The sequence below is a fragment of the Staurois parvus genome, unplaced genomic scaffold, assembly GCF_062004578.1.
Source record: "Staurois parvus isolate SC_StPar_1 unplaced genomic scaffold, SC_StPar_1.0 ptg001462l, whole genome shotgun sequence".
Classification (NCBI taxonomy): domain Eukaryota; kingdom Metazoa; phylum Chordata; class Amphibia; order Anura; family Ranidae; genus Staurois; species Staurois parvus.
In genome coordinates this window covers 252,901-324,989 of record NW_028319258.1, presented here as the reverse complement: position 1 = coordinate 324,989, position 72,089 = coordinate 252,901, and the positions used below count along the sequence as shown (strand labels likewise).

General features: G+C 44.3%; 1 protein-coding gene and 1 pseudogene across 1 annotated transcript; one reads left to right on the top strand and one right to left on the bottom strand.

Annotated features, from left to right (window-relative positions):
• The first annotated feature begins 18,510 nt into the window (after window positions 1-18,510).
• On the top strand, window positions 18,511-25,295 carry LOC149435835 (up-regulator of cell proliferation-like; annotated as a pseudogene).
• A 7,852-nt stretch (window positions 25,296-33,147) lies between these two features.
• On the bottom strand, window positions 33,148-52,128 carry LOC149435834 (perforin-1-like). Its single transcript, XM_089662375.1, has 3 exons — window positions 51,590-52,128; window positions 36,260-36,626; window positions 33,148-33,867 (listed from the first exon to the last, which is right to left on the bottom strand). Exons 1-3 carry the CDS (start codon window positions 52,126-52,128, stop codon window positions 33,148-33,150), a joined length of 1,626 nt encoding a protein of 541 aa, XP_089518501.1.
• Window positions 52,129-72,089: the final 19,961 nt, after the last annotated feature.

Genomic DNA, 72,089 nt, shown 5'->3' with positions numbered 1-72,089 from the left:
GTGTGTGTGTGTGTGTGTGTGTGTGTGTGTGTGTGTGTGTGTGTGTGTGTGTGTGTGTGTGTGTGTGTGTGTGTGTGTGTGTGTGTGTGTGTGTGTGTGTGTGTGTGTGTGTGTGTGTGTGTGTGTGTGTGTGTGTGTGTGTGTGTGTGTGTGTGTGTGTGTGTTTAGAGAGGGAGATCTTTGCAATATCTAAGATCAGATTGTATTTCCCAACCTCAAAGACTTACCTAATATTTTGGTAAGCTTTTATGATATAACCAATCGGGAGGATTGACTCACATGACCACTGTGATACCTGTGATTGGCTACCACAGTGATTAGCCACTGTACAGCCCATTCCTGTATTCTTTCTCCTCTTGAATGGAGAAAAAAACATGCAATGTATGCTAGAGAAGAAGAATGTCTACAAAACAAAACATTTGTAGCAATCAATATGCAATAAAAAGCAAAAATAAAACAGCTAGAACAGTTTGATTTAGATCAAGGTCAAGGTTTGGGTCAAAGGTCAATGTCTGTGTGTTTCAGAAAGGTTGTTTTTTAATTTAGTATCAGTGTCAGTTAGTGTTGTATTTTTGGTAGGAAAAAAAATAAAGTGTGAACTATGGTTTCTGGGCCTTACCACAGGTACAAACAACTAATACCTCACTGCAATCATCAGGAGTAGGGTGATTTGTGTTAGGTTGTTCTTTGGTGGTAGGTCATGATAATGGCAAGAAACAGGGGTGGACTGACCATTGGGAAACTCGGGCACTGCCCGAGGGCCCAGGGTCAGTAGGGGGCCCCATGAGATGCCCCTGATACCTTTTTCATAGGCTTTTTTGAGTTTGGGCAAGGACACGGGGCCCCATGATCCCCTATTGCCCAGGGGCCCCATGAGTTGTCAGTCTGCCCCTGGCAAGAAATATACAGCTAACATTTAAAAATTTTTTTTTTTTTTTTTACAATTTTGTTCATTCCCCCCCCCCCCCCCCAAAAAAAAAAAACAGGAGCTATCTATTATCATTTACCACCCAATGAAGGCCTGAAAAACAACAATTAAAAATAATAAAAACAAAAAATGTAGCAATAAAAAAAGAGGGATAAGCATCACAAACACAATTTGTTTCACGGCACGCCATCTAGTGGCTGAACTGATAACATACAGCCTGCAATAATATTATTAACTCTTTCATGATAGAAGTTAAAAACAAATCTTAACTCAATTTTGTAAGTTTGACACGTGCCAGGAACACTGTACAAATCATCGCAACTATTGTGTGTGTCCAGGTGAACTATATCGTGTTTTTACAGAATTCATTAATCCTTCGTTTGTTGGTAGATAGTAATTAATATCTACTGTTTTTTCTTTATTATCAAAGGAAAATAGATTTTTTTTATTTCAGCTGTATATTTCTTGTCATTATCATGACCCCACCACCAAAAAGTCCCCCAACATAACTGTTCCTATTCATGGTGTTTGCAGCAACGCCATATATGTGCATTATATTGGTTGTTTGTTCCTATAGTAGGGTCCAGAAACTAACAGTGCTGAGTACCTGGGTCTGTACACTCGCTGTGCCCATTATGAGGGGTTCCCACCATCCCTGTGCTGAGTTCCCGGGTCTGTACTCCCGCTGTGCCCATTATGAGGGGTTCCCACCATCCCTGTGCTGAGTTCCCGGGTCTGTACACCTGCTGTGCCCATTGTGAGGGGTTCCCACCATCTCTGTGCTGAGTTCCCGGGTCTGTACACCTGCTGTGCCCTTTATGAGAGGTTCCCACCATCCCTGAGCTGAGTTCCCGGGTCTGTACACCCGCTGTGCCCATTATGAGGGGTTCCCGCCATCCCTGTGCTGAGTTCCTGGGTCTGTACACCCGCTGTGCCCATTATGAGGGGTTCCCACCTTCCCTGTGCTGAGTTCCCGGGTCTGTACTCCCGCTGTGCCCATTATGAGGGGTTCCCACCTTCCCTGTGCTGGGTTCCCAGGTCTGTACACTTACTGTGCCCATTATGAGGGGTTCCCGCCATCCCTGTGCTGAGTTCCCAGGTCTGTACACCTGCTGTGCCCATTATGAGGGGTTCCACCATCCCTGTGCTGAGTTCCCGGGTCTGTACACCCGCTGTGCCCATTATGAGGGGTTCCACCATCCCTGTGTTGAGTTCCTGGGTCTGTATTTGTTTTAAATCATGAGAAATACATTGACCTTTGACCCTGATACTAACCTAGACTAACCCTTGATCTATTTTATATTTGTTTATTAATATTATCATTAGTGTTTCTATATTTATTTATCTCTGTGTTTATTTATTTTACATTTCCTCCTCTGGCTGGGATACAACGTGTCCTTTTTCCCCATTCAGAAGGAGAAACACTGGATTGTTTTTTTGTCATGTTATCACAATCAGGGGCGGACTGACCATTTGGAAACTCGGGCACTGCCTGAGGGCCCGGGGTCAGTAGGGGGCCCCATGAAATGCCCCTGGTACCTTTTGTATAGGCTTTTTTAGGTGTGCTTTGAGTGTGGGCAAGGACACAGGGGCCCCATGATCCCCTATTGCCCGGGGGCCCCATGAATTTTCAGTCCGCCCCTGATCACAATGATCACATGATTGGCAGCTGGTTCTCTTGGCTGCATATCATCAGTACAAGAGCCAAAGCTGTCAGTGAAAGCTCGTTCTCTGTGCTGGGAGTATATACAAATATATATATACACTCACCGGCCACTTTATGAGGCCCACCTGTTCAATGGCTTTGTAACACAAATTGCTAATCAGCCAATCACATGGCAGCAACTCAATGCATTTAGGCATCTAGACGTGGTGAAGACAACTTGCTGAAGTTCAAACCGAGCATCAGAATGGGGAAGAAAGGGGATTTAAGTGACTTTGAAGGTGGCATGGTTGTTGGTGCCAGACGGGCTGGTCTGAGTATTTCAAAATCAGCTGATCTACTGGGAATTTCACACATAACCATCTCTAGGGGTTACAGAGAATGGTCCGAAAAAGAGAAAAAAAAAACAAGTGGCAGTTGTGTGGAGTGACTCCACCCCCTTGTGACATTATCACAGTATTTAAGAACTGTCATCCTGGCTCGGCTGCCAGACGGCGGGATCCATTGTAGGGAGCGGAGCGGGGGTGTTTTTTCTTTTTTCAGGTAGCGGCGGGCATCGTGATTGACGTTGGATCTACTTCAGGGGAGAGGTTTTTAAAAAAACTTTTTTTAATAAAAGGACTTGTCAAAGACTGTCTCCTGTCATCTTTTACACTACACTTTTTTTTTTGGTTAATGGGTAGCGGTACCATGTACCCCATACTCATTCACATGGGGGGGCAGGATCTGGGGGCCCCTTGTTAAAGGGGGCTTCCAGACTCCGATAAGCCTCCGCGCACAGACCCCCACAACCACTAGCCATGATTGTGGGGGAGAGGACCTTGTTCCCAACAAGGTGCTTTTGGGGGGAGCCCTCCCTGTGCCAAAGCACCCCCCCATGTTAAGGGCATGTGGCCTGGTATGGTTCAGGATTGGGGGGGCTGCTCGCTCGTCCCCCCCCGTTCCTTACCTGCCGGGGTGCATGCTCAGATAAGAGTCTGGTATGGATTTTGGAGGGAACCCCCACACCTTTCTTTTAAAATGTTGGTGTTGGGGTTCCCCTCAAAATCCATGTCAGACCTGAACGGCTTGGTATAGATGGGGGGGGGGGGGCCCACATGTTTTTTTTTAATTTTTTAATTGTCGGGCAATGCCGACAATTCTTTTCACATTCAGCTGTCAGCCGGGAACCCCACTGACAGCAGCAACATGAATGAATGTCTCACATCTAAGATACCGCGTGACTTCATCATGGAACTCGTGCCGGATTCAGTAACTGAGCGGGATCTGACCTCATACCCAGATGCAGGAAGATACCGCTTAGCAGGGGCGGACTGACAACTCATTGGGCCCCCGGGCAATAGGGGATCATGGGGCCCCTGTGTCCTTGCCCAAACTCAAAAAAAGCCTATGAAAAAGGTACCAGGGGCATCTCATGGGGCCCCCTACTGACGCTGGGCCCTCGGGCAGTGCCCGAGTTTCAAAATGGTCAGTCCGCCCCTGCCGCTTAGTGAACTGTCCGCTCTGTTTGAAGCTCACGGTCGAGCTTTCATTAGGTTCAAATATTCGACCACGAACAGAACAGAGGGGTGTTTGATCAGGGGTGTATTTAGGTTTTTGTGCTGCCCTAGGCAACACAAAAATCGTCTGCCCCCACGGACAACACAACTCCCCCTTCCCCCTCCCGCAGAGAGAGCCTGACATTGACCAACAACACCCTTGCCCCCCACCCGGGAGAGCCTTCCACTACCCCCCCTCCCCCGGAGATAGAAAGACGCTCATCTTCACAGCTCCGGACATCCCCGGGAACGAGAGTCAGGCTCTATATACACCATGGAGCAGCCCGCACTCTCTCTTGGATCCCACCTGGTTGCCATGGTGCTGCCCCCCCCCCTAAAAACGCCACCCTAGGCAAGTGCCTTGTTTGCCTTGTGGTAAATATGCCTCTGTGTTCATCACTAGTGCTGAAGAGCAAAAAAAAAGTCCTGGTCCTCAAGGGCATAAAATCTTCCGGAGATGAAGTGGTTAAGGATTTGTGAGCTGCAATCTGTTACTTTCCTGGCTCTCTCATCACTTTAAAGCAGTGTTTCTCAACTCCAGTCCTCATGGACCCCCAACAGGTCATGTTTTCAGGATTTCCCTCAGATGAAACAGCTGTGGTAATTACTAAGGCAGTGAAACTGATCAAATCACCTGTGCAAAATAATGGAAATCCTGAAAATATGACCTGTTGGGGGTCCATGAGGACTGGAGTTGAGAAACACTGCTTTAAGGCATGGTAGGATGGAAGTGGTGGGCAGATTTTGTGGTCAGACGTGGGACCCGGTCAGGGGCGGACTGACCATTTGGAAACTCGGGCACAGTAGGGGGCCCCATGAGATGCCTCTGGTACCTTTTTCATAGGCTTTTTTGAGTTAGGGCAAGGACACAGGGGCCCCATGATCCTCTATTGCCCAGGGGCCCCATGAGTTGTCAGTCCGCCCCTGGACCCGGTTGAACCAGAAAACTGTTGTCAGTGATCTGGACTTAGCCAAGTTTTGTTTGTATTGTCTCGCAGCCAGAGCAGCCCGAGGTTATGGGCGAGAAATGAAACTCACATTCTAGTTTCACTTTCAAAGCAAAACAGACTTCCAGAATACGAGCAGCCTGACTTCCAGCTCTGTGACCACCTCTCCGGATCTACACCTTCCTAATGGAAGAGGGGTCAGGGGAGCCCTGAGGTCCTTCATGGTGACCATGGATGAAGAGACCTGGAGGACCAGACAATATCTACAACACCAGATAGACCAGGAGCACAGTCTGGGAGATAGTGAGGACACAATTCATGCTTCAGCAAGCCTTCCACATTGATCTTCAACCTTCCAGACTTCCAGGTAATGGCACAGCTGGGTTCATGGATTGCCCTTTAACCCCTTCACTGCAGGTGGAGGCTGGCCCTTTAACCCCTTCACTACAGGTGGAGGCTGGCCCTTTAACCCCTTCACTACTGGTGGAGGCTGGCCCTTTAACCCCATCACTGCTGGTGGATTCTGTCCCTTTAACCCCTTCACTGCTGGTGGATGCTGGCCATTCAACCCCTTCACTGCTGGTGGAGGCTGGCCCTTTAACCCTTCACTGCTGGTGGAGGCTGGCCCTTTAACCCTTCACTGCTGGTGGAGGCTGGCCCCTTAACCCCTTCACTGCTGGTGGAGGCTGGCCCCTTAACCCCTTCACTGCTGGTGGAGGCTGGCCCTTTAACCCCTTCACTGCTGGTGGAGGCTGGCCCTTTAACCCCTTCACTGCTGGTGGAGGCTGGCCCTTTAACCCCTTCACTGCTGGTGGAGGCTGGCCCTTTAACCCCTTCACTACTGGTGGAGGCTGGCCCTTTAACCCCTTCACTGCTGGTGGAGGCTGGCCCTTTAACCCCTTCACTGCTGGTGGAGGCTGGCCCTTTAACCCCTTCACTGCTGGTGGAGGCTGGCCCTTTAACCCCATCACTACTGGTGGAGGCTGGCCCTTTAACCCCATCACTACTGGTGGATGCTGGCCCTTTAACCCCATCACTACTGGTGGATGCTGGCCCTTTAACCCCATCACTACTGGTGGATGCTGGCCCTTTAACCCTTTCCCTGTCAGAGACATTTTTTGCATTTTTTTTTTTGCACACAGTTAAAAAAATCATGTGAGGTCTGAAGATTACTGGAACCCATCTAATATTATATATTTTCTGAAAGCAGAGACCCTGGAGAATACAATGGTTCCCATTTGTTTTATATCACATAATATTTGTGCTACATTTTATCAAGCGCAAAATGTCAGTAAAAAAAAACATTTAGGGTGAGGTCTACATAATATACTGCACAGCATACCGAGTGTAGCTGTCAGGACTATGCAGGGGCGGACACCCGCTGTGCCCATTATGAGGGGTTCCCACCATCCCTGTGCTGAGTTCCCGGGTCTGTACACCCACTATCCTCAATATGAGGAGTTCCCACCATTCCTGTGCTGAGTTCCTGGGTCTCTACACCTGCTGTGCCCATTATGAGGGGTTCGCACCATCCCTGTGCTGAGTTCCTGGGTCTGTACACCCGATGTGCCCATTATGAGGGGTTTCCACTGTCCCTGTGCTGAGTTCCTGGGTCTGTACACACCTGCTGTGCCCATTATGAGGGGTTTCCACCGTCCCTGTGCTGAGTTCCCAGGTCTGTACACCCGCTGTGCCCATTATGAGGGATTCCCACCATCCTGACAATTGCAGCATTGCAGTTACAGGACAGAATGCATTTCTCTTGGCTGATCACATTTGCACAAACTCTCATTATATGAAATCTGAGAGTTACAATTAGATTTCCCTTCACAGTCCCCAGTAATAGGAGGTCACATGAAGCCAGTAATTATGTGGCAGGTAAGTGGTGGTGTGTGGTGGCGGCTCATGTGATGGCGGCTGGTGTTTGTGTTCCGTCATCTCCCAGGAGTAGATTCCCTGAACAGATCTTCATATTATCCCCCTCTGGGGGTGTGTATTCTCTCTGTGTATTCCGTTTGTGTCCTTCTATCCAATGCCTGGACTGTGAAGCTTGCACTCCCCTCCCTGGACTGTGCAGGTGAGCCGACAGGTAATCTGATATCCCGTCATACACTCCACACACCCACTTAGAATTCTTTTCTTAAAGGTCAACTCCACCCCATAGTACCTTTATAGTTACAGGTGGAGTCAGCGCCTGGCTTCTTATGTTTCTTGGATTTTCCACAGTAAGAAAACCCCTCATAATGGGCACAGCGGGTGTACAGACCTGGGAATTCGGCACAGAGATGGTGGGAACCCCTCATAATGGGCACAGCGGGTGTACAGACCCGGGAACTCAGCACAGGGATGGTGGGAACCCCTCATAATGGGCACAGCGGGTGTACAGACCCGGGAACTCAGCACAGGGATGGTGGGAACCCCTCATAATGGGCACAGCGGGTGTACAGACTCGGGAACTCAGCACAGGGATGGCGGGAACCCCTCATAATGGGTGCAGTGGGTGTACAGACCCGGGAACTCGGGACAGGGATGGTGGGAACCCCTCATAATGGGCACAGCGGGTGTACAGACCTGGGAATTCGGCACAGGGATGATGGGAACCCCTCATAATGGGCACAGCGGGTGTACAGACCCGGGAACTCAGCACAGGGATGGCGGGAACCCCTCATAATGGGTGCAGCGGGTGTACAGACCCGGGAACTCAGCACAGGGATGGTGGGAACCCCTCATAATGGGCACAGCGGGTGTACAGACCCAGGAACTCAGCACAGGGATGGTGGGAACCCCTCATAATGGACACAGTGGGTGTACAGACCCAGGAACTCAGTGCAGAAATGGTAAGAGCCCCACCCTTTGACTGTGTCGTTTCCTGCTTGCTAGAAGAGAACAATGTCAACAATAAAGTCTATGCAAGAGAAAAAATGAGGATAAAAGATCTAGATCAGGGATTGACGTGGGTCAGTATCAGGTTTGGGGTCCAGGTCAGTATCAGGGTTGGGGACCAGGTCAGGGTCGGGGATTGACATAGGTCAGTATCAGGGTTGGGGTCTGGGTCAGGGATTGACGTGGGTCAGTATCAGGGTTGGGGTCCAGGTCAGGGTCAGGGATTGACGTGGGTCAGTATCATGGTTGGGGTGCAGTTCAGGGTCAGGGATTGACGTGGGTCAGTATCAGGGTTGGGGTCCAGGTCAGCACAGGGTTGGGGTCCAGGTCAGGGATTGATGTGGGTCAGTATCAGGGTTGGGGTCCAGGTCAGGGTCGGGGATTGACATAGGTCAGTATCAGGGTTGGGGTCTGGATCAGGGATTGACGTGGGTCAGTATCAGGGTTGGGGTCCAGGTCAGGGTCAGGGATTGACGTGGGTCAGTATCATGGTTGGGGTGCAGTTCAGGGTCAGGGATTGACGTGGGTCAGTATCAGGGTTGGGGTCCAGGTCAGCACAGGGTTGGGGTCCAGGTCAGGGATTGATGTGGGTCAGTATCAGGGTTGGGGTCCAGGTCAGGGTCAGGGATTGACGTGGGTCAGTATCAGGGTTGAGGTCCAGATCAGTATCAGGGCTGGGGTCCAGGTCAGGTCAGGGATTGATGTGGGTCAGTATCAGGGTTGGGGTCCAGGTGAGGGTCAGGGATTGACGTGGGTCAGTATCAGGGTTGGGGTCCAGGTCAGGGTTGGGGTCCACGTCAGTATCAGGGTTGGGGTCCATGTCAGTATCAGGGTTGGGGTCCAGGTCAGGGTCAGTTTGTTTCAGGTAGGATTTCACAAGAAGTTTTGTTACATGTCAGTGTCGGTATGCTCTATGTAGGATATAAAGGCTCTCTTGTGTCCGGACCGCACTACAGATACAAGCAAGTAACAGTACAGTATGTGGTGTCACTGACATCATCAGAAGGAGAATATACTTTGGGTTGATATTTTGGTGGGGAGTTATGGCAATGACAAGAAATATGCAGGTTAAATGTAAAAAAAAAAAAAAAAAAAAAAAGATTTTTTTGTACTATTTTGGGTGACTTTTCTGCTAATAATAGAGAGGAATCAGGAGAAATCCATGACTATTTACCCCAAATGAAGGATTGATTTGTCCTAAAAAAACAAAACCTGGCGTATTCCTCCTGGATATGAGATAATTGTGATGACAGAATACTAACACAGGTCAGAGCTGAAAAACTGGTTTCAGCCCTTATGGCTACATGTAGATATGCGTCTACATCCCCCGGGGTGTTTGTGGCGCTCCCCCATTTGCTACATGTTGGGACGCTTCCCCATTTGCTACATGTTGGGGCGCTTCCCCATTTGGTACATGTTGGAGCGCTTCCCCATTTGGTACATGTTGGGGCGCTTCCCCATTTGGTACATGTTGGGGCGCTTCCCCATTTGGTACATGTTGGAGCGCTTCCCCATTTGGTACATGTTGGAGCGCTTCCCCATTTGCTACATGTTGGGGCGCTTCCCCATTTGGTACATGTTGGAGCGCTTCCCCATTTGCTACATGTTGGGGCACTTCCCCATTTGGTACATGTTGGAGCACTTCCCCATTTGGTACATGTTGGGGCGCTTCCCCGTTTAGTACATGTTGGGGCGCTTCCCCATTTGGTACATGTTAGGTGCTTTCCCAGTTGCTACATGTTGGAGTGCTTCCCCATTTGCTACATGTTGGGGCGCTTCCCCATTTGCTACATGTTGGGGCGCTTCCCCATTTGGTACATGTTGGGGCGCTTCCCCATTTGGTACATGTTGGAGCGCTTCCCCGTTTGGTACATGTTGGGGCGCTTCCCCGTTTAGTACATGTTGGGGCGCTTCCCCATTTGGTACATGTTGGGATGCTTCCCCATTTGCTACATGTTGGGGCGCTTCCCCATTTGGTACATGTTAGGTGCTTTCCCAGTTGCTACATGTTGGAGTGCTTCCCCATTTCGTACATGTTGGGGCGCTTCCCCATTTGCTACATGTTGGGTGCTTTCCCATTTGCTACATGTTGGGGCGCTTCCCCATTTGCTACATGTTGGGGCGCTTCCCCATTTGCTACATGTTGGGGCGCTTCCCCATTTGCTACATGTTGGGGCGCTTCCCCATTTGCTACATGTTGGGGCGCTTCCCCATTTGGTACATGTTGGAGCGCTTCCCCGTTTGCTACATGTTGGGGCGCTTCCCCGTTTGGTACATGTTGGGGTGCTTCCCCGTTTGGTACATGTTGGAGCGCTTCCCCGTTTGCTACATGTTGGGGCGCTTCCCCATTTGGTACATGTTGGGGCGCTTCCCCATTTGGTACATGTTGGGGCGCTTCCCTGTTTAGTACATGTTGGGGCGCTTCCCCATTTGGTACATGTTGGGATGCTTCCCCATTTGCTACATGTTGGGGCGCTTCCCCATTTGCTACATGTTAGGTGCTTTCCCAGTTGCTACATGTTGGAGTGCTTCCCCATTTCGTACATGTTGGGGCGCTTCCCCATTTCGTACATGTTGGGGCGCTTCCCCATTTGCTACATGTTGGGTGCTTTCCCATTTGCTACATGTTGGGGCGCTTCCCCATTTGGTACATGTTGGGACGCTTCCCCATTTGCTACATGTTGGGGCGCTTCCCCGTTTGCTACATGTTAGGTGCTTTCCCAGTTGCTACATGTTGGAGCGCTTCCCCATTTCGTTCATGTTGGGGCGCTTCCCCATTTGCTACATGTTAGGTGCTTTCCCAGTTGCTACATGTTGGAGCGCTTCCCCTTTTGGTACATGTTGGGGCGCTTCCCCATTTCGTTCATGTTGGGTGCTTTCCCGTTTGCTACATGTTGGGTGCTTTCCCATTTGCTACATGTTGGGGCGCTTCCCCATTTGGTACATGTTGGGACGCTTCCCCATTTGCTACATGTTGGGGCGCTTCCCCGTTTGCTACATGTTAGGTGCTTTCCCAGTTGCTACATGTTGGAGCGCTTCCCCATTTGGTACATGTTGGGGCGCTTCCCCATTTCGTTCATGTTGGGGCGCTTCCCCATTTGCTACATGTTGGGGCGCTTCCCCATTTGCTACATGTTAGGTGCTTTCCCAGTTGCTACATGTTGGAGCGCTTCCCCGTTTGGTACATGTTGGGGCGCTTCCCCATTTCGTTCATGTTGGGTGCTTTCCCGTTTGCTACATGTTGGGGCGCTTCCCCTTTTGGTACATGTTGGGGCGCTTCCCCATTTCGTTCATGTTGGGTGCTTTCCCGTTTGCTACATGTTGGGGCGCTTCCCTATTTGCTACTTTTAAAAATGATCCCTTGCACTGCTGGCTTGGGTCTAGAGAACATATAAATACAATTTTCTTAACTGACCCTCCCCTCCTCAGCGGTGCTAGACCGGTCCCTACAACATCGTCCTCTCCATGTTGCAGCACTCTAAGGTCCTGATGTCATTAAAACCAACATGGGGTCCATAGCCCTGCATTGGATGTGGTGATGCTGAGGGACAGTCCACCACCAGAGCATGGGGGTGCGCCATCTGCTGGGGGAGTGGAGGATCAGGTAAGTTAACCACTTCCTGTCTGGCACATGTATATAAATGGCAGTCCAGGGACAGGTTTATAAACGGTGCCCACCATTTAAGCCTGTATGCGCTCCCTGGGAGTGTGCGGCAACGCGATCTGGTGCCAATCGCTGTACGGGACCTCTATGTGAGGTCCCAATCATGTGATCACTGATTGGCCAATCAGTGATCATAGGCAGAGTAGTAAGCAAGATGTCACTTCTGACATCATTGCTTACTACATGTGAAATCTGTGAATGATCACAGAGGTCACATGGTACAGGGCTATTCACAACAGCCTTGTACCATGTGAGAAGCTGTGACCAATCACAGCTCACACAGTATTTCTCAATGGCTGCAAGAATGCAGCCAGAGAGAAGGAGTAATTATTGCTTTTACAGCCTTTATGGGTGTAAAAGCAATCAGTGTAAAAAAAAAAATCTTCATCACCCCCACAAGTAGTACAGTGTCACTGTACTGCTAGGGTGACAGTATGTTAAAAAAAATATAAATAATAATATTAAAAAAAATAAAAATGTAAAAAATGTTTTTTAAAAATTATAATTTTTTGTTATAAACTAAATTGGGTTATTTTTTTTTTTACTAAAAAGCTAGATGAATACATTTTGGCCAAGATTTATGAAGAAAGATTATTTATTTGCAAAATGTTATAAGAAAAACACTTTTTTTCAAAATTTTTGGACTTTTTAATTTATATAGCAAAAAAAAAGAATCCCAGTGGTGAATAAATACCACCAAAATAAAGTTTTATGTGTCTCATAAAAATGCTAAAAAATCCATACGGGTACAGTGTTGCATGACCGCGCAATTGTCATTGAATGTGTGATAGCGCTGAAAGCTGAAAATTTGCCTGGACAGGAAGGGGGTGAAAGTGTCCGGACTGGAAGGGGGTGAAAGTGTCCGGACAGGAAGGGGGTGAAAGTGTCCGGACTGGAAGGGGGGGGAAAGTGTCCGGACTGGAAGGGGGTGAAAGTGTCCGGACTGGAAGGGGGGGAAAGTGTCCGGACTGGAAGGGGGGTGAAAGTGTCCGGACTGGAAGGGGGGTGAAAGTGTCCGGACTGGAAGGGGGGTGAAAGTGTCCGGACTGGAAGGGGGGGAAAGTGTCCGGGCTGGAAGGGGGGGGAAAGTGTCCGGACTGGAAGGGGGGGGAAAGTGTCCGGACTGGAAGGGGGGGGGGGAAAGTGTCCGGACTGGAAGGGGGGGGAAAGTGTCCGGACTGGAAGGGGGGGAAAGTGTCCGGACTGGAAGGGGGGGGAAAGTGTCCGGACTGGAAGGGGGGTGAAAGTGTCTGGACTGGAAGGGGGGTGAAAGTGTCTGGACTGGAAGGGGGGTGAAAGTGTCCGGACTGGAAGGGGGGGGAAAGTGTCCGGACTGGAAGGGGGGGGGAAAGTGTCCGGACTGGAAGGGGGGGGAAAGTGTCCGGACTGGAAGGGGGGGGGAAAGTGTCCGGACTGGGAGGGGGGTGAAAGTGTCTGGACTGGAAGGGGGGGGGGGGGGGAAGTGTCCGGACAGGAAGGGGGGGAAAGTGTCCGGACAGGAAGGGGGGAAAGTGTCCGGACTGGAAGGGGGGGAAAGTGTCCGGACTGGAAGGGGGGGGAAAGTGTCCGGACTGGAAGGGGGGGGAAAGTGTCCGGACTGGAAGGGGGGGGAAAGTGTCCGGACTGGAAGGGGGGGGAAAGTGTCCGGACTGGAAGGGGGGGGAAAGTGTCCGGACTGGAAGGGGGGGGAAAGTGTCCGGACTGGAAGGGGGGGGAAAGTGTCCGGACTGGAAGGGGGGGGAAAGTGTCCGGACTGGGAGGGGGGTGAAAGTGTCCGGACTGGAAGGGGGGGGGAAAGTGTCCGGACTGGAAGGGGGGGGAAAGTGTCCGGACTGGAAGGGGGGGGAAAGTGTCCGGACTGGAAGGGGGGGGAAAGTGTCCGGACTGGAAGGGGGGGGAAAGTGTCCGGACTGGAAGGGGGGGGAAAGTGTCCGGACTGGAAGGGGGGGAAAGTGTCCGGACTGGAAGGGGGGGGAAAGTGTCCGGACTGGAAGGGGGGGGAAAGTGTCCGGACTGGGAGGGGGGGGGAAAGTGTCCGGACTGGGAGGGGGGGGAAAGTGTCCGGACTGGGAGGGGGGTGAAAGTGTCCGGACTGGAAGGGGGGGGGAAAGTGTCCGGACTGGAAGGGGGGGAAAGTGTCCGGACTGGAAGGTGGGAAAGTGTCCGGACTGGAAGGGGGTGAAAGTGTCCGTACTGGAAGGGGGGTGAAAGTGTCCGTACTGGAAGGGGGGTGAAAGTGTCCGGACTGGAAGGGGGGTGAAAGTGTCCGGACTGGAAGGGGGAGAAAGTGTCCGGACTGGAAGGGGGTGAAAGTGTCCGGACTGGAAGGGGGGGAAAGTGTCCGGACTGGAAGGGGGGGAAAGTGTCCGGACTGGAAGGGGGGGAAAGTGTCCGGACTGGAAGGGGGTGAAAGTGTCCGGACTGGAAGGGGGTGAAAGTGTCCGCACTGGAAGGCGGGTAAAAATGTCCGGACTGGAAGGGGGTAAAAGTGTCCGGAATTGAAGTGGTTAAAGTGCAAAAAAAGTAGATTAAATGCCTGCACTGCAAGGGATCTTCATCTTCAGGGGCCTTCACCCTTGAAGGTTTCATTGCTTGAACGTAAAACATGAGATTCTTCAGTCATCCAGTAAAGAGGAACTATCTAATCCCTACAATTGAATATTTCTTTGGTGTATACTGGCCCTTTATAATTAGTTCTTTTTTGCCGTATGTTTACTCCCATAGGATCTACAGCTGGGACCTCCGAGAGCAGAGATCATGGACGGAGCACGTCAGATAGCCTAACTTCTACTGGACAACCTTCTTTTCCAGCCCAGTGACGGGAACGGTCAGAAGGAGCTCCATATAATTTTCCCAAACACAGACGAGAACAGCGCTCTACGATGTGGTGATCCAAGCAGAAAAACGGGCCAATAGCTGAATATCCTGAAAAAGAGGCCATCACAGAACATGGAGAGAGATCCGGAGTTACCGCCCGGTTATCTACATCCTCTAAGTAAAGAGGACAATGGTGAGCCCACAGGGCAAATAATGCCACAATGAGAAAAGGTCCATGTTTTCCAGGTTATATCATGCATACGCAACAATTGGGGGAATTTAGTAAATCCCTTTAAAATGACGTGTAGTGCTACACCTGTATGGACGAATGGTAATTATTGGTTCTTCCCCAAAAGACTAGAGATTGCCCATCACCGCAGGCACCAGTCCGGTCACACCGGCTCCAATAACATGGTCTAGGTGATATATTAGATGTATTGCGTAGAGAAACTTTAACAGGAAAGGGAATAGGGAACGAGATACTCCAAACCGCTTAGTATCATTAATGAGAGGACAATCTTTTTACATAACCTAAATGTTGGACAGTCTAGAGCAGCCTTTCTCAACCTTTTCAACACACAGGAACTATTGAAATAACTTTCCAGTCTCAGGGAACCCCTGCTAAAAATGACTATATCTATAACCCATCATACATTAGTGTGATGGTCAGCGGGAAGAATGCTCCTTACACTTGTGGTCATTGGGAAGAATTCCCCCCTTACAATAGCTGAAAAGATAAATTGTATCTGAGAGACAGATATTACTTAATGCTCCAGGAACCCCTATCAACATCTGGAGGAACCCCATGGATCCATGGAACCCTGGTTGAGAAAGCCTGGTCTAAACTCTCACAGCTGAGGACCATGAGGTAACTTTCTGAACAGTCTAAGGCCTCACAGCTGGGGACCTTGAGGCAGGTCTCTTTGGTATCTGGTTACCTTATACTAATGCACAGTCCCCAGGACAGCTTCCACCTTTCAGTTTCCTCTGACACAGTCCAATGAGTGAGACAGCCCTTTTCCAGACTAGATCCCTTGTGGTAAGGTCCTGCAACCAGCTGCTAAGCAGATCCATCAAGGCCCTCAGCCCTGACCTTGCTGAGGCCTTTAGGAACAACTACACAGTCCATGGGCTGCCTAAGGGCAGCAGTCCCTCAGATTTTGGAACCCTCCTGAGGATAAAGGACCCAGCTTTTCATTGCTTCAGACCATTTATCACCTTCCCAGCCACCTTCTGGACATTTCTCTACAGGGATTGGCTGGAGCATGATAAATATGAGGCTGGTCATTTAAATATCCCCCCTAAATGCTTGAAGCTTCTTCCAGAAGCAGGGGAAGCATTAAAACCCCCAGCCTGTGAGACCCTGAACAGATCAGAACAAACATTGACTTCCCCCCTGATTATAGAAGAAGGAAAAAAAACTAAATATACCTAGTATCCTACAATAGAAGGGTGCTACATCCACCAAACTAAAAAATCCATACTGCCTATTGGGTAGCTTGACTGATGTGTGTGGCAGATTCAGGTAGTTCCTAATAGAGTCACTTTTACAAAATGGCGGTATCGATGTACTAAATTAAAATATGATTAACTCCGCTTCATAGATAATAAAACTGGAGGTGATTAAAAACAACTGTAAACTAGAGTACAGAGACAGGCAGAATGCGTAGCGGAGAGGCACATTTTCCGCCTGCCTGTCACTAGTTGTTATGGACGCTGTCAGCTTCACAGTTAACAGCTTCCTGACAATCAGTGATGCTACAGTGGGTGGAGCCTAGGGCACTAGTTTCCCATCAGATCCGTTCTCTCCTTGTGATTGACAGCAGACAGTGGGTGTATTCTATAGCCAGACGTCCTAACTACTTCCGAAGTCCAGTAAGGCATTTTGATACTTGCATAACTCCTCCCATTAGCCAGCCCACTGCTTGCATCGGGCTAGGGGCTCTTGGCAGGAGTACTGAGACAGGGTGCTTGTGGCCCCTCCCACAAGCCATCATTAGCATCTGATGATGTCACTGAATTTAAAATGTTTTGTAATGAAAATGGAAAGGTTTAAAGACACCATTAGTATACTGATGGGGGGAGGGACCACTAACCTACTGAACACCAAGCCTGTGGTATTGTTTACTCCCATTGACTTGGAGCATTTTCTAGTCTTAATGGCCAATGAACAGCCCCCCCCCCCCAAAGTCTGAATGAAAGTATATTGGACCTATGCTTATAAAGTGTTGGCACCCATGCTGATCAATAGAGATGATCAGAAGCTGGGAAGCGGCATTCCCAAATTCAAATTAGTATTTAATGTTTATATAACTATTAAAAATGATTAAATCTATTACATTGTGGATCAGTTTAAGATCGATGCTGCAAGGAGAGGACTTGGGGTGCCGTAGGTGTGAGGAGCACTCTTTGTTTCTTCTTACTACTACTCTAGGAAGCCCTAGTTTGCCCTTTTTCGAACCTCTAAGTATTTGACTGAATTCCCGACTTTGCTCACACTATCTTCAGGTGGTCCATTGGAACAGCTTTGCACTTTTTTTTCCCTAACATACCTTGTGGGGTAACTTTAAAAAGAAATATCCCAGAGTTGGACCTTTAATAATTAAAGTGAACCTGTTCTACCCACCAACATTATTAGTAAAGTGAAGTACCTTGTAGGATTCCTGGACTGGTCATCAGATTGATTCCTGAGTGTCTTGGTGAACGCTGGACCAGGGGCGGACTGACAACTCATGGAGCCCCCGGGCAAAAGGGGATCATGGGGCCTCTGTGTCCTTGCCCAAAGTCAAAAAAACCTATGAAAAAGGTACCAGGGGCATCTCATGGGGCCCCCTACTGACAACAGTGCCCGAGTTTCCAAATTGTCAGTCCACCCCGCCGCTGGACACTATGCTTAGGCTGTATACAAGGCCTTACAGACAGAAATTGCTTAGTCTTCATACAGTGCATCAGGAATCCACTGTTGTCTTTACACCACTTCAGATTTAAACACCTCAGCCTCCAGAATCTCAAGGTGCCTTACTTTGAAAACTTTGACCAGAGTCCCCGGTTATGAGCCGTCCATTGGTGGTCAAAGGGTCAAGTGCTCATCCTTCTTCATTTAGCTTGGCATCTGCAAAACCAACAGCCAGTAGAGACTCTACAAATTATTACCTGAATGGGATTAGATTGGTTTAGTCCTGAGTTGGGTGGGGTTTAATCTCAGGGGGTGGGGCTTAAACAACAGCCCTGTATAAACAATAACAGATAATAGGCGCATAGAACATGGTATAAAGACATAGTCATGTGTTCTTGGTGGGATATAAGTCCAATGAATGGAGTATAAAGTCCTGTCCAGTGAGGGCAAGCTGTGAGAAGAGTAGAAGCTGACTGTAGAAATGCACATAAAAAAAGAGAAAGCACAACACCTCTAAGTGTAAAATGTATTGAAATGAGGTAGGCAACTCACATATTAAAAACTTGTATAAAGCTCACCATTAGCCATGAGAAGCCGATACGTCAGGTGCCTCGATGGACTGCTGTGCTTGAAAAAGGAGCACGCCTGTCTCTTTGGAACCTTGTACATGCTCTGAAACACATTGCCACCCACTGGTGATGTCACAACGCCGGTGCTTGTGGTCAACAGTGCGCTTCACCTTCCAGCACCCATCGGCAGAGACGCCAACCAGATCCCCCAGCACATGCTGGACATTGCCATCGTTTGCACCCCAGCAGTCCTTCGAGCCACCTAACGTATTGGTTCCCCTTGGCTAATGACAAGCTGTATAAAAGGTTTTAATATGTGAGTTGCCTACCTCATTTTAATACAATTTCTCCAGAAGTCTACACGTCTGTACTTTCTCTTTTTTTTATGCAGCCTTGTATAAAGCCTAAACCTAGGATCCCCCAGACAAACTGAAATTGGTCTGAAGATGAGAACAGGTGCTTTCAGGGATATAAGGTACTTCAATATACCCATTAACCACACATCAGTGTTCTTAGCCTTCAAGCATAACTTTTGGAACTTGTCGATGACTTACAAGATATTAATATAGAGTTTTATTGCTTTTATTATTCTATTTACAGAAAAAAAAAACATGTTCAATCAATTCATTGAAGAACTGGGACTTAATGAGTATGCACAACACAAACTGACACTTTCGGATGTTCTGAGCATCAATCAGGAAGTTCTATCCAACGTTCCCTGCCGGTCTAAGAAGGACATTCCTTGGCGCTTCTTAAAACAGATTATATCACTGAATACCAATGCCAATAATTTGACGTTCTGCAGCTCTGATATGGATCGACGCTCAATCCCCAGTATCTCAGGACAAGACACATCAGTTACAAAGGCGAGATCTGAAAGCCCCATTGATATTAGCATGTATCTATCAAAACCAAATGAGAACTATAATCTGTCTGATTTACTTTATTTAAGAGATGGTGAAAATGGATTGCCAACTCTCCACCCCCTGGATGTTCTATGTGCCCTCCTGCACTGTTCGGACAATTTTCTACAACAAGAGATTGTAACCAGGCTGTCCATGTGTCAGTTTGCCGTGCCTCTACTGCTTCCTGCTGGTGATGGTACAGATTGCACATTTATGTTGTGGGCAATGAGAAATATTAGAAAGTATTTACCAACAGAAACTGGGGAGTTTGTAGAAGAAAATTTGGTGAATATTCCTATGCCCATATTCTCTTTTGTAAGACTTGGGGAATGTAAGAACATGTCCAAATCTAAGATCCTCAATCAAATTCTCACCCTCGCCTCAAACAGCTGCCGTAAAGATTTTGTACATCGGGAAATGTGCTGCAGAAAGGGCTCCAGAATAATGTCCAATGGGCTGGTAGAGCTTGCTTGGTATTTCCCTACTAAACATACAGATCCCTGTTGTGCCCAACAACCTTTTGCCATTGCCAATCTACATGGGGACATACAGGCAAACCAGAGACAGTTTAGGTTCCTGGCAAATGTTTCATCTACCGTGTTCATACTTCTTGATGGACTGTCTGATTGGGGTGAGTTGTTATGTAATGAGGAATGTCATAAATTCTATTTCATAGTTGGACATCCACCCCATAACTCCAGGAAGGATGAGTTGGAACAACTATTTAAAGCTTTATCTTCATCGCTTTCAAATCTTAATTTTCTGTTGGGAAAGAACCTAGAAGAGAAAATCCAGGAAGTCATTAGAAATACTATTAGGGAAAACCCTGCACCAATAACACTGACGGATATGGCAGCATTGGGATCAGCATTTGGCTTCTGCATTGATGAAAACCAAAGAGATTGCCAGTATGCCAAACTGCACACCTTGGAGCTGACCCATGATTTTTCATCTACAGCAAAATATAATGATAAATATCTTAAGTCCCTGAAAGAGTTAAGAATACAGCTCACCAAAGTTCAAAAAGAGAGGCTTCAACCAATACTACAAGGCAAGTCCAACACAGAACACTTCAAGTCAGAGTTTGCTAACCAAATGCTGAAGAGCCTCCTTAGGTGCCTATGGAGTGATGACATTACGAATTTGGTGTATGCTTTTACTTTTATGAGTCGGACGCAGAAACAATATTTCTTAAAATGGATGTGGGTTCATCGTCAGAAAGCCTATACAAACACTTTGCTTGAGGAAGCAATGCAGAGGAACATTTTTTATGATTTAGTACACATTTATCAAGCAGAAGCCCTTGTTGCAAAAGCAACAGAGCATGTTCCTAGATGTTCTGAGCTGCCTAAAACTACTGCGGGTCTTCTGTTAGATGGGTTTCCACTGGTTTTGATCAATGAAGACACCTTTAGTGTACCCCTTTCATGGATAACTGATGTCCTGACTGAACTGGTCAAGAAGATAAGAGGACCATGCAGAGTGAGAGTGATATCTGCGTTGGGTGTTTACTGCACCGGGAAATCTAGCCTACTCTACACTATGTTTGGGTTGCAGTTCCAGGTCACCAGACCTCAACCCACAAAAGGAGCCCTCATGAGTCTTATAAAAGTGGAAGATGGTTTTAAACAGAAGCTGGATTGTGACTTCCTCTTGGTGATTGACACCGAAGGTTTAAGAGCCCCCAAGTTGGCATCTGAAAAGGAGAGATATGAACATGACAATGCATTGGCAGCGTTCATAATTGGGATAAGTGAGGTGGCCATCTTTAGTCTGTCCCATGAGAATCCATCAGACACCGTCAACACTTTACAAATGGCAATATGTGCGCTTCTCAGGATGAAAGACTTGGGAAGAAGACCAACTTTGTATTTTGTTCAAACAGATGTAACAAATGCTTCTTCTGATGGAGAAAACAGTAACAAAGCCAAAATTTACAAATGCCTTAAGGAAACAATCGATCTAGCTGCTAAAGTAGTAAAAAGAGCTAGGCATCTATCATTGAATGATGTTTTTGAATGTGACCTTTTAAGTCGCCATTGGTACAACTTTATCCCCAGTCTATGGCAAGGAGATCCTTTCAATGAATGCATCAATTCTGAATATGCTCAGAAAGTGTTGGAGCTAAAACAGCATTTAATTCACACTGTAACCCAAGAGCCCAACCATGGCAGTTTGCGGACTATCCTAGACTTTATCGATGATATCAAAAGTCTGTGGAAGGCTGTGAACCTTGAACCAATTCTTAAATTTGAGCACATTAAAGAGGTTATAGACTACACTGAGCTGTCCGATCGGTACAGGGAGTTAGAGCGGGATATCCACAAAGAATTGTACGAGTGGAGTTCCACAAAGGAAGAAGGGATTCCAGTATCCCATGGCACAGACACCTTAAAAAGAGACATGTTGGAACACCTGCAAAAAAGGAAGCAGGAAAAGATTGAACATTTCAGATTATATTTGGATTCTGACAAAAAACAGTTTGAAGAAGGGTTTATTGAGAAATTCCAGCTCCTTAATAAAGAACTTGAAACCTTCTATAAAGACAAGTGCACTGAAATTCAGATTTTAAGGCATGGACTAGAAATGGCAGTTGTTGAAGACTTTTGTGATCAGGAGTGGGACCCTGATGAGCTGAAGCCTAATTTTGATTTTGACTCACTCTGGAAAGACAAGGTGAGCCAATTGGAACTAACAATTTTGAAAAAACTTGATATTCAGACTGAATTTCTGCAGATACTCAAAAAGGAGATGAGGGATAGAGGGGGTTTGGTTACTGAAGTTCTCAACAATGTCAACAATTTGTCAGATTATATGGGTGAAAGCTTTACTATTGATGAAAAACACATTGATGCAACCTGGTTCACAAGGAAAGGAGCAAAGGACAATAGCATCACCAAACCTTGGAGTCGGCTGGATAGCCTTGTTCAGTCTCTGACTAAGAGGTGCAGCAGATACGCCCTTACCATGGCTGAACTAAACAAAGATTATGAGCCGATACATTGTCTAGAGATGTTACGAATGATTAACAAAGCGATCAGAAAGGAAATATTTCCCTTCACGGACTTACTTGAGGTTGACCTAAAGCTCCACATCTTGAGGAGAGCAGCTGAGGTCTTCCAGAAAACACATGATGCCCTCATCCAAGCAAAAGAAGAGAAATTGTTTTTGGAGAAACGGAAGCCTCCACCATTAAATTCTTTGAAAAATATAATACAAGACAAATGCAGCGCGAAACGGTTTTGCCACATCTGTTTGAAACCTGCAATTCAACTACACGTGACGTCAACTCTACAACCTTATGTCATTCGGGACATTGTAGGGGCAGTACGAAAGACCAGGAAGACATCATCGCTTTTTAATACGATTAAAGGCTTCAATCTCATTAACAATTCCAACCAATTTTCTCCTAATTGTGATTTACTGGCCAATGCTATCTCTTCAACCTTGGCGATTTTCAAACGGGTCTTACAACATCACACGACGATGGAGCACTACAACGTTAATGCATTGGTGAGAGATTTCTGCGTTCAGCTGGCTTCTGAACTGTCTCTAAATCAAAGAGATATAGCAGAATACCCTTTGAAAGTCACATCCTTAACCCCACATCAGTTTTCCAGCCATGTTGACTTCTTTATAAGACAGTTGAAAAATGAACTTCAGCCAAACAGAGACACATTCAGGAATATTATACTTAGAATATGTGAGAAGCTCTGTGAATGTAGGGAGAAGACCTCACATTGCACAGCCCCTTATGATGCTGGGTTTAGAAGCCCCCAAAGGAACGTAAGGACATTTTGCAAAAGACGCAAACCCAGCAAAATCAAAACTGTTGGACCTGACTCCTGGCCCAAAAAGTCTTCCATTCAGGGGGGTCATAACAACATTTTTGTCAAAGAATCACGTTCCAAGAGATTTGCTAACTGGAGCGAGAACTGTGTTTGGTGGAAGAAGAATGAGGAGAAAGCTTTCTTTGAAAAGACAGAACCAGTTGTGATCCATTTATCACCTTCTGTAATACCACTGGTCGCTGCTGGAGGGCGACTCACATTTAGCTGGCTAGATGCACACAGGCAGATCCCAAATTTTGCAAACAATCTAGTGCATGGGGCAGACTGACAACTCATGGGGCCCCCGGGCAATAGGGGATCATGGGGCCCCTGTGTCCTTGCCCAAACTGAAAAAAGCCTATGAAAACGGTACCAGGGGGATCTCATGGGGCCCCCTACTGACCCCGGGCCCTTGGGCAGTGCCCGAGTTTCCAAATGGTCAGTCCGCCCCTGCTAGTGCAACCTAAGGTCTGCCACGGAGCCAAGGTACCCACACACTTCTGAGATTTCCCCAAGCTAGGCATTGTTACTTTTTCCACGCACACCAGACACACAACGTAGGGCAGCTTACCCTCACCTGCACTTTGTCAGCTATTTGTTCTACTAGGCAACCATACACACGCAGATCTCTGCCTGGAAGATCTGCTAACTTACACACATTGAAGGGGATTTACTGAAAACAAAGAGTGCAAAATCTGGTGCAGCTCTGCACAGAAACCAATCGGCTTCCAGGTTTTATTGCCAAAGCTTAGTTGAACAAGCTGAAGTTAGAAGCTTATTGGCCGCCACGCCCAGCCGCACCGGATTCTGAGTGCTCCCGTAAATCAACCCCACTGACACTAATCTGCATGCAACCAGCAGCCATGCAATCAGGGGCGGAATGACAACTCATGGGGCCCCCAGGCAATAGGGGATCATGGGACCCCTGTGTCCTTGCCCAAACTCAAAAAAGCCTATGAAAAAGGTACCAGGGTCATCTCATGGGGCCCCCAACTGACCCCGGGCCCTAGGGCAGTGCCCAAGTTTCCAAATGGTCAGTCCGCCCCTGCTTGCAATGCAATCTGTTACAAATGATCAACAAACTGATACAGACGCGGGTAACACAATGCGCCGATCTCTAGGAGTATGAACTTTAAGCTCCGTACACATCGATTATTTTACATCCTCAGGTGGAGAGTGCAGGAAAATATCTACAAAGGTAAAATGATAGAAATACAAGAAAGAAAAAGGACATCCGGAAATGCATGACAGCAGCGGACAGGCCTACTACTTGAACACCCTACATTCTATAAACACTCCAAAGTAGTTCCTGCACCTTTTGTTGGCAGTGACCTTTGCGTGTTTTGGTGCATTTTTTGCACTTTTTTTCTATAAAATAAACATTTTATACTTATCTTCTCTGTGCAAAAGTTATGCACCGAACACCCCCAATCATCCTTCTCTCTTGGGGTCCCCCGCAGGAGTTCCTGGCTTCTCCCCCTGCCGAGTGCCCCTATAGCAAGTCGATTGCTATGGGGACACTTGTGTGGGCTTGATCTTGAGCTGCTCTCTGCATGTCCATTGACACACACAGCATGGCTCAGCCCCACTCCTGGCTCTCTGCTCACTGGCTGTGATTGACAGCAGCAGGAGCCAATGGCTCTTGCTGTTGCCTCAATGTCCGGTGAGGAGAAAAAGAAGAGAGCTGCTGCACTAGATCACGATCGGGCTCAGGTAGGTATAGGGGGGGGGGGTGCTGCACATAGAAGGTTCTTTACCCTAATACAGAGAATACATTAAGGTAAAAAACCTTCAAAATTTGCAACCACTATAACTGCTGCCTGCATTTGAGGTGCCAATAAGAAATAACGACACTGCAACCGCGATGCACATTTTGCCGCATTTTTTGATTGTTTCCGGGAACAGATGTAGAAATGCGTATGTGCTTTCCCAGAGTTTGAAGGTGTCAATGGAGCCTTATGGGTTTTTTTCCTGCTGGTTGGAGCACAAGGAAGGTTCCGGAGGTCCGCTTCATTGGAAGGTTCCGGTAGCCTGCTTTGTTGGAAGGTTCTGGTAGCCCGCTTCATTGGAAGGTTCCGATAGCCCACTTCATTGGAAGGTTCCAGTAGCCCCCTGCTGGTGGAAGCACAAGGAAGGTTCCGGTAGTGCGCTTCGTTGGAAGGTTCCGGTATCCCGCTTCATTGGAAGTTTCCAGTAGCCCCCTTTGTTGGAAGGTTCCGGTATCCCACTTCGTTGGAAGGTTCCAGTAGCACGCTTCGTTGGAAGGTGCCGGTAGTCCGCTTCATTGGAAGGTAGTCCGCTTCCTTTAGAACAGGCTCTGTACAAATCACACTGTTCAGTTTTCATACTGCTCTGATTATTGAGGTATAGATGTGGGATAGACTCTAACTGTGACAGACCCAACCAGGACAGGGGCTTTTGGCGGGGACTGCAGGCTAGTCTCTTGCCAACTGATTATGGACCCTGGCATCTGAGTGGGCTCTAATCGTTCCTGGGGGACCTGGAGTAGTTTTACTTCGGATTCAAGTCCATGTCTCCCCGAAACACACAGACTCTGAGAACTGGAGAACCAGCCCACATGGAAGAAAAATATATTTTAAATATATTTTTAAAATATTCTTCCGAAATATATTGACATATAGTTGAAATACTACAATCCTGGCCGTATTCAAAATAGTTAAAAAAAAATAAAATATATATATATATATATATATATATACTGTACTGTATGTTGAAGTATTTATACATTTTCAAATATACTGTATGACTTTATGTCTTTAAAAATACATTTAATCTACATCTTTTGAATGCATTTACAAATATATGTAAAAATATATGTCAGAATGACTTATTCGTATGTTAACAAAAATCTGAAGAATATATTTAAAAAATATATATTTTAAAAAATATATTTTGTAATATATAAAAAATGCATTTCAACATACAGTGTGTATGTGTGTATATATATATATATATATATATATATATATATATATATAAATAAATATTTTAAATAATATATTCACAAATATATTGAAATATATTTTTGAAATATATTGAATACGACCAAAATTGTAATATTTCAAATATTTGTCCATATATTTGAGAACATTTTTAAAATATATTTTTTCTTCCATGTGGGAGGATTATTATTATACTATACAGGATTTATATGGCACCAACAGTTTACACAGCGCTTTACAAAATGAAGGCAGACATTACAGTTACAATACAGTTTGGTACAAGAGGAAAGAGAGGGCCCTGATCGTTAGAGCTTACAATCTAGGATACAGATTTGGGGTCTCTGTGCCCAAACCAGCATTGACTGCTTCATCCCCCCAGCCTCCTAGACTCCGAGACGCAGAGCAGATGTTACTATAAGCAGCTCAAAACAACCTGATGCTGAGGTCTCTTGCTGTAATTTGTTTATTTGGTGTGATGTGTTTACTTGTTTTTCTCCCATTGTCACATGAGTTAATTGAGCCGTCTATTGTTTTTGTCTGTTGGTTAGTCCTCCTGGAGGTTCCTACATGATGGAACTAGTCTGGTGTGAGCTTTACCTCGTTATTTAATCATTGTGGGGTGTTTATCCCAAAGTGTCATATTTGTTTCTATTGTTCATGTGGGGACTGCCCCTATTTCCGAGGCGTATAAGAACCTGTATTTCTGTTCAATAAAGAGTTCCAGTTGCATATAAGCTAGTCTTGTCTAGGGTGCAATGCCCAGCTATAATACCTTGGTCCTGTGTCCCAGCAGCACAGAAGAAGTTCTCTGATGGAAGGACCCAGGCGGGGTGCCATGTGGTCCATCACACTAATCCTTGGTCAATCACCTCTTGAGGTGGCTACTGCAGTGGCTATAGGTTGTATGGACCAACTGATTCTGACAGCTAGGTCAGGGTAAGCATTTCACGACAAGTCCAAAGACTCTGTGGGCAGGATCCACATAGGTCCAGGAGGTTGTGTACAATCAGAACCTACCATATCATATCTATGTGTAGTCCATACAACGTAATCACTAAGCATCTTATACACTTTAACATGTTAATGCCATTTCAATCGTTGTTTCTGATCTTTTTTACTTCTGTAGATTTCACTAAAGGGCTGCCATGTTTAAAATATCCCACATGAAAGAAAAATATATTTTAAAAATAAATTTTTAATTTATTCTTCCCAAATATATTGATATGTATTTCAAATACTACAATTTTGACCGTATTCAATATATTTCAAAAATATATTTTAATATATTTGTGAATCTATTATTTAAAATATATTCAGAACACACGCTGCAATATATATCTCAGTGTCATTTGGAATGTGTTTACAAGTATATTTAAAAATCTATGTTTAAATGCATTTTTTTTAGATATTCAAAAATATCTGGAAAATATATTTTGAAAAATATATTTTTAAATATATGCCTTTGGAAAATATATTTTAATTAAAAAATTTTAATACGTGTTAAAATATATTTGTGTCGGCCAATATATTGTAAATATATGGCGTATGTATCATTTTTTTTTCTAAATAGATTGAATATATTTCTCTTCCATATGGCATCTTACTCTAATTGTTTTGACTCTTAAATTGCTGTCTCTGGCCCCAATCATATTGCTGATTTTGTCTGTGAAACATGGCAATGTGATTTTATGTCTTGTGCATAACACAACCTCACTTCTGCAATGTGGGTCTGCGATTCGGAGATGTTGTGATGCGTTCAGGGGCGGACTAACAACTCATGGGGCCCCTGAGCAATAGGGGATCATGGGGCCTCTGTGTCCCCGCCCACACTAAAACCACACCCAAAAAAGCCTATGAAAGGTACCAAAGGGCATCACATGGGGCCCCCTACTGACCCCGGGCCCTCGGGCACTGCCCGAGTGCTCGAATGGTCAGTCCGCCCCTGGATGCGTTCTACCTTGACATTTCAACTTGTGGTACTGAAAAGAAGATCACAACAAGCTATATTCTGTGACATGTTTTGTCCCCGTTTGGCAATGTATTTGATGTTACTGGCTTTTTTTTTTTTGCCAAGTGTATACCTTACTATAGTTTTTTTGCTGTATTGTTTTTGCTGCTTCCAAAGTCTTATTATGGCTAGACGAAAAAAAAATCAGTTGTTTTTGCAAAAATGACCTACTTAAAATTTCTTTTAGGTGAAAATTGATCATGTTGGGTTGCTGCTGCTTTAGTAAGTCGACCAATTATTTAAAAGGAAGGTAAATGATTCGAATTGTAATTTATGGGATCCTCGAAAATGATGTTGCTGACGCTGTCCACGAGAGTGATAATGTTGCCGTTTGGCTGGGGACGATATAACAAGGCCACGGATATATGAGAGGTATACTCAGTTCCTTATGAACCCTCTATAGTTGGAAGTGTGATAACCAGTGGAGGGAGGAGGGGGTGAGGGGGGGAGGGGGAAGGGAGGCACCAGTCGGATGAATTGGCAATCGTATAATATTATGTTATTATATATGTCACTTGACGGAGCAGTTAGGGTTTTGAAGCCACCGAGACCATTGAGATCGGAATTTGTGGTATGAGAAATTGTGAGTTGCTGTTCTCTTCTCCATCTCACAATGGAGATTGAGCTCAGCAATAAGGGTGCGAGCGAGGGGGTAGTGGTGGATTTCCATAATTTGGTGATGTTGCCTTTTGCCACTGCTAGTACGTGGATTATAACAGTACGTAAAACTGAGGGAAAGTTGTCAATTCCTATGTGTAGGAGGGCTAAAGCAGGACTTGGAATCGTCGGGATTCCAGATATGGAGGAGATCAATTGGAATACTTTATTCCAATACGATTTGAGAGATTTACATGACCAGAGTATATGGAGGGTTGTTCCCATTTCTCCGTATTGTCTCCAGCACTTGGGCGAATGTTGAGTGTAGTATAGATTAAGTTTAATGGGCGTTAAATACCACTGATGTAAGGTTTTCATGTATGATTCCCGGGGGGAGCTACATTGGGAGGCTTTGTATGTGGTATTGAAGGTTTTTGCCCAAGTGGAGACAGCGGTTGAAGAAGAATTGTTTCCCAGTTAGTTAGGGAAGTGGTATGGATATTAAACTGAGTTTTATTTATAAGCGTGTAAAAGGTTGAGATTCCCTTCTTAGGATATTGCGTTCCGTGAAAGAAAAGGTACGCAGTGGAGGGGATTGCGAGTGCCAGAGGCAAGTCTATTTTATGTATGGCGTGGGCTGTTCTTATCTACGTGAAGTTTTCATTGTCAGGAAGGTGAAATTTCTCTTGAAGATCAGTAAAGGACTTTAGTTTATGATTTGAGTATAAGTCTCAATAGATTTGTATTTTTAAAGACATACAGTATATTTGAAATGTATTTTTAAAAATATGTTTCATAACTGATAAAAAATATGTTTCATATATTTTGTAATAATTTCAACATGCAGTATGTATGTATATTTTATATATATATTTATATATATTTTTTTTAAATATGTTTTGAAATATATTGATTATGGACAAAATTGTAGTATTTCAAATATTTCAAATATATTTTTCTTCCATATGGGTGACCCCTCATCACTACATCCAAATCTAGCAAAACGCAATTCCTGTATACTGTATGCTATGAGCAGCAAATGTGCAAATAGGTCAACATTACTATCATTGCAAGAAGGGCAAAGCAAAAGAGTACTGCAATAGTTGAGGTCTCTAATGCACGGGATGGAAATTTCCCTCATTACAAATATATAAATGTTTATTGAATATTGTTCAATCTGAATGTAAATAAATAAAGCAACTGCTATTTTTTTATATTGTGTTTCTATTTTTTTCTTATTAAAGGGGAACTGCACAGCATCTGAGCACTGCAGACCAGACATGCTATTTACTTCATTTTTAAAGTGTTACTAAACCCCCAACTGTACAATCAGTCTGTAGATGCAGTAAAGCATGCTTGTTATACTCACTGTGGGACCTAAGGGGTTAATCATCCGCACTGTGTAAAAAGGCAATTTTGGTCAGGGTTCTTCATCCTCCTAGAGCAGAAAGAAAACTCCTCCTACAAGCTTTAACCAGTGCTCAGCTGTACACTGATAGAAGTCATAAGACTGCTATTTACTTCAGTACTGTCGGAGACCATATATAGTGAATGCAGAGTCCGGGGAGAGCGGATATAGTGAATGCAGAGTCCGGGGAGAGCGGATATAGTGAATGCGGGGTCAGGGAGAGCGGATATAGTGAATGCAGGGTCCGGGGAGAGCGGATATAGTGAATGCAGGGTCCGGGGAGAGCGGATATAGTGAATGCGGGGTCAGGGAGAGCGGATATAGTGAATGCGGGGTCTGGGGAGACCAGATATAGTGAATACGGGGCCCGGGGAGAACGGATATAGTAAATGCGGGGTCCGGGGAGAGCGGATATAGTGAATGCAGGGTCCGGGGAGAGCGGATATAGTGAATGTGGGGTCTGGGGAGACCGGATATAGTGAATGTGGAGTCTGGAGAGAGTGGATATAGTGAATGCAGGGTCCGGGGAGAGCAGATATAGTGAATGCGGGGTCCGGGGAGAGCGGATATAGTGAATGCAGGGTCCGGGGAGAGCAGATATAGTGAATGCGGGGTCCTGGGAGAGCGGATATAGTGAATGCGGGGTCCGGGGAGAGCGGATATAGTGAATGCGGGGTCCGGGGAGAGCGGATATAGTGAATGCGGGGTCCGGGGAGAGCGGATATAGTGAATGCGGGGTCCGGGGAGAGTGGATATAGTGAATGCGGGGTCCGGGGAGAGTGGATATAGTGAATGCGGGGTCCGGGGAGAGCGGATATAGTGAATGCGGGGTCCGGGGAGAGCGGATATAGTGAATGCGGGGTCCGGGGAGAGCGGATATAGTGAATGCGGGGTCCGGGGAGAGTGGATATAGTGAATGCGGGGTCCGGGAAGACCGGATATAGTGAATGCGGGGTCCGGGGAGAGTGGATATAGTGAATGCGGGGTCGAGGGAGAGCGGATAAAGTGAATGCAGGGTCCGGGGAGAGCGGATATTGTGAATGCGGGGTCCGGGGAGAGCGGATATAGTGAATGCGGGGTCCGGGGAGAGCGGATATAGTGAATGCGGGGTCCGGGGACAGCGGATATATAGTGAATGCGGAGACCAGGAGAGCGTATATAGTCAATGCAGGGTAGGAGCTGGTACTGCAGCCCACAGAGCAGGTGAGCCACAGCACCACCAGTGCTGAGTCTTTTCCTGACGGGTGTGGTTGCAAGGTTACATATATATATTTATTCATATTTATCTTTTGTATTTTTATAGAAAATTAATGCTGGTTGGTTTGTAAGCACAAATTACAAATAAAATACTACCAGATATAGTGAATGCGGGGTCTGGGGAGACCGGATATAGTGAATGTGGAGTCTGGAGAGAGTGGATATAGTGAATACAGGGTCCGGGGAGAGCAGATATAGTGAATGCAGGGTCCGGGGAGAGCGGATATAGTGAATGCAGGGTCCGGGGAGACCAGATATAGTGAATGTGGGGTCCAGGGAGAGCGGATATAGTGAATGCAAGGTCCGGGGAGAGCAGATACAGTGAATGCAGGGTCGAGGAGACCAGATATAGTGAATGCAGGGTCCGGGGAGAGCGGATATAGTGAATGCGGGGTCCGAGGAGACCGGATATAGTGAATGCAGGGTCCGGGGAGAGCAGATACAGTGAATGCGGGGTCCGGGGAGAGCGGATACAGTGAATGCAGGGTCCGGGGAGAGCAGAAAGAAAACTCCTCCTACAAGCTTTAACCAGTGCTCAGCTGTACACTGATAGAAGTCATAAGACTGCTATTTACTTCAGTACTGTCGGAGACCATATATAGTGAATGCAGAGTCCGGGGAGAGCGGATATAGTGAATGCGGGGTCTGGGGAGACCAGATATAGTGAATGCGGGGCCTGGGGAGAGCAGATATAGTGAATGCAGGGTCCGGGGAGAGCGGATATAGTGAATGCGGGATCAGGGAGAGCGGATATAGTGAATGCGGGGTCTGGGGAGACCAGATATAGTGAATACGGGGCCCGGGGAGAACGGATATAGTGAATGCGGGGTCCGGGGAGACCAGATATAGTGAATGCGGGGCCCGGGGAGAGCAGATATAGTGAATGCAGGGTCCGGGGAGAGCGGATATAGTGAATGCGGGGTCAGGGAGAGCGGATATAGTGAATGCGGGGTCTGGGGAGACCAGATATAGTGAATACGGGGCCCGGGGAGAACGGATATAGTAAATGCGGGGTCCGGGGAGAGCGGATATAGTGAATGCAGGGTCCGGGGAGAGCGGATATAGTGAATGTGGGGTCTGGGGAGACCGGATATAGTGAATGTGGAGTCTGGAGAGAGTGGATATAGTGAATACAGGGTCCGGGGAGAGCAGATATAGTGAATGCAGGGTCCAGGGAGAGCGGATATAGTGAATGCAGGGTCCGGGGAGAGCGGATATAGTGAATGCAGGGTCCGGGGAGACCAGATATAGTGAATGTGGGGTCCAGGGAGAGCGGATATAGTGAATGCAAGGTCCGGGGAGAGCAGATACAGTGAATGCAGGGTCGAGGAGACCAGATATAGTGAATGCAGGGTCCGGGGAGAGCGGATATAGTGAATGCGGGGTCCGAGGAGACCGGATATAGTGAATGCAGGGTCCGGGGAGAGCAGATACAGTGAATGCGGGGTCCGGGGAGAGCGGATACAGTGAATGCAGGGTCCGGGGAGAGCAGAAAGAAAACTCCTCCTACAAGCTTTAACCAGTGCTCAGCTGTACACTGATAGAAGTCATAAGACTGCTATTTACTTCAGTACTGTCGGAGACCATATATAGTGAATGCAGAGTCCGGGGAGAGCGGATATAGTGAATGCGGGGTCTGGGGAGACCAGATATAGTGAATGCGGGGCCTGGGGAGAGCAGATATAGTGAATGCAGGGTCCGGGGAGAGCGGATATAGTGAATGCGGGGTCAGGGAGAGCGGATATAGTGAATGCGGGGTCTGGGGAGACCAGATATAGTGAATACGGGGCCCGGGGAGAACGGATATAGTGAATGCGGGGTCCGGGGAGAGCGGATATAGTGAATGCGGGGTCCGGGGAGAGCGGATACAGTGAATGCGGGGTCCGGGGAGAGCGGATACAGTGAATGCAGGGTCCGGGGAGAGCGGATACAGTGAATGCAGGGTCCAGGGAGACCAGATATACTGAATGCAGTTCCTGGGTTTCATAACACTTTAATACAAACACAAATTTATTTAGCAGTTTGCCTGGAATTACGCTTTAAAATTAAGCAAATTATATGCCAAGCTCAAATATATATAATGCACAAATAAATCTATAGGCAAATAAATAAAGTACACCCGGACCCAAGCTGTAGGTGTAAAAAATCACATTGCAATGAACTAACAGTTTAGGTGCTCCGTAAATCCCTTTGATGCTGTAAATGACAACTTGATCCTTGATTGGTTCTTATCATTTTCAATCACAAAATGCCCTTGGCTGACAGAAGGCATGTTTACGTGGCGGAAGCAGCATAGTCCCTACAGAAGGGTCCAGTCAGGTGCGGGATGCATTGTGCACTCACTGTAAAAGTCACACTCCCATGGACAAAGTAACAAATATGGTTCTTCAATCCACTGGTGACTGGTTTTTGACATGCCCCAAGCAGGTCGTCATCATACTTATTATCCTCATCCCAAACCTCCACCTTCAAGCTAGACAGCAAACTGAGTTCCACAATTTCGAGGTCAAACCGTGTATTCCAGGTCGGATTATTATTGTTCCATATGGTGTATGTCTGAAGAGAAATTGTTCCAACACTTATTTTGACATAGGCATCAGTGCTTGAAGCGTAGTCACCCCAGAGGTCAAAAGCACGCTGTACAGTGACCACCACTTTGGCAAGTCCCCTTTTGGAGGGGCAACAGTTTATATTTCTGCTTGGATTAGCTGGGCAAATGCAGTTGCACTCTCTACCGGGGCTCTGGTGTGAATCCGAAGGGCACGAGCAGTTCTTACTTAGCGCCGTCTCCCGGATATAATCACTGATGGCTTTCCGTAGGTTTTCTCTCTGAGGTCCTATGATTCCAACCAGGTTGTGGATGGGCGCCAGAGAGTAGGTTACGACATCAGGGTTAGTCTTTAGGCTCTCCATCCAGGTATCGAAGGAGGCTGTGCCTTTCCCATTCTTTAGGTCAAAGGTGAGCTGCTCAAATGTCATGTGTCCTCCTCTTACCTAGAATTAATGACGGAAAAAAAATCAGTAAAATGAAGCAATATGCAGGACTAGGCTTATTAAAGTGGTACGAAATCCAAAAGCAAATATTAAATTGCAGCTTACCCATCCTTAGATGTGATGGCTGCATTAGATTTCTTTTTAGGCTTCCCCCCTCTATTTCCACCTGGTGATCTGGCCAGTAAGTCTGTTATTTTTCAAAGAAGCAAGCTCTCCTGCAGATGTATCAGTTGCAGGGATTATACAAACCATTTAACCCCCCTGGAGGTATTCCCGAGTGTAGCTCGGGGTAAAGTTTCAGCACCACAAGCGGTAACCCCCCCGAGCTACACTTGGGAATACTCTGCAGCGTTGCTCCGGGATCCCTCGATCACTTACCTTGTCCTGCGCTCCCGTGATGTCCCCCCTGCAGTGTCACCGGCAATGTCCTCCGGCCGATGCTGGCATCCGTCTTCCGGGTTCCGTTCCCTGTGACGTCGGGACGTACGGGGGACGGAACCGGCGAGAAATTTTAAAATATCAAAACGTGACATTCACTAAATACACTAAAATCACATAGTATAACATTCCTGTATCAAACCATTTCACATACATTGTGTCCCGAGTGCTTTGTCCGGCGCCCTGCCTGCATTTTTACTGTTCTTTCTGTCTGGAAACTGAGAAACGTCCAAAAAGCGTCCCTTTAGGTCAGACGCGGTTTTAGACCGGCTAGAGAACAGCGATAGTAAATCAGAACCACTTGCAGAATTGAGTGATAATGATTCGTGGGGGAAATTCCTCATCAGACACTGAAAACGATTCTGCGACTGAGCTCAGCGATGTGTGAACTTGGCGCTATATTTCACATTTCAGTGTTTTTGGTTTGATTATATTATTGAATTAAATTTATTATTATTATATTATTATTTTTTATGATTATTTATTATATTATAATTTATGATTTCGTGTTTCAAGTTTTATCATCCCCGGGATGTTTACTAGACTCTTGTTCGGACAGATTTCAGAGAGTTATTCCTAAAAATTACAGGCCTACAATAAAAACCCGACATATTTCCATGCAAAAAAATGTACCGCTTTGAGCACAGAAATACTGACATAACAGACCTCTAGGGAGGTTAACACTGACAGGGCTGTATACAGTGATCGCCTTTTATTGATACACTGTATGTAAAGCCTGTATCTCAAAGCAAAGCAACTGTTTGCTGTAACTGCTTACAAGGCCTCATACACCCTGGATGCCAGTAGTGCTGCCGTATTAAAAACGAGTTTTGCAGCGTTTTGCCGCTTTTTTTCATTATCATGTTTTACCACTTTGCCGCTTTAGTGGTTTTTAGCAAGAAAACGCCTCTCTGCTATTTTTAACTCCCACTTTCCCACAATGTATCTTTGAATAGTCATTGGGGTTGATTTACTAAAACTGGAGAGTGCAGCTCTTCATAGTAACCAATCAGCTTCTAACTTCAGCTTGTTCAATTAAAAACCTGGAAGGTGATTGGTTTCTATGAAGAGCTGCACCAGATTTTCCACTCTCCAGTTTTAGTAAATCAACCCCCACTGTGCAGTTATTTAGTTGCCATTTTCAGAACAGAGAGAGCACTATGTTGTTCGGGAGCTGTCTTTCTTTTTCGTGCTGCGTCCATTATGGATCCTGTAATGCAGAAAATTGATGAGGCTATGCTACTGATTATGTGAAGGATGGTGAGGAGACAGAGACAGCTGTAGGAGAGAAGCAGCTGGAGGAGAGAAGCAGCTGTCAACGTTGATTCTGGACCCATCCTTAGATATCCTGTTCTGTATCCTCCATACGGTATGTCCATAAAAAGGAATTTCCTGTTTGCACACAGTTCTGTTAGCTGAGACAATGAGGCAGCAAAGAAAACTGGGAAATGTTCCTGCTTGCACACAGCAGAGGCATCCCTAAGGTAGGTGTCACGCGGTGCGGTAACACTTGGTGGCACCCCCTCCGACGAGCCCTGCCGAATGGATCAGATCTGCGGATTGAGCATAATGGAATGGAATGTATTGTTGCCCCTCTACAGGCTGTGTGTTTCCATTGGTGGACTATTCTACTGTACACTTACATTTCCCCCACTCTGGCTCTGTATGCCTAGACCTAAACTGCTAGGAATATAAGTAGACAGGAATCCCACTCTAGTCGATCTAAATGTACTAAAGTAGACTTGGCACACTCTGATTCATTCCCTACGGGTTTGGAGTATCTTGTGTATCTATGATGCCCTATCTTGTTGGTGTGATACTAAGCCTAGGCAGTTGATTAAGGCGCAAATGGATGTCAAAAGAAATTTGCTTAGAAGGCAGGAAAATATAAAAACAGTCCTAATAATATGCATCATAAACATACAAAGAAAATCTATACATATATACAACTCACCTCCCAACTCTTCTCACCAAACGTTTGGTAGAAGCTCTCCCCCATGTTGGATTTTTGGCTTAGTTCCTTGCAGGCACTAGCTTTGGCACTTGCTTCAGCTTTTCCAGCAACAGCAGCCGAAGCCTCGATGTTAAGACAATCCTTCAGCTCATCCATGGTCATGCCATCCATGGAGACTTCACACGTCTTGATGGCGTTGACCACTAGCACTTGGCCCCCTACATCTGCTTGGCTGATATAATGAGTTCCATAGATGCTAATTAGATTTCTGTAATGGGCTTGAGTGCTGGCGTCATAAACTGGTGGCAGAGACTGCAAGGCTTGATTCAGATCTTCGCTCAGAAGAAGAAGGCGTGAAAGACGGAAGCTGGCAAAGGGACAAATTTAGAAGGATTCAAAAACATTAACTCTTTTTTTTTTTACCATTTTAATGTAGCATCTTGGTACTTTGTATGGAGAAAACCATTTTGATGCCACATCATTTATTCAAAATGGTCATGGTTGCTCCAATAGGTACTAGGAGATCCTAGAGAGTATCTAGGTAATGCATTGCTGATCTGTCTTATTATCATCTTCCTGTAGTTCCTTCTCTAACATGCTGAAACCTTTAAAATCCAAAACTTGGCTTTGTAACACATTTCCTGTCTTAGGGTGGATCCACTATGGAGGAGTAACAGAGCCACCCTTGGACTACAGCATTGTCAAGCTGTGGGGAAGCTAGTAATAGATGAACTAGCAGTAGATGGACTTGACGAACAAATGACATATCTGACCATTGCAAGTACTCCTGTCAGTGGTAAATGGTTTGTCCCAACCCTCTAACTGCCACTTCTGCTTGACAGCTTGTCCTGTTACTCCTGTATGACCACATACTGCATATACAGGTGAAAAAATTAGAATATTGTGCAAAAGTTCATTTATTTCAGTGCAGCAACTTAAAAGGTGAGACTAATATATGAGATAGACTCATACATGCAAATCAAGATAGTTCAAGCCGTGATTTGTCATCATTGTGATGATTATGGCTTACAGCTCATGAAAACCCCAAATCCACAATCTCAGAAAATGAGAATATTCCATGCTATCAATAAAACAAGGATTGTACATAGAACAATATCGGACCTCTGAAAAGTAGAAGCATGCATATGTACTCAGTACTTGGTTTGGGCCCCTTTTGCAGCAATTACTGCCTCAATGCGGCGTGGCATGGAAGCTATCAGCCTGTGGCACTGCTGAGGTGTTATGGAAGACCAGGATGCTTCGATAGCGGCCTTCAGCTCTTCTGTATTGTTCGGTCTCATGTCTCTCACCTTTCTCTTGGCAATGCCCCATAGATTCTCTATGGGGTTCAGGTCAGGCGAGTTTGCTGGCCAATCAAGCACAGTAATCCCGCGGTCATTGAACCAAGGTTTGGTGCTTTTGGCAGTGTGGGCGGTGCCAAGTCCTGCTGAAAAATGAAGTCAGCATCCCCATAAAGCTCATCTGTGGAAGGAAGCATGAAGTGCTCCAAAATCTCCTGGCAGACGGCTGCGTTGACCCTGGACTTAATGAAGCACAGTGGACCAACACCAGCAGATGACATGGCTCCCCAAATCAACACTGACTATGGAAACTTCACACTGGACTTCAAGCATCTTGCAGTGTGTTCCTCTCCATTCTTCCTCCATACTCGGGGTCCTTGGGCCTCTCCATTCTTCCTCCATACTCGGTCCTTGGGCCTCTCTATTCTTCCTCCATACTCGGGGTCCTTGGGCCTCTCCATTCTTCCTCCATACTCGGGGTCCTTGGGCCTCTCCATTCTTCCTCCATACTCGGGGTCCTTGGTTTCCAAATGAGATGCAAAAGTTGCTCTCATCAGAAAAGAGGACTTTGGACCACTGAGCAACGAACCAGGTCTGTTTTTCTTTAGCCCATGTAAGACACTTTTGACGTTGTTTGTTGTTCAGGAGTGGCTTGACAAGAGGAATATGACATTTGAAGCCCATGTCCAGGATCTGTCTGTGTGTGGTGGCTCTTGATGCACTGACTCCAGCCTCAGTCCACTCCTTGTGAAAGTCCCCAACACTTTTAAATGGCCTTTTCCTGACAATCCTCTCCAGGTTGCGGTCATCCCTGCTGCTTGTGCACCTTTTTTTCCACACTTTTCCCTTCCACATAACTTTCTATTAATGTGCTTTGATACAGCACTTTGGGAACATCCACCTTCTTTAGCAATTACCTTTTGAGGCTTTCCCTCCTTATGGAGGGTGTCCATGATGGTGTCAGGTCAGCAGTCTTTCCCATGATTGTGATTCCTACTGAACCAGACTGAGAGACCATTTAAAGGCTCAGGAACCCTTTGCAGGTGTTATGGCTGAATGAGCTGATTAGAGTGGGACACTTTGAGCCGAGAATATTCCACCTTTTCACAATATTCTAATTTTTTTGATTGTGGATTTGGGGTTTTCATGAGCTGTAAGCCATAATCATCACAATGATGACAAATCACGGTTTGAACTATCTTGCTTTGCATGTAATCCCTGCATGTATCTCATATATTAGTTTCACCTTTTAAGTTGCATTACTGAAATAAATGAACTTTTGCACAATATTCTAATTTTTCGAGTTTCACCTGTATGTACCAGCACAGTCAATGGTACAGTTGCCGCATATATATGTCGCTGTGGTGTTCTGGGGCATGGACCACTGGCTCCCTAGGAACTATGACTGAGCTGTCTCCAACAGCTAATGATCAGCTACCAATGATTGGGAGCGAGCAGGACATGCTTCTGATTACAATGTAGCGCCCACCCACATAGAACATGCCCAGGTCTCCCTTACTAGTACAGAGGTTGCCTGCCACAGATACAGTTCCAAGCACACCAACAACACAGGCTCACTCTAGACAATTGTGGATTTAATTTGCAGAAACATGAACAGGAGGGGATATCGGCATTTAGGATGCTGCAAAATTATAGCAGAAATCAACAGGAGGACAAATCCTTTTGAAACAACCTTGACTGGAGGTAAGAGGAAGTAGTCAGTAATTCCAAATCTCTATAAGAGCAAATCTAGTTCATCCAGTAGCCTCTGGCACTCAATGCCTTCTAGAACACTCTAGAGTACTAAAACCAGGCCACAATGTCCTAGGACAGTGGTGGGCAACCTTTTTTTTCAACTGAGCCAAATCTCGCCAAAACCACGATTGAAATTTATTTTGAGAGCCACATTTTTAAAACTGAAAATACATCCCCCATATAGTAATTCATCCCCCATAGTAATTCATCCCCCATATAGTAATTCATCCCCCATAGTAATTCATCCCCCATATAGTAATTCATCCCCCATAGTAATTCATCCCCCATATAGTAATTCATCCCCCATAGTAATTCATCCCCCATATAGTAATTCATCCCCCATATAGTAATTCATCCCCCATAGTAATTCATCCCCCATATAGTAATTCATCCCCCATAGTAATTCATCCCCCATATAGTAATTCATCCCTCATAGTAATTCATCCCCCATATAGTAATTCATCCCTCATAGTAATTCATCCCCCATATAGTAATTCATCCCTCATAGTAATTCATCCCCCATATAGTAATTCATCCCCCATATAGTAATTCATCCCCCATAGTAATTCATCCCCCATATAGTAATTCATCCCCCATATAGTAATTCATCCCCCATAGTAATTCATCCCCCATATAGTAATTCATCCCCCATAGTAATTCATCCCCCATATAGTAATTCATCCCCCATATAGTAATATATATGTGACTTTTCTATGAGCAAATACATCAAATCAAATGAAATAAAACCCAAAAACATTTTTTTATAAAAATTATAAAATTATGTCCAAAGTCCCACCGTGTCCAAAATAAAATCAAATCAAAAATCCCAACCAAAAAATCCTCGCAAGTGTAACACAAAAACTTTAAACCTTTTCTTCTTCTTTCATCACAAAAACCTTCTTAATACCCGCAAATCCTGATATTCGTGTACCTCAAAAAGGAAAAAAACTCGACATAGAGTCATACCTTAAATAATAAAACACACGTGCCACTCACTGTGCAGCATGCAAAATCAATGTGTATACTCAAACCAAGTGTCAAAACACATACAAATAAGTGAAATGACAATATGAGTGAAAGCACATTCACATAGGATATGCAATGCAATGTGTGAAACCACTCCACAAATAATACTGCCAGTGTATAACACAACACCCTTATATATAAAAAGGTGATAACCAAAACCCAGATCATCACTCTCCAACTCTAATATGGATGGGTAATTACCCTATAGCAGAAACAGCAGGGCAGATTAACCACTCTGGGTTACACTCTCCTCTCACCGATTTTCTCCAAAGATTAGGGTCACTTCCTCCACTTTCCTCCAGAAAACCAGTCACAAATATAAAAGATATTCTTCTTTATTGATAACTCACAAAACAATTTCCGTGGTAACAGCTCCTCCTCACAAGCAGTGTCCACATGGACAGGTTCAGGGAAACATAAACCGCATGTTCCCACTTCCAAGATGGCCGCGATCGCACTTCCGGTCAACGTCGATGCGTATGACGTCACGTGTCCCTGACGCGTTTCGTCACTTCCTTTGACTTTTTCAGAAGGGTAAGGACGTCTGCGCATCGACTCTTTATGTACCGCCCTTCCTACATTAACGGCACCACTCAACGCCATCTTGGAAGCTGGAAAACACTGCCCACACCTGACTGCATTGTATCTAATACAAAAATTCAACTGCCACCTATACATAACTAAAACCTTATACCTCTATAAGGTAAGACACCACATATAAGGTACAAACACAGTGTACATTAAATATAATACCAGGACCAATTACATTACCATTCTTGTCTCGATACATAAATACAAGTGTAAACTCCATAGGACCACACACATGTATATATCCAGAAAAACATCAAGATCACACAAATAAGATATATAAATATATCAAGATATGATGTCAAGATAAACATATTTATAATTATTAAAGAACATATCTATTTCATTTTAAACGTATGCAACTAAAACACATACTAAAAGCTCCCTCTACTGGTCAAAATTAAAAGGCATTTCTATAATTTCTAGACTTCCGCCCTATATTATTACTCATCCCCAATACGCTTATTCTAATACCTGGAAATCCATATATCGATATTAATATTTACCCCTATCCTGCACCCGTAATTCAAGACACATAATCTAACACCTGAAAATTATTTAATATTTCTTTTTGTGCTAATACATAAGATAATATATAATCAAAACATTAAAATGAATAATTAAAATTTTTTAAAAATTTCAAATATCCTACAATTATTATTAGCAATTATTTCATTTAAAATTATATTACCTCAATGGTTCCACCCGTTAATTTCATGAATCCATCTAAACTTCTCTCATACATATGGGATATTTTACAAACAATATCCTATAATATGAATATAAATAACATATTAATTCTAAAATATAAGTAAAATATCTACTAAAATATATACTATTAAAAATCCGCAATAAAACAGTTCAAATCTAGTTCAATATTTAAACCATTCGGTTTTAAAGTATTTAATTTAAAAATCCAATATGTTTCATTTTGCGATATACTCTTTACCTTGTTATTACCTCTCCAATGGGAATCAACCATGTCAATACAACAAAACTTAATTGCACTAGGATCTGAGTTATGGTATTCTTTAAAGTGACAGGAGACACTATGGTCCTTCTTACCTTTTAGGATATTGGTCACATGTTCTTTTAATCTAGTACCCAACTTCCTTTTTGTTCTCCCTACATATTGTAATGGGCAGGGACATTCTAAAACATAGGTCACATATTTAGTATCGCATGTAATAAATTTTTTTATATTAAATTCTTCTCCTGTATAAACTGATTTATGAGTCTCGAATATTTGAAAAGTCTTGCGAGCCAGAAGGCAGACAAAAATTCCTTATTTTATACTCTCTAATGTTGGATCGCAAACCTCTAGCACATAACTACCAATGTGATAAAATGCAAAATAAAAATATATTGAGTGTTGCGCTCTCAAACCTTCAATCAATACATGATTATTTAAATCATTTAATTGTAAAAATTACAATAATTAAGAATGATGTGTGTGAATAAACATAAATTGTAATAATCTTATACTCTGAATCTTCTGAATCAACTCAGATAAACCATGTGCATGGAACAGTGATGAACAAACAAATATAAAATAAAATAAAAATAAATATAAAAAAATGTCCCAAAAAGTGACTTAGTGCTGAAAAATCTTCAATAATTATAAATCGGTGACTGCTTGTGAATCCTCCCTCAAGTGAAGATATGCGCTCACCTCATAGGAAGCCTGCAATTAGGCTATATAAGCTTGCGGTTCACCTCCTTTGGAACCTGCTTGTTTGGAACTCCTGTTATAAGATATCCATGGTATACGGCATATGCTATGGAATGAATCTCCTCTCCAGAGGGTGCTATTCCTCTATGTTTTCATCTCCATGCGGTTCTCCACATACAAAAAAGATCTCGACATGGTGCTTTATCGTTTTAAAAGATTGACTTTTATTTACTTTAGGGTATGGCGCTCACATGTGTGCGGATAGTGGTAGTACAAATACGATCCCAGACTGCCGCTTACTGCCGGAGCTGTGTACTCGTGGTCCGGCGAACGGACTGACTCCCTCCGAGTGACGTTAACAGTCCCACCCCTACGCGTTACGCCACTGGTCACGTGGCTTCATCAGGGGGATTTCAAATTTTTCAGCACTAAGTCACTTTTTGGGACATTTTTTTATATTTATTTTTATTTTATTTTATATTTGTTTGTTCATCACTGTTCCATGCACATGGTTTATCTGAGTTGATTCAGAAGATTCAGAGTATAAGATTATTACAATTTATGTTTATTCACACACATCATTCTTAATTATTGTAATTTTTACAATTAAATGATTTAAATAATCATGTATTGATTGAAGGTTTGAGAGCGCAACACTCAATATATTTTTATTTTGCATTTTATCACATTGGTAGTTATGTGCTAGAGGTTTGCGATCCAACATTAGAGAGTATAAAATAAGGAATTTTTGTCTGCCTTCTGGCTCGCAAGACTTTTCAAATATTCGAGACTCATAAATCAGTTTATACAGGAGAAGAATTTAATATAAAAAAATTTATTACATGCGATACTAAATATGTGACCTATGTTTTAGAATGTCCCTGCCCATTACAATATGTAGGGAGAACAAAAAGGAAGTTGGGTACTAGATTAAAAGAACATGTGACCAATATCCTAAAAGGTAAGAAGGACCATAGTGTCTCCTGTCACTTTAAAGAATACCATAACTCAGATCCTAGTGCAATTAAGTTTTGTTGTATTGACATGGTTGATTCCCATTGGAGAGGTAATAACAAGGTAAAGAGTATATCGCAAAATGAAACATATTGGATTTTTAAATTAAATACTTTAAAACCGAATGGTTTAAATATTGAACTAGATTTGAACTGTTTTATTGCGGATTTTTAATAGTATATATTTTAGTAGATATTTTACTTATATTTTAGAATTAATATGTTATTTATATTCATATTATAGGATATTGTTTGTAAAATATCCCATATGTATGAGAGAAGTTTAGATGGATTCATGAAATTAACGGGTGGAACCATTGAGGTAATATAATTTTAAATGAAATAATTGCTAATAATAATTGTAGGATATTTGAAATTTTTAAAAAATTTTAATTATTCATTTTAATGTTTTGATTATATATTATCTTATGTATTAGCACAAAAAGAAATATTAAATAATTTTCAGGTGTTAGATTATGTGTCTTGAATTACGGGTGCAGGATAGGGGTAAATATTAATATCGATATATGGATTTCCAGGTATTAGAATAAGCGTATTGGGGATGAGTAATAATATAGGGCGGAAGTCTAGAAATTATAGAAATGCCTTTTAATTTTGACCAGTAGAGGGAGCTTTTAGTATGTGTTTTAGTTGCATACGTTTAAAATGAAATAGATATGTTCTTTAATAATTATAAATATGTTTATCTTGACATCATATCTTGATATATTTATATATCTTATTTGTGTGATCTTGATGTTTTTCTGGATATATACATGTGTGTGGTCCTATGGAGTTTACACTTGTATTTATGTATCGAGACAAGAATGGTAATGTAATTGGTCCTGGTATTATATTTAATGTACACTGTATTTGTACCTTATATGTGGTGTCTTACCTTATAGAGGTATAAGGTTTTAGTTATGTATAGGTGGCAGTTGAATTTTTGTATTAGATACAATGCAGTCAGGTGTGGGCAGTGTTTTCCAGCTTCCAAGATGGCGTTGAGTGGTGCCGTTAATGTAGGAAGGGCGGTACATAAGGAGTCGATGCGCAGACGTCCTTACCCTTCTGAAAAAGTCAAAGGAAGTGACGAAACGCGTCAGGGACACGTGACGTCATACGCATCGACGTTGACCGGAAGTGCGATCGCGGCCATCTTGGAAGTGGGAACATGCGGTTTATGTTTCCCTGAACCTGTCCATGTGGACACTGCTTGTGAGGAGGAGCTGTTACCACGGAAATTGTTATGTGAGTTATCAATAAAGAAGAATATCTTTTATATTTGTGACTGGTTTTCTGGAGGAAAGTGGAGGAAGTGACCCTAATCTTTGGAGAAAATCGGTGAGAGGAGAGTGTAACCCAGAGTGGTTAATCTGCCCTGCTGTTTCTGCTATAGGGTAATTACCCATCCATATTAGAGTTGGAGAGTGGTGATCTGGGTTTTGGTTATCACCTTTTTATATATAGGGTGTTGTGTTATACACTGGCAGTATTATTTGTGGAGTGGTTTCACACATTGCATTGCATATCCTATGTGAATGTGCTTTCACTCATATTGTCATTTCACTTATTTGTATGTGTTTTGACACTTGGTTTGAGTATACACATTGATTTTGCATGCTGCACAGTGAGTGGCACGTGTGTTTTATTATTTAAGGTATGACTCTATGTCGAGTTTTTTTCCTTTTTGAGGTACACGAATATCAGGATTTGCGGGTATTAAGAAGGTTTTTGTGATGAAAGAAGAAGAAAAGGTTTAAAGTTTTTGTGTTACACTTGCGAGGATTTTTTGGTTGGGATTTTTGATTTGATTTTATTTTGGACACGGTGGGACTTTGGACATAATTTTATAATTTTTATAAAAAAAATTTTTTGGGTTTTATTTCATTTGATTTGATGTATTTGCTCATAGAAAAGTCACATATATATTGTTAAGCTGGCCTTCAAGGGTGAAGGTAGATCACTTTTCTGGGATATTATAGGTTTAAGTGTTGGGATATAGAAATATACATCCCCCATAGTAATTCATCCCCCATATAGTAATTCATCCCCCATATAGTAATTCATCCCCCATAGTAATTCATCCCCCATATAGTAGTTCATCCCCCATAGTAATTCATCCCCCATAGTAATTCATCCCCCATATAGTAATTCATCCCCCATAGTAATTCATCCCCCCTATAGTAATTCATCCCCCATATAGTAATTCATCCCCCCTATAGTAATTCATTCCCCATATTAATTCATCCCCCATATTAAGTCCCCAAGTCCCCCCTGAGTCAATTCACTTACCTTTGCTCCGCGCGTTCTTCTCGCCGTGTTCCCCTGCCGTTCTGGTCTTCAGGGCGGACTGTGAGAGGAGAGGAGCTCGTCACGCTGCCCCGCCTACATCCTGGCTGCCCCGCCTACATCCTGACAGCTGCAGAGTCCTGACTTTTGGGGCGGCCGCCCGAGAGGAGGGAGGGGGGTGGCCACCCGAGAGGAGGGAGGGGAGCGGGCGCCCGGCACACAGAAGAGCCGCATTTAAGTTTGTAAAGAGCCGCATGTGGCTCACGAGCCGCGGCTTGCCGACCACTGTCCTAGGACAACTGCTGCCCCCCCCCAGTCTCAAAGCAACAGTCTTCATTAAAAGAGAAAAAAGATTCTCCTCCAGACCAATGTTCCCAGGTGATGCCCTCCAGCCAATGTCTTTAGTTAAATCTCTTCTGGACCCTCAGTCCAGCACATGCTGAAGCCTCAACAGCAACTCCAGTATACTGGCTGCATCCCAGAGGCAGCAGCCCCTGGAAAAGAAGAACATTTTGAGCAGGCATCACAAGCATTTATCACCTCCTTCAGTCACCTTTTGGGATTGGTTGAAGTATGATAAATATTTATTTTTTTATTCCATAAATGTTTATTAATGAAATACAGAATGGTACAGATAATACGCATATGAAGCGGGTACCAGACAGTTGACAATGCATTAAACATGAAACATGAAACATGAAAGAATGGAATGAAATGCAAGAATTTGGATAGTATTAATATACTAGGCCGTGACAGGGATAGGCTTGTAATACTCAGGCATTGTTATAAAGCCATATGGAGGATTGTGGCGCCATACCTCCTCCAAATAAATCTCGATGTGTAGATCTGTAAAGGAAGGGAGGGTAGATTCGGAGAATATGTAAAAGGTATTGCTACAATCGTAAGACGATAGAGGTATCTGAGTGCAGGTGTGGATTGTCGTGAGGGCCGCTAATAAAAATAAGGGAGGTATGCTATCAACATGCCAAATGTTCCTGTAATGAATAAGTGAAATATATAGAAGCATGTAAGAAAAGGAAGAAAAGAGAAGAAAAGATGGGAGCGAGAAAGAGAGAAAAAAAAAGGGGGGGGGGGGCACTGGGAAAGGATAAAGTAAGGTGGTAACCTGCGGAATTTGTGTCATCGTCAATACAATAGGTCATAAGTAGATGATAACAAATAGTAGTGCAGCGCTATCAATAAATATACATAAAACTTAAATGGAAAATACAAAGAGAATAGGACAATCAATACACTGCCCCTTGCAAACCCTCACGTATAACAAGGGGTTAGTCCTTATAGCATATACAGTCCCACATAAGTAGATATCCAATATATAAGTGTCCTATAGGTGAAACACAGCACACTCTAAAACTCTTCATGCAGGTGCTTCAAACTGTGTGTATCCACATTACCAGGGGTGCCCCCTCACCTTCCTGCCCAGGCCCCTCAGGACCAATGAGCTAGATATGCCTCCTAGTGATCCTCCAGAAGGATTAAATCCTTCTTAGCTGGGGTGGTAGAGCTCTTCCCTCCTCTGGTGAGTGAATATCCAGATCTGTCTCCTAATACTCGGACGAGTATTACTCCATGGACATTCCCAGTAAAGCAAAGAGATCCAACATAGTGTAAAATCATTTAATAAAATCCTTCAATATAAGAAATGCTTACTCACATGTAACAAGTACAATCTGGCATTTTCCCCACACTATGGGTGTACTGCATACTGTTTCAGGTGCACCAAGATGGCGCCCGCCGGATATGACGTCACTACGATACGTCGTACAGCCCCTCCTACTGGCGTATCTACCCGTTACGTCACCTGACGAGTCGAGCAATTGGGTGTAGAGCATTGAAGGGAGAACGTTGCCATCCATATCAGTAAGGGTAAAAGGAGTATCACCAGCGGCAGGGCTAAGTTAAATCAGATAGTTTGGTGCATGAGGGATCGGTATGTAGGAGTGGTTTGAAAGTGGGTCCAGCAGGCCCATGTATGGGAGAATTTAGTTGATAAATATTTATAACTCAGTGGTTGATCCTTCTGCCCTATGTTCTAGAACAGGAGTGGGCAAACTTTTTGACTTGAGGGCCGCAATGGGTTCATATATTGGACCCGGGGGCCGGACCAAGAGTAGATAGTAATTCATCCCCCATATAGTAATTCATCCCCCATATAGTAATTCATCCCCCATAGTAATTCATCCCCCATAGTAATTCATCCCCCCTATAGTAATTAATCCCCCATAGTAATTCATCCCCCATAGTAATTACTCCCCCATATAGTAATTCATCCCCCATAGTATTTCATCCCCCACAGTAATTCATCCCCCATAGTAATTCATCCCCCATATAGTAATTCATCCCCCATATAGTAATTCATCCCCCATAGTAATTCATCCCCCATAGTAATTAATCCCCCATATAGTAATTCATCCCCCATAGTAATTCATCCCCCATATAGTAATTCATCCCCCATAGTAATTCATCCCCCATATAGTAATTCATCCCCCATAGTAATTCATCCCCCATATAGTAATTAATTCCCCATATTAATTCATCCCTCATATAGTAATTCATCCCCCATAGTAATTCATCCCCCATAGTAATTAATCCCCCATATAGTAATTCATCCCCCATAGTAATTCATCCCCCATAGTAATTAATCCCCCATATAGTAATTCATCCCCCATACTAATTCATCCCCCATAGTAATTAATCCTCCATATAGTAATTCATCCCCCATATAGTAATTCATCCCCCATAGTAATTCATCCCCCCTATAGTAATTCATCCCCCATATAGTAATTCATCCCCCATAGTAATTCATCCCCCCTATAGTAATTCATCCCCCATATAGTAATTCATCCCCCATATTAATTCATCCCTCATATAGTATTTCATCCCCCACAGTACTATTCCCCCCCAAGTAGTAAGCCAAGTCCCCCCTGTGTCAATTCACTTACCTTTGCTCCGCGTATTCCTCTCGCCGTGTTCCCGCGCCGTTCCGGTCTTCAGGGCAGACTGTGAGAGGAGCCTAGCTCCCCTCACGGTCGTCACGCTGCCCCGCCTACACACATCCTGACAGCCAATGTTTGCCTGCCCTGGCTGTGTTTTTTTTATCACGCTCCGCGGGCCGGATTAAAAGGTCCGCTGGGCCGTATACGGCCCGCGGGCCGTAGTTTGCCCATTGCTGTTCTAGAAGCTTCTTCCAGAAGCAGGCAGGAGTAATCAACCACCGAGTTTAGGCAAATCTGAACAGACAAAAAAAAAAACAGATCACTGCTCCACCAAGTGTAGTAGAGTAAGAAACTAAATTTAGCCTAACTAGGGCAGGGTGCTACAAAATGTGCAGAGGATCGCAGTTACCCGAATCACCAGATGAAATAGAGCCACCATATTTATGAATTGGCAAACGGACATATATCAAAATTTTGCTTTAGGCTTGATTATGCTTTAAAGTTTATTAAACAAAAGAAAGGTCCAGACCCATCTGTGCTGTATTGTCTGGCTTAGAAAAATGACCTAAATTACAAATGGCGTAGTAGATAGAACCCCTCACTCATGTGATTTTCAATTGTGAATTAGGTTGTCTACCTAAAGTGTGAAGATTACATCCAACAAAAAGAGTACCTAACAATTGACTTCACAGCAATGCAAAGTAACAAAATAACAATTAGACGTGTGATTTAAAAGCAGGGTTTGTTTTCCTAGATGTCTGCCGAAAAAGGACATGGGTAGCTGGGCACTGCCATGGGAGATAACCAATGCAAAACAAGTTTAAAAAATACGCAAAGTAATTAAATAGCATTCTTGGGGGATGCCTTAATCCTGCACATGGAGTTGTGCCACTGGAGGATGTACTGCTTTAAAAGCGACATAAAGAAAAAACCTTATGACTAAATGACAGTTCCTCGCCGGCTTTGTCCTGTTTGTAAATAAAGCTGATGGGGTTCCAAGGTGACGCCATTGACCATATTTGACCATATTTGGTCATATCTGTGCATGACGTACATTATTATTATTATTATACAGGATTTATATAGCACCAAAAGGTTTGCTCAGCGCTGTACATTAGTGGGGGGGACAGTACATGAGACAATACAGTAACAAAACAAAACACGAGGGGTTCGAGGGCCCTGCTCTTTGGAGCTTACAATCTAGGAGGGAGGGGATAGTGGTACAGGAGGAAGTGGCTGTGGGGGATGGAGTGGTAGGAGGAGTGGAGGAGATCGGTTGTTAGGTGAGGGTGGGGTAGGCTTCCCTGAAGAGATGTGTTTTCAGGGTGCGCCTAAAGGTGAACATGATGTTATCAAGGTTCCCTGTTGCCATTCAGCAGACAGAGAGGGTTCTGTCATTTGCAATGGGAATTGTGCTGAGAAAACATTCTTGTGTCAGCAGATTGTTGTGGCGATGGAACGTTGGGTGATCCTCATCCTGATTGACGCTGGATCCACATTGCTAGATGACGGGAGTGATATTGCATTTACATTGTGGTTTCTTATTTTTCTTCTTCTTCTTTTTTTTTTTTTTTTTTGAGGGGGGGGGGTTAATAAAGGACTTTTTCTTGGCGTCTGTGTTTTTATTTACAATTACATGTGAATGTGAATGTGTAACAAGGAGGGTTCTGGGGACCCAATTAGTCTAAATGGAGGTTCCAGGTTATGAAAAGTCCCTCCCTGAAGATTTCTAGATACTGTTTTGGGGACAGGATGTAGGGATGAGGCCTTTACCTCATCAAAATGGGCCATTTTTTTCTCTTAAAGGGCCAGCACACCATTTAAGGAAAAAAAAACAATAAAACCAAAAGGCTAGGTGTCCCCATCAGAATCAATACCACACCTTTATCTAGGCATGCACCCTGGCTGGCCAATCAAGAGGGGGAGAGTGAATGTGGGTTTCTCCCTCTTCTGAATTATACCAGGCCTTATGCTCTCAACATTTGGATGGTACCTGACAAGGCAGGGGGGGGCGACCATGCCTCTCCTCTATCAAGACACCTTGTACCCATAACTCCTTGTTGTTCATTTAAATAAAGAAGTACAGAAAAACACAGACACCATGCAAAAAGTCGTTTACTAAGAAAATCCGCCCACCCCCAAAAAAGTTCCATGATGTAAATCTGGTGCTACCCTGCCACTACTCCCGTTTGCAAGTGACAGTTCACTGGCACTGCTGGAATGTAAACAACAGTGCTGGGGGAACTTGGGTGACATAATGTCAGGACCATATTGGGTCAATGATATCACTTGGGATCCCCATTGGCTTGTTTACAATTTGAAACCAGCCCACAGGAATCTTTCATTTAGAGGTAGTGGTACCACCAATAAATGGCAAACTTCTGGCTGCATTAGCCAGAGGATTGGGCACATGGATGAACTCTCCAGATCTGGCCAACTTGTTCAACCATTTACAGAACTGCAAACTGCCTGGGTTTGGGGCGAACTGATGGTCAACCTGAACCTGAAACTTTTCCCTACTTCTCATGATGAAATATGCGTGTTGAAACCTCTTTACAAGTACTTTGGGGTGCTAAAATAAATATAAGTATTAGATATTTGTAAGCACAGTGAGCACTATTTTCTTTATATTGTAAGGCATCTATGCTCTCACTTTTAGGAACTCTTGGAACTTTTGAGCTTTACAGATTTTAAAATGATGCAATATGGTTTTTTAGATGATGTACCTATAATAGACACAATTCAGCTGGTGCTTGATGAAGGTATAACGGTCTGTGCTGGTCTTACTCCTTCCAAACTGTGCCATGTCGGACTGGGTTCCAGCCATTATTAGCTTGGCGTCCACCCCTTGGTGACGGAGCTCCAGACCAGCTTCCCAGTCATTCTTCACCTCAGATGCAGCTCCCTCAGCCAGGGATGTAAAAGATCTGGAGATCTCACTGCTGATCTTCCTAGAACAGTATGACTGGGGCCTCCAGTCCACCATCACAAGGGGCAGTTTCTGCCAATGCTTGGTTACATAGGGGTTGTAACAGACAATGCAAGTGTCATCCTTTCTAGACAACTTCTGGAGATCTAGCAGTTGAGCCCTTGTTTGCTTCATGGTCACAATGTCAAAGCCTTGACCAAGAACATGGTAACCAGGGACAAAATGGACTTTATTGCATTCTGGTGTCTTGGCAATCCGGCAAGCGAAGGAGAGCTGGGGCTTATATTGGCAGGAGGCAGAAGTGGCAAAGCTAAGAAGAATCAAGATGAGCCACATATTCAGACAGTTGCATGGAACATAAACCCTGCAGAAACCCTGCAGAAAGAAGGAAAAAACAAGACGGGTGTTAGATACTATAGTACTATAGAGTATTATATATAAACATTTTACATTTTTTTCTTTTATATTTCCATATATTCTTTTTGAAAATCCACTGGAGGCTCGTAAAAGCCTAATGGTTTCTCTAACATAATATAAGAAAAATTTACTTTGAAGAGAGAAAACAGGAAGTTCAGCTCACTGTGGTGCCCTGGGTGTCACTAGGTCAGAAAGAGAAAGTAAAATGTCTTGGTTCTTAGGCTTTTTCTTGAATTGTGGTCTGCATACCATTTCTTATTAGAGCGATAATCAGCCCCTAGAACAATTCACGCTATTGGATGCCCTTCTCTCTATATGATGCAATGTCTTCCATAGCCTCCTCTACATGGTGGGCTGATCATTTATCATGGCCAGGAATACTAATGAATGGAGATCATTGCCCATAATGCTGATTCTTTGCAATGTCTTAAGCCAGCCATACATGGATCGAATTTTGGCCGATTCAGCAGGGACAGGTAGAATTTTGATCCATGTATGGGCAAGCCGATTGTACCCAAGTTGATCCATCAGTTGACTTGGGTACAACCAGCCTGTACATGCAATTACTGCTAGAATCTATACCTGCTATTAATAACCATTGTATTCTGCTGGCCACTCCCTGCAACCCCATCCCCCCGCCAGCAGAATACAATAGCACTGCAGGAGGCATTCCCCCATCAACACTGACTATGTTCCAGAGATTTTCTTTCCTTCCGCCTGAAGTTATCTATGGATGGCCTTATGCATATTTTGCTTTGTTTACACAACAATATACTTAGCAAACTATTTTTTGTGAAATGTCTACAAAGTTTCTTATATAGAGATCCCATCAATAACAGCGCTTCCTGTTCAAAGCTGACAACACTAAGCTGCTGCTTCACAATTAGCTGCAGTGTTGTCAGCCTGCTGTGAAAGCCCCTTTAGTTGACTACCTATGTGACTGACCTAATATGCAGCCCAACAGTCAACCAAATGAGTTTTATACAGCCCAACAGTCAACCAAATGAGTTTTCACAGCAGGCTGACAACGCTACTGCTAAATACGAAGCAAGGGCTTAGAGTTGTCAGCTTGCAACAAGTGATGTTATTGGCAGGATCCCCAGGGCAAGAAACTTTACAACAGATTTACAAAAAAAAAACTGCTTACTGCATACAGTGATAAACCATTCCAAACACTTGCTAAAAATGGACTTAGGGTTTACTTACTTCTAAATTAGCTGTGTACCTTGGGCATGCCACACATGTACAAAAAAACTTCTTTGACGTGCACAGGGCATATGTAGTACTCATGGTCCTTCTGCTTCACTGTCACTCCATTCCCCAACATTAGCTGGCAATTCTCAGCTGTCAAAATGACAGCCGGGATTTGCTGTGTAAAAACAGCCACCATTACAGCCACCTTCTTACAAAAAGCTTATATTCCGATGTGAGATAGATACTGTAAGGCAGTGGTACTCAACCTTTCTAATGCCGCGACCCTTTAATACAGTTCCTCATGTTGTGGTGACCCCCAACCATAAAATTATTTACCCAGTAATTATAATTCATGAGTGTCGTTTTACCTCCAATACTGCTGCTTTCAACACAGTAGCTGCTTTCAACACAGTAGCTGCTTTCAACACAGCAGCTGCTTTAAACAGAGTAGCTGCTTTCAACACAGCAGCTGCTTTCAACACAGTAGCTGCTTTTAACAGAGTAGCTGCTTTCAACACAGCAGCTGCTTTTAACAGAGTAGCTGCTTTCAACACAGTAGCTGCTTTCAGCACAGTAGCTGCTTTTAACAGAGTAGCTGCTTTCAACACAGCAGCTGCTTTCTACACAGTAGCTGCTCTTTACACATCGGAAATATGTGTTTTCCGATGGTCTTAGGCGACCCCTGTGAAAGGGTTGTTCGACCCCCAAAGGGGTCGCGACCCATAGGTTGAGAACCACTGCTGTAAGGGAACTGCAGCAAGGCAACTGACGCATTGATATCTGCACGTGCATAGCATCGTTCATAGAAATTTGAGCGACCCATTCTTTCACCAATGTTTGTAGAAGCAGTCTGCATGCCTAGGGGCTTGATTGAATACACCTGTGTCCATGGAGGGGATTGGAACACCTGAATCACATGATTTGGAGGGCTGGCCCAATACTTTTGGCAATACAGTGTATGTTCCTAGGCTGGTGTATGAGGATGGGACAATGATACATGAGAAGTCTTGCACACAAACCACACAAGGACAGCTAAGACTGAAACTTGTGTTTGGATGAATAATGTCCTCATTTCTGTATCTGATATAGAAACTTAGGTTCCTCTTTTTCACACGGAATGTTTTCATCTCATCTATACTGTATGAGAGTTATTCTACCACAATAGGAAGACAATAACCACAGCCCTATAGAATATTGGTCACTTTAACAAGTCATCATTTCCTTTTTTGTTATTGAGTGCCATCATTAAGTCTGCTATTTAGGTGTCCAACGTTTCCATCTTACATATATATATGTAACATACAAAAAATGAATGTATTTTCTGTGATTATGAGAGTTAATTCTGAAATTTGGATGGCATTAGATTCATACTGAATTAAAAGCTGAACTCCAGCCTTCCTTTCAATCTATTCCCCTGTACTGGAATTACATTGCTTATTCTTATTTTGCTGCACACTGTGAGCTTTTCAGTGTTCATTGGAAGCTGCAGAAAATCAGATAGCGCTCATTTCCTGGCTGAAGGACATCCAGAATCATCTAGCCAGCTTTGGTTCATTAATCGTGGAGGTTCAGCATCACTCATGGGCATAATCTAGGGTGGTCTGCATGCAAGTCCAACCTGCTTCTGTAACCTGCTATAATATGCATCAATCTGCATTGCCAGCCATCAGTCAGACATCCGCAGCAGCACACAAGTGGACTTAAAGTATAACAACAAACACACTCTGGATTTTCAGTGTTTATGGAGGTGGAGTGTACAATAATGGGATAGTCCATGATTTTTTTTTGGGGGGGGGAGGGGGTATTTTGACAAAAAGTAGCACCCTCCTAGATGGGTGGTAGGTCATGTAAATGTAATTCTTGGTTCACTGTAATCAATGAGCTGTTTGTGACTATTTTGGTCTGTCTGTCTGGAAATATCCTGGAAGACAGAAGGTAAGGAGAGTCAAAGTGGTTCTAAAGGCTCAAGGTTTTTTACCTTCATATATTCCATACATGAAGGTAAAAAACCTTCTGTGCGCAGCAGCCCCCCCAATCCCTACTTGAGCCCCTTCCAACCAGCAATGTTCTCAAAGGCCTCTGCTGTCTGAGGACCCTTCCTCCTCATTGGCGGGAGCCCATTGGCTGACGCTGCTTTCAATCACTACCAGTGAGCAAATGAGGATAGAGCAGGGGGCAGATATATATGTCTTATGGAGGCATAGAACAGTGTCTCGGGGACCAGTATGCAGCAGTGCTCCCAAGGTGACCGACTTTCCCTGGAGGCAGTGCTTGAAGGGGAAGAGCTCGGAGTGCCGGTGGGGACCCAAAAAGAAGAGGATCTGGGCTGCTCTGTGCAAAACCACTGCAAAAAGCAGGTAAATATAAACATGTTTGTTATGTCAAAAAAAAAAAATCATTAGTATCACTTTAAATCAGCAGCTGCATGTTTATGCAGCCCTGGCCAATCCCTGTGGAGAGTGTGCCCAGATGTGCCCAGATGTTGGCTGGGAGTGTGTATAAATCCTCTGAAACCTGGAAAAAGGTGTCTTTTCCCTGAGGAGGAGATAACAGCCAGGACTTCCTGGGCAGGTCTGCCATGTGTCTGCTGTCCCAGCTAGGCTAGCTGGGGGCCTATTCTGCTGAAAGCTGCCAAAGCTGACTTGTCATCTGAAGATCCAGCCTGGTATCACTGGGATATGGTCTGAAAGATATTGGAAGGATGCAACCAACTATCCAAAGACATTAGTAAGTACAGCCTGGTGTTAGAGTTCCTTGAGATTCTGTGTTACTGCCATCTCTCTTGTGCTAGAGTCCGTTTTATCCAAAGGGGACATTTGGGGGTTGACTTACAAAAGGCAAATAGGGCTTCACAAGTGCAGTTGCTTCAGAGCTTTGTAAATGAGGTAAAGCTTAACTTTACAAAGAATACCCAATCAGGCGCAAGGGAAATAAAAAAACAGCAATTTTTGCTTGCACATGATTGGTTGATGGAAGTCAGCAGAGCTTCTGCTCATTTACTAAGTTCTGGAGCAACTGCTCTTGTAGAGTGCAAATGCACTTGCAAGGTTCATAGTCCATTTACATTTAGTAAATCAACCCCTGTGTGTGGTATACTCAAAAGCTCAGTCATTACTGCTTGTACAGAGACTCTGCTCAGATCCTTAAAGCCATTCTAAAGGTTATTTTTTTTTTTAATAACAAACATGTATATACTTACCTGCTCTGTGCAATGGGTTTGCACAGAGCAGCCTGGATCCTCCTCTTCTCGGATCCCCCACATGCTCTCCTGGCTCCTCCTGTTTGTCGGTTGCCCCCACAGCAAGTAGCTTGCTATGGGGGTACCCACTGCTCCATGTATCCATCCACACATGGGTTGGCCCTGCCCCCTCTCTCTCCTCATTGGCTGACTGGCTGTGATTGACAGTAGTGGGAGCCAATGCCTCCCGATTACTGTCTCAGCCAATGAGGAGCTAGAGACCTGGGGCAGCCGATGGATCATGATGAGGCTTAGGTAAGTATTAAGGGGGCTGGGGGGGATACTGCACAGAGAAGGTTATTTACCTTCATGCATAGAATACATGAAGGTAAAAAATCTCGAGCCTTTACAACCACTTAAAGAGAGAGTTTACCATCCTCAAGTAGATACTACAGAGCTCAGTCCACTATTTGCTGCAAGCAAGGACTTGCTCACATTATTGCTGCTGCTGAATCTCTGGCAGTAGAGTCAGTTCTGCCTAAATTTGCTACTAAAGTATTTCTGAAAAACTTTGCCGTGAGCAAGGACCCTTACCAAGAAGAAGGTTAGTGTCCTCAAGTCCACCCTGAACTTATCCAACTTCCAGTTCTGCAATACAGCATCAGAACTTGCCGCAAGCAAGGACCTTACCAAGGGGAAGGTTAGTGTCCTCAAGTTCACCCTGAACTTATCCAACTTCCAGTTCTGCAATACAGCATCAGAACTTGCCGCAAGCAAGGACCCTTACCAAGAGGAAGGTTAGTGTCTTCGAGTCCACCCTGAACTTATCCAACTTCCAGTTCTGCAATACAGCATCAGAACTTGCCGCAAGCAAGGACCTTACCAAGGGGAAGGTTAGTGTCCTCAAGTCCACCCTGAACTTATCCAACTTCCAGTTCTGCAATACAGCATCAGAACTTGCCGCAAGCAAGGACCTTACCAAGGGGAAGGTTAGTGTCCTCAAGTCCACCCTGAACTTATCCAACTTCCAGTTCTTCAATACAGCATCAGAACTTGCCGCAAGCAAGGACCCTTACCAAGAGGAAGGTTAGTGTCCTCGAGTCCACCCTGAACTTATCCAACTTCCAGTTCTGCAATACAGCATCAGAACTTGCCGCAAGCAAGGACCTTACCAAGGGGAAGGTTAGTGTCCTCAAGTTCACCCTGAACTTATCCAACTTCCAGTTCTGCAATACAGCATCAGAACTTGCCTCAAGCAAGGACCCTTACCAAGAAGAAGGTTAGTGTCCTCAAGTTCACCCTGAACTTATCCAACTTCAAGTTCTGCAATACAGCATCAGAAAAACATATCCCTAGACTGTTCATTGAGCCGAAGGAGAGACTGTGACTGTGCGCCTGGATGCCGAGCAGTTGCTGGGACAAGAACCCTAGGGAGCTATTCAGCTGCCCCTGCCCCTGCAGTGGTGAGAGCTGCATATGTAAGAACAAAATATACAATAAACCTAAAAAACTAAGAAAATAATGCAAATACACATATAAAGTGATGTCCAAGTAGAAGGGAAAATATTGATTAGTATAATAACTTCTACTTGGACATCACTTTATATGTGTATTGCTTTCTTTTCTTGGTCTATAGATTTTCTGTATAATGGCGTATCAAACAATGAAAAATAACATTGCAGCATGGTGATTAAATCATAGGTTATACGGGCCTTTCTCAAACTTTTTTAGCCTAGAGCAGGGGTGTCCAAACTTTTTTCAAAGAGAGCCAGATTGGATGAAGTGAAAATGGTGGAGGGCCGAACATTTTTCCGAACATTCTTTGAACCATTACAATTAAATGCAAATAAATTATTTTATGCCAAGTTAATTGCAAACGACATACTTTTCATTTCATAACATTAAGATCAACTGACAGCTGAGTTTTCACAATGTATTGAAAATAAATAAAAAAAAAACTTACCTGCACTAATGTGAAGGGTGAAAAAGGTAGCTGGAGCTGAAGTCTCTGCTCGGTAGCCGGGAGGGGAAGAGAAACACACTTCACGCTGGAAGCCCGGCCCTGACGTCACCGCCCTCTGTCGCTCCTAGCGCGGCGCAGTCACGCATGCGCACTGCTCTCAAGCAGAAGACTGTTTGCCACAGAAGGGAGGGCCGTGCGACAGCCGCATTTACACAGACCAGGGAGAACGCGCCGCAGTCAGGCATGCGCACTGCCCTCTGCTCTCAAACAGAAGACTGTCTGCCATAGAAGGGAGGGCCACATTACACAGAGCAGGGAGGGCTGTTGGAGGGCCGTATTAAACCGACCCCCGGGCCGTAAATGGCCCGCGGGCCGGACTTTGGAAATGCCTGGCCTAGAGGAACCCTTGAAAAGTACAGGTTCTGAAGATGCATTGCTAAATCCAATTCATTAGAGGTCAGTGGAGCAAATGCCCCTTACATTGGTGGTCGGTGGGAAGAATGCTCCTTACATTGGTGGTCAGTGGGAAGAAAGCTCCGTACATTGGAGGTCAGTGGGAAGAATGCCCCTTACATTGGTGGCCAGTGGGAAGAATGCTCCTTACATTGGTGGTCAGAGGGAAGAATGTCCCTTACATTGGTGGTCAGTGGGAAGAATGTCCCTTACATTGGGGGTCAGTGGGAAGAATGTCCCTTACATTGGTGATCAGTGGGAAGAATGTCCCTTACATTGGTGGTCAGTGGGAAGAATGTCCCTTACATTGGTGGTCAGTGGGAAGAATGCCCCTTACATTGGTGGTCAGTGGGAAGAATGCCCCTTACATTGGTGGCCAGTGGGAAGAATGCTTCTTTCATTGATAGCCAGTGGGAAGAATGCCTCTTACAATGGTGGTCAGTGGGAAGAATGTCCCTTACATTAGGGTTCAGTGGGAAGAATGCCCCTTACGTTGGTGGCCAGTGGGAAGAATGCCACCTTACAGACAGCTAAAAAGATAATTGGTGTCATGCAACTGGCTCTACCATGTGGCTTTGGCCCCACAACTATGCAGACACCATCAGATGGAGGTCAATCAGCCACAGCTCAAGGAACCCCTAGCTACTCCTGAGCCTCAGTCTACATGTGCCACTCGGCTCACCTTTATGATAAAGTTCACTCACATGCTGTTAAGACTCCAAAACTAATTCAAAGGCATAAAACCATTGCATTACAGGTAATACAACCTGATATAACCAAGAAATAACCATTTAGAACATAAAACTATAGTTTGTATTGGAAGAATTTTGTCATCGAGTCCTACCTGTGGAAAAACGTCTCCTGTGCAATACGGGGATGAAACCAAAATCGGAGGACAAAGAAGTAGCTTGGTAAAGTCCTTAATAGCATTTCTGTCTGGTAAAACATCCCTCTGGTTTGTTATCACATTTTGTTAAAAAGGTTTATTCGGTGTATGGTAACTAATAGCCTATTGTGAAGATATTAATGGAGGCGTTAACCATTAAAGTGTATTCCTGTTAAATGGATTGGCACAGTCTCAATGCTTCCCTATGAGCTTATCTTTTAACTCACAACAGGCCAGAAATATTTGGTGAATATCTAACTGCACATACCTTTCAACTTTCTGAGATGATAAAGAGGAACGTCATATACAAAGTACGTAGTTAAAGGACACACTCCCGAGTTCCCCAGACCATCGACAAGTGCTAAGCCAAAAATAAAGGCTAAAACCAATAAGGACTTTTTTCACGACTTCTTTACATTTTGTACAGGACACCAGAAAAGCATCCTAGATAGGAGGTAAAGGAGTTAGACAAAAAAATGGTCCAGTGTCCAGCTCGGTCTTTTCCTTCCTCCCCACTGGTGGGGGTGGATTGATGGGAATATGATGAGACGTCTCCTCCTGAGGCAGCAGATACTGGTGTATACTGTTCTTCTGAACCAATAATAACTTCGCTATCATAACTGAACACTGTGTATGGAGTATTAGGAGGAATTTGAACATTGGGGTTCAAGAGTACCTGTCCTGGGATTCTTGTTTTTCAAGATATAAGAAGATTAAAATACTACAGTGGTCTGATTCATCTCTTGAAAATCATCTGTTAAAGCCTAGCGTGCCAACCATGAGAGTGGGAGGCAACACTTGTTGGTGAGTACACACCTGAGAGGGGCGCACTTTAAACATAAATATGTATTCACTTATTCTGCACAAGATTTTTTCACGTGGTGATCATCTTTTGGACTGATTTCTTTGGACTTTTTTTGGATTATATATAATTATTTTTCATTTTAATTTTAATATATCAATTTTTTCTATATCTCCTTTATATTATAGATAGAAAGGAGATATAGTGCCTTATCCTTTCAAAATATATGATCTCCGCATCCCCCTGATGAAGCCATGTGGACCTGTGGCGTAACACGTAGGGGAGGGGCTCTGACGTCACCACACACCCAGGATGGCGAGTATAAGCTGTGTGCGGCACACACACACAGAGGAGGATCTTTTGTATATACAAAGTACAAAATGTTTTTAACCTCCCTGGCGGTATGATTATTTCCAATTTTTTGTGCTGAAAGCGGTACCATTTTTTTGCATGGAAATATGTAGTTTTTTATTGTAGGCTGTAATTTTTAGGAATAACTCACTGAAATCTGTCCGAACAAGAGTCTAGTAAACATTCCGGATATGATAAAACTTGAAACACGAAATCATAAATTATAATTTAATTAATAATCATAAAAAATAATAATATAATAATAAATTCAATTAATTAATTCAATAATATAATCAAACCAAAAACACTGAAATTTGAAATACAGAGGCAAATTCACACATCACTGAGCAAAGTCGCAGAATCATTTTCAGTGTCTGATGAGGAATTTCCCCCACAAATCATTATCACTCAATTCTGCAAGTGGTTCTGATTTACTATCGCTGTTCTCTAGCCGGTCTAAAACCGCTTTTGACATAAAGGGATGCTTTTTGGACGCCATGGACTTTTCTAAGTTTCCAGGCAGAAAGAACAGTCAAAATGTAAGCAGGGCACAGGACAAAGCAGTAGGGACAAAATATATGTGAAATGCATTGAAACAGCAATGTTTTACTATATAATAACCATTTTTAAAAAAATTACATTTTTTAAAAATGTCAAATTTGCCGCCGGTTCCGGCGCCCGTACGTCCCGACGTCACAGGGACCGGAACACGGAAGCCGGATGCCGGCATCGGCCGGAGGAGATGGCCGAGGACGCTGCAGGGGACACATCGCGGGAGCGAAGGACAAGGTAAGTGCTGCAGGGACCCCCAGAGCAGCGCTGCATAGTAAGCCCGAGTGTAGCCCGCTGGAGGCGTTAACCATTAAAGTGTATTCCTGTTAAATGGATTGGCACAGTCTCAATGCTTCCCTATGAGCTTATCTTTTAACTCACAACAGGCCAGAAATATTTGGTGAATATCTATATGCACATACCTTTCAACTTTCTGAGATGATAAAGAAGAACGTCATATACAAAGTACATAGTTAAAGGACACAACCCCGAGTTCCCCAGACCATCGACAAGTGCTAAGCCAAAAATAGAGGCTAAAACCAATAAGGACTTTTTTCACGACTTCTTTACATTTTGTACAGGACACCAGAAAAGCATCCTAGATAGGAGGTAAAGGAGTTAGACAAAAAAATGGTCCAGTGTCCAGCTCGGTCTTTTCCTTCCTCCCCACTGGTGGGGGTGGATTGATGGGAATATGATGAGACGTCTCCTCCTGAGGCAGCAGATACTGGTGTATACTGTTCTTCTGAACCAATAATAACTTCGCTATCATAACTGAACACTGTGTATGGAGTATTAGGAGGAATTTGAACATTGGGGTTCAAGAGTACCTGTCCTGGGATTCTTGTTTTTCAAGATATAAGAAGATTAAAATACTACAGTGGTCTGATTCATCTCTTGAAAATCATCTGTTAAAGCCTAGCGTGCCAACCATGAGAGTGGGAGGCAACACTTGTTGGTGAGTGCACACCTGAGAGGGGTGCACTTTAAACATAAATATGTGTTCACTTATTCTGCACAAGATTTTTTCACGCGGTGATCGTCTTTTGGACTGATTTCTTTGGACTTGTTTTGGATTATATATAATTATTTTTTATTTTAATTTTAATATATCAATTTTTTCTATATCTCCTTTATATTATAGATAGAAAGGAGATATAGTGCCTTATCCTTTTAAAATATATGATCTCCACAACCCCCTGATGAAGCCATGTGGACCTGTGGCGCAACACGTAGGGGAGGGGCTCTAACATCACCACACACCCAGGATGGTGAGTATAGGCTGTGTGCTGCACACAAACACAGAGGAGGATCTTTTGTATATACAAAGTGCAAAATGTTTTTAATAATGTGAGTGCAATGCTGGGCACTAAGAAAAGTATATTTTAAAAGGATAAGGCACTATATCTCCTTTCTCTTTATAATATTAACACGGAGGAGAATCTAGGAGAGGATCGGGGAGACGGAGGAGAAAACCCGCAGCATAAGGAGGGAGAGATCCTAGCAGTTATATCTGCACACAAGGAGAGGATTATCAAGGAGCTCCCAGAGGATATCCACCTTCCATTAATTCCCAACAAGAGATTACATCAGGTTCCAATTGTGGACACAAAGTGATGTTTGCCTAAATATTATATTAGGCTTACATGGAGGTGAGCGCATAAAAAAATCATAAATAAGAGCACACAAGATTCTACAAATATCGTTTTGGATCACATTAAGGATTTTTGGGACTGTCACTATTTATTTAAATATAGACTTATGAATTATTTTATTTTTTATTAATTTTTGGGAGTTTTATCACATTTGAGTTGTATTATATGGCACAGTTGATTAATATTAATGGATTTTCATATTAATTGAAATATTTATTATATTAATTATGTAACGGAACCGGACCCCAACAGCGCTAGGGTGTTTCCATTAGACTCCCGCTTCCCTGTCCGAACATTATCCATGGACCCCACCGCTGACCATACAGGAAATGGACGGTACCAGACTCTCTTAAGACAGGAAGTAGAACTGCTTTATTTTAACATAAAACACAAGATATATACACATGGTGGGGAAATACAACCAGGAACAGGACACACATCAGCAGACCAACCCATCAGGGGGAAGGGCTGCAGGAAACACCCCCCACCAAACCAAGACACACAATAGAACAATAGGATACACCATTTGGCAGGAACATATACATCCCATAATAGTTTGCTGGCCAGCAAGACACAATAGAACAATGGGATGCAGCACATGGCAGTGGACAATGGACAACCCCCCACCCCACCTACACATGTCTACACAATATCAGGACAGACCACCCTGTACCCCTAACAGGCACAGGGTGCCTTACACATAAGAGGAATCTGGGGAGCTGATATAGGGGTCCCCTCACCATTAAAAGTCACTCCCGTCACAAATTAGACTATTGAATATTTGGCAAAAGGCACATTTTATATACTAAGTAGAGGATTTAAATCACAAGGGAATATTCTGTGATATAATATTTAGATATTTTAATTTTGGAGCGCGACATTTTGATTTTTTTGATAAAGTATAAATACACATGTAATGGGGATGTAATTAATGTCAGCGAACCACAGCACCAATTAATTCACAACCATAGTGGCTCACAAGTACAAATTTGCATATTTTGATTAACAATAAGTCTCCAGTCGCAACCCACCGACCAAACCCACCCGACAAAACACACAATCCACAGTGCAATACCTCCACCTGCCAGTTAGACCTTGGTTAACCGGAATGCACTCGAGGACAGCATACCACCAATGGGTCCCAACCATTCACTTTAGCTTAAAATTTTGGCACCTCCAAAGACCAACCAACTGCTCAAGTGCCATAACAGACAAGGAACCGGACGTCCCCAAACAAACACAGGGAGGGCGGGTAGGAAGGTTCTTCCTCCATCTGCACCCCTGTACTTAAAATGTTGTGACTCTACACCACTCCCAAAGGTGCTCAAGACCCCACGCCGTCTCCAATCAGGTAAGTCTGCATATTTTAAAACCTTGCCAGCCTATCCCTAACCCTTTCCTGGCTGTCCTCTCCCCTCTTTACACAGGCATGTCTGCCCTCCGCTATTTTTTTTTTCTTGCTACGGGCATCACTGGATTGTGACCCAGAATAAGAAAGAGACTGGTGCAGGGCTGTGAGCTGTATAGCTACTGAGATGTTGCTGGGCTCTTGTGACTTTTCTGAGCCCCTAAAGCAGGTGGGAACTTTAAACCCTGCGGTGGGACAAGTGCATGCTGGCGGTGAGCCAAAGTTTTGTTTTGTATTCCAGAATGTTGGACTATTTTGTTTATTTCATGATGAAAAGAAGCTGTTTTAATTTGCCTTTTTGATCATTAGTGATCTGGACCCCCAAATATCACACTTTATATTGGCTTTTCAAAGTAACAAATGACATAATTTAGAGGTGTGATGAAAAGTATACTATAACATTTTTGGTAGTAAAATAATACTTATCACCAAAGGCTTAAAGTGGTATTAAAACCAAAAGCATTTATTATATTGCAGCTGCATTAACTTTCTTTTTAGTCTTTCTTTCTTTTGTTTTCACCTGGTGATCTGGCCAGTAGGTCTACTGTTTTTCAAAAGAACAAGCTCTCTTCTAGATGTATCAGTTGCATGGATGGGACAAACTGTTTACCACTGATAGGGGTCCTTCCAATGGTCAGCTTTGTTTATTAATGTAAAACCTTTTTCCCCCAAAAAAATAAACTGTTTGCTGTAACTCCTTATAGAGTGTGAGCTGTAGTTTGGCTTCAGTTTGTTAGTGTATCTAAATCTGCTAGCACATCTACCCCCTCCCCCCAGGCTGACAATGCTGCTGTCCAGGAGTGCCCCCTGTGCTCCTTCATCCAGGATGGGGATGCTCTAATACAGGAGGTTTGTTACTGGCTAGATCACCAGGTGAAAACAGAGAGGAAAACACCTAATAAAAAAAGAAAACAAATGCAACCACCACATCTCCATGGTATGGAGGTGGCAGGGGGAGTTTTATGCACACTCCTGGTGGCTGAGTGTGTGTAACTCTAACAAGCTGACTGCTGGCTGTCAGATGAAAGGGATCCAGCCATGTTTCCTGGGCTCCACGCACCCATTGGTGGACCCAGCACCAGCATGGTTGGTGTCACTGGGTAGAGGGCAGAGAGACTAGCGAATGTCTGTTCCCTGGCCTCCCCTTCCTGTTACTGATCTGAAATTGATGTGTAAAACATTCCTCCCTGTCCCCATGTCACAGGTAATTTACTGTGTTTGCGTGTCCTAAGACCAACTTTGATGTATTTTTTACTAAAATTTTGCATGTCATAAACTGTTACGGTAATATTGCTGGCAGGGCCGGTGCTTCCATGAGGCAAACTAGACCACTGCCTAGGGCACACTGCCATCTAAGAGGTGCCTGGGCGCAGCACAGTCCGGCACTCTCTCTGTGTGGGATGCTGCCATGCTATGAATGATCCTTCAGCTGAGGGGAGGAAGAAAGGACAGGGGAATTTGCCTGGTATCTGGGGCCACTGTAGCAGCTGAGCTGCCGCTCCTTCCAGTGTTCCTCTCAGACTCAGTCTCTTACTGCAAGCCTGCTGGTGGCTGCGGATCACTGTGGAGTTCCAGCCCTTCTCTTCCCATTCATCAGCAAAGGTGGAGCTGCACCTGTGGAAGAAGGTCATGTCTGACTCTAATGCCTCATGTCTGTGTGACTGTGACCCGGCCATCCATCACATGTGCAATGTATCAGTGAATGATGACATCATCACCATCCCACAGCCTGCTGGTCTGTGTCAGTGTTGGTGGTGGTGTGTTGTGTCGGATCTGTCACTGTGTGGCATCGCTCAGTTCAGGTGTTCTCTGTGTGTGTGGGCTGCCTGCTGTCACAGCGTTCTACCTCCCCCCATTGCCTGGGGAATTCCAGCCTGGGATCCATCATCCTCCACTCACTACAACTGTCACCCTGCCACTGCCAACCACAGATGCAGTACGTCCGGGACACTGATTTTGTCTTTAATATTGGTGCTGGTGGCATCTTATGGCACTTTATTTTTGCAAATGAAAAGAAATTCAGAAGTTTCATGTTTTGTTGATGTAATATTTTCTACTGTTTTGTAATATTTGTATTTATTTATTTGGGGGGGGGCGCAAGTAGCTGGTCTTGCCTAGGGCGAAAAATAGTCTAGCACCGGCCCTGATTGCTGGACAAAAAAAATTGAAATGACCGCTATTTTATTCTCCAGGATGTCTGCCTTCAGAAAGTATACAATGTTTGTGTGCTTCATGCAATCTTCAGACCTAAAATAGACCTTCCTAGATTGTAGGCAGGGGCGGACTGACCATTTGGAAACTCAGGCACTGCCCGAGGGACCGGGGTCAGTAGGGGGCCCCATGAGATGCCCCTGGTACCTTTTTCATAGGCTTTTTTGAGTTTGGGCAAGGACACAGGGGCCCCATGATCCCCTATTGCCCAGGGGCCCCATGAGTTGTCAGTCCGCCCCTGATTGTAAGCTCTAATGATCAGGGCCCTCTGTTTCCTCTTGTACCAAATTGTATTGTACCTGTAATGTCTGCCTTCATTTTGTAAAGCGCTGCGCAAACTTTTGGCGCTACATAAATATAAATGTATAAAAATAATAATCATAAAATAATTTTTTACACGTGCAAACAAAAATGCAAAATGGACATGTTTAACCCCCCTGGCGGTATTCCCGAGTGTAGCTCAGGATTAGCTTTCAGCACCACAAGCGGTGACCCCGAGCTACACTCGGGAATACACTGCAGCGTTGCTCCGGGATCTGTTCTTCACTTACCTTGTCCTGCGCTCCCGCGATGTCCCTCCTGCTGTGTCCCCTGTAATGTCCTCCGGCCGATGCCGGCATCCGTCTTCTGGGTTCCGTTCCCTGCGAGCGTCGGGACGTACGGGGGATGAAACTGGCGGGAAATTTAAAAATGTGACATTCCCTAAATACACTAAAATCTGATAGTATTCCATTCCTGTATCAAACCATTTCACATACATTTTGTCCCGAGTGCTTTGTCCGGCGCCCTGCCTGCATTTTTACTGTTCTTTCTGCCTGGAAACTGAGAAACGTCCATGGCGTCCAAAAAGCGTCCCTTTAGGTCAGACGCGGTTTTAGACCGGCTAGAGAACAGCGATAGTAAATCAGAACCACTTGCAGAATTGAGTGATAATGATTGGTGGGGGAAATTCCTCATCAGACACTGAAAACGATTCTGCGACTGAGCTCAGCGATGTGAGAACTTGGCGCTATATTTCACATTTCAGTGTTTTTGGTTTGATTACATTATTGAATTAAATGTAATATTATTATATTATTATTTTTTATGATTATTATATTATAATTTATGATTTCGTGTTTCAAATGTTATCCTACCCATCCTGGGTAGGATAACATTTGAAACACGAAATCATAAATAATTTATGATTTCGTGTTTCAAGTTTTATCATCCCCGGGATGTTTACTAGACTCTTGTTTGGACAGATTTCAGTGAGTTATTCCTAAAAATTACAGGCCTACAATAAAAAAAATATATATTTCCATGTAAAAAAATTTACCACTTTGAGCACAGAAATACTGACATCATCAGACCGCTAGGGAGGCTAATAGCAAATAGTCAAAAATATTGTTTTTTTCTCAAAATTGTCAGCCTTTTTTTTCTTTATAGTGCAAAAAATAAAAAATGAAGGGGCAATCAAATATCACCAAAAGAAAGCTCTATTTGTGGGGAAAAAAAAGGCCGTAAGTTTCATTTGGGTTCAGCGTTGCATGACCGTACAACTGTCAGTTAAAATAACGCAGCACCATAATGCAAAAAAATGGCCTGGCCAGGAAAGGGGGTGAATACTTTGGAGGGCGAGGGGTTAAATTGTATGGATACTCAGAGTGGTGTGTTAGCAGCCGCCTTCCATTGTTAGAAGATTGCCCTCACAAACAAGTCACTTTGACCCAACCAGAGTAGAAACAATAACTTCACACCTCCTACTCTCATTATGTCTCACCTTTTCCAGCAGGTCATTTCTTTTCTTTTCTTTTCATTTCTTTTCGTTTCTTTTCTTTTCTTTTCCAAAGAAATGGTTTTTGTGCCAACAAATCCATATATTTAAATTGCACTCTTTCACATTAGTATGTTCTGTCCAGGGGCGGACTGACCATTTGGAAACTCAGGCACTGCCCGAGGGCCCAGGGTCAGTAGGGGGCCCCATGAGATGCCCCTGGTACCTTTTTCATAGGCTTTTTTGAGTTTGGGCAAGGACACAGGGGCCCCATGATTCCCTATTGCCCGGGAGCCCCATGAGTTGTCAGTCCGTCCCTGGTTCTGTCGCTTGTAGCCTGTCGCCTGCTGCAGGAAGTAGTACAGTAGTACAGTCAGTGTCTGTACAAGGTCATCCAGTACCCAGGGAAAAGATGACAAACCGCCCCCCCCCATTCATGATGCGCAAGCTTAGGAGATCCTAAGCCCAGCAGTCACTCGCTTGTCAAGATCACTGGCGCTGTCACTACTCCTGTCAGCCTTGTAACAGAAGGAAGGTGCCCCCATCCCTACAGCTAACCATGGCGCCGAGGGCAGCCGCCCCTCCTGCCCACCCCTTGTCCCGGCCCTGAGTACAGGAGTTTTGAGCAGATTCATGCATCTTTAGCCCCCCTAGAGTTCAATGGGTGTGCCTGAATGCATGCAATAGTTTATGCACGCTTTACATGCAATTTTCAAGCTTTTCTCTGCCTAAGCAATATACAGAAAAGCTAAAAGATACAAGGAAGATGATTTTTACAATTTTCATTGGCCAAGAGAAAAACACCTGAAGTGCACAGAACACATGTATTACACATGAAAAGCACTTCAAAAACTTGTGTATACATGCATCAAATCCCACCAAAACATTGACCAAAATAAATAAATTAAAAAACTAACAGCTTGATATGGGGGCACCCGCTGCTCCGTGTGCTCATTCATACATGGAACAACTGCTTGGCCCTGCCCCCCTCTCTCTCCTCATTGGCTGACTGGCTGTGATTGACAATGGTTCCTGCTTGCTGTCTCAGCCAATGAAGAGGCAGATACCTGGGACAGCAGAGGCTGTCATTCACATTGCTGGATCAGGTAAGTATTGAGGGGGCTGGGGGGAGCTGCTGCACCAGGGGCGGACTGACCATTTGGAAACTCAGGCACTGCCTGAGGGCCTGGGGTCAGTAGGGGGCCCCATGAAATGCCCCTCATACCTTTTTCATAGGCTTTTTTGAGTTTGGGGAAGAACAGGGGCCCCATGATCCCCTATTGCCCGGGGGCCCCATGAGTTGTCAGTCCGCCCCAGCTGCACACAGAAGGTTTTTCACATTCATGCATAGAATACATAAAGGTAAAAAACCTTCAGCCTTTACAACTATTGTAAAAAAAGGGCAGACTTGATGAACCACTTGGTGTTTTTTCTGCTGTCACTTTTCTATGTTAATGTTATGTGAGGGGAAATATCTCTAGAGGAGCCCTGGGCAACAGGAAACCTGACAGGCGTTGTAACCAATAAAAAAAAAAAAAAAAAAAAAAAAAAAAAAATATATATATATATATATATATATATATATATATATATATATATATTGTAAGCTCCAAGGATCAGGGCCCTCCTTTCCCTCTTGTATTGAACTGTATTGTTGCTGTATTGTCTCCCGTTATATTGTACAGCGCTGAGCAAACTGTTGGCGCCATAAATCCTGTATATTAATAATAATAATATATATGTATATATAAAGTTTGGGCTATGCATATACTTTGTGTGGTCACAGACACATAGCGGCACCATGTATCTCCTCTCTATGTGCTCCTGCACAGACAGCTGTACAGAGGAGTTAGTATTTGATTTCATATCATCACATAAGCTATAGAAGGAATAAGCTCTATGTCGCACTGACAGTTTTATTTTTGGTTTACATTTTATACATCTTTTTTTCTTTTTAAATTTAATTGGCAGAGCAAGACAGATAAATTACGATCATTCAAAGTACATTTTCAGATTTTGAAGAATCTTCATGTATGTCCAACTGTACACTATATTGCCAAAAGTATTGGTCGGCCGGCCTTTCCACGCACATGGACTTTAATGGCCCCCCAGTCTTAGTCCGTAGGGTTCAATATTGAGTTGGCCCCGCCCTTTCTATGCACATGACCTTTAATGGCCCCCCAGTCTTAGTCGGCAGGGTTCAATATAGAGTTGGCCCTGCCCTTTGCAGCTATAACAGCTTCAACTCTTCTGGGAAGGCCGTCCACAAGGTTTAGGAGGGTGTCTATGGGAAGGTTGGACCATTCTTCCAGAAGCACATTTGTCAGGTCAGGCACTGATGTCGGGGGAGGAGGCCTGGCTCGCAGTCTCCACTCTAATTCAACCCAAAGGTGTTCTATGGGGTTGAGGTCAGGACTCTGCAGGACAGTCAAGTTCCTCCACCCCAAACTGGCTCCTCCATGTCTTTATGGACCTTGCTTTGTGCACTGGTGTGCAGTCATGTTGGAACAGGAAGGGGTCATCCCCAAACTCTTCCCACAAAGTTGGGAGCATGAAATTGTCCAAAATGTCTTGGTATGCTGATACCTTAAGAGTTACCTTCACAGGAACTAGGGGGCCAAGCCCAATCCCTGAAAAAAATTCCCACACCATATTTCCCCTCCAATAAACTTTACACTTGGCACAATGCAGTCAGGCAAGTATCGTTCTCCTGGCAACCGCCAAACCCAGACACATCCATTGGATCGCCAGACAGAGAAGTGTGATTGGTCACTCCAGAGAACATGCCTCCTCTGCTCTAGAGTCCAGTGGTGGCATGCTTTACACCACGGCATCCGACGCTTTGCATTGCACTTGGTGATGGAAGGCTTGGATGCAGCTGCTCAGCCATGGAAACCCATTCCATGAAGCTCTCTACGCACTGTTGTTGGGCTCATCTGAAGGCCACACCAAGTTTGGAGGTCTTTATTGACTCTGCAGACATTTGGCGACTTCTGCGCACTGTGCGCTTCAGCATGCGCTGACCCCGCTCTGTCATGTGACGTGGCCTACCACTTGGTGGCTGAGTGGCTGTTGTTCCCAGTTGCTTCCACTTTGTTATAATCCCACTAACAGTTGAGCGTGGAATATTTAGTAGCCAGGAAAGGTCACGGATGGACTTATTGCACAGGTGACAACCTATCACGAGACCACGCTTGGAGTCACTGAGCTCCTGAGAGCGACCCATTCTTTCACCAATGTTTGTAGAAGCAGTCTGCATGCCTAGGGGCTTGATTGTATACACCTGTGACCATGGAGGTGATTGGAACACCTGAATCACATGATTGGGAGGGCGGGCCAATACTTTTGGCACTATAGTGTACATTTAATACAGGGTACACACATGACAATAATGTTGCAGAGCACTAGAGAGAGAGAACAGCAGCTGTTTACCTTCAGGCTCTCTCTCTGACTAAAACCCCATACAGGCAG

What these genes read in the sequence shown, in the direction of transcription:
- LOC149435834 (XM_089662375.1), bottom strand. Translation starts at nt 52,128, where the DNA reads ATGTGGCTCATCTTGATTCTTCTTAGCTTTGCCACTTCTGCCTCCTGC. An exon ending in CTGAATTGTGTCTATTATAG is followed by an intron (nt 36,627 to 51,589) that starts GTACATCATCTA and finishes TCCCTTTGCCAG; the next exon opens with CTTCCGTCTTTCACGCCTTC. An exon ending in TTGGTGAGAAGAGTTGGGAG is followed by an intron (nt 33,868 to 36,259) that starts GTGAGTTGTATA and finishes CATTAATTCTAG; the next exon opens with GTAAGAGGAGGACACATGAC.